This window comes from Salvia miltiorrhiza, chromosome 8 (assembly GCF_028751815.1).
Source record: "Salvia miltiorrhiza cultivar Shanhuang (shh) chromosome 8, IMPLAD_Smil_shh, whole genome shotgun sequence".
Classification (NCBI taxonomy): domain Eukaryota; kingdom Viridiplantae; phylum Streptophyta; class Magnoliopsida; order Lamiales; family Lamiaceae; genus Salvia; species Salvia miltiorrhiza.
The window spans coordinates 14,709,432-14,778,242 of record NC_080394.1 but is presented as its reverse complement, the minus strand read 5'-3'; the positions used below and the strand labels follow the sequence as shown (position 1 = coordinate 14,778,242).

At 36.3% G+C, this 68,811-nt stretch overlaps 9 protein-coding genes across 10 annotated transcripts; 2 read left to right on the top strand and 7 right to left on the bottom strand.

Moving 5' to 3' along the window:
- Positions 1-5,823: 5,823 nt before the first annotated feature.
- Positions 5,824-7,757, bottom strand: LOC131001300 (probable calcium-binding protein CML22). The gene is made up of 5 exons (XM_057927654.1): positions 7,489-7,757; positions 6,816-7,049; positions 6,529-6,731; positions 6,272-6,446; positions 5,824-6,163 (listed from the first exon to the last, which is right to left on the bottom strand). Exons 1-5 carry the CDS (start codon positions 7,634-7,636, stop codon positions 6,057-6,059), a joined length of 867 nt encoding a protein of 288 aa, XP_057783637.1. The 5' UTR covers positions 7,637-7,757; the 3' UTR covers positions 5,824-6,056.
- A 402-nt stretch (positions 7,758-8,159) lies between these two features.
- Positions 8,160-13,426, top strand: LOC131001299 (uncharacterized). The gene is made up of 14 exons (XM_057927653.1): positions 8,160-8,360; positions 8,442-8,500; positions 8,628-8,739; positions 9,600-9,682; positions 9,930-9,995; positions 10,540-10,640; positions 11,044-11,162; positions 11,336-11,373; positions 11,510-11,598; positions 11,736-11,916; positions 11,999-12,115; positions 12,233-12,277; positions 12,684-12,812; positions 12,986-13,426. Exons 1-14 carry the CDS (start codon positions 8,303-8,305, stop codon positions 13,118-13,120), a joined length of 1,332 nt encoding a protein of 443 aa, XP_057783636.1. The 5' UTR covers positions 8,160-8,302; the 3' UTR covers positions 13,121-13,426.
- A 745-nt stretch (positions 13,427-14,171) lies between these two features.
- LOC130998110 (probable pectinesterase 29) lies at positions 14,172-15,268 on the bottom strand. Its single transcript, XM_057923545.1, has 3 exons — positions 15,132-15,268; positions 14,883-15,042; positions 14,172-14,804 (listed from the first exon to the last, which is right to left on the bottom strand). Exons 1-3 carry the CDS (start codon positions 15,266-15,268, stop codon positions 14,172-14,174), a joined length of 930 nt encoding a protein of 309 aa, XP_057779528.1.
- A 13,404-nt stretch (positions 15,269-28,672) lies between these two features.
- On the bottom strand, positions 28,673-30,489 carry LOC131001298 (probable pectinesterase 55). Of its 2 annotated transcripts, none has more exons than XM_057927652.1 (5): positions 30,048-30,489; positions 29,801-29,960; positions 29,515-29,718; positions 29,223-29,446; positions 28,673-29,130 (listed from the first exon to the last, which is right to left on the bottom strand). In XM_057927652.1, the coding sequence occupies exons 1-5, from the start codon at positions 30,269-30,271 to the stop codon at positions 28,950-28,952; spliced, it is 993 nt and encodes a 330-aa protein (XP_057783635.1). In that variant the 5' UTR covers positions 30,272-30,489; the 3' UTR covers positions 28,673-28,949. The 2 variants fall into 2 exon arrangements, with proteins under 2 accessions (XP_057783635.1, XP_057783634.1); XM_057927651.1 differs by having other exon boundaries at positions 29,205-29,446; positions 30,048-30,486.
- Positions 30,490-33,542: 3,053 nt separating this feature from the next.
- LOC131001297 (60S ribosomal protein L13a-4) lies at positions 33,543-35,900 on the bottom strand. Its single transcript, XM_057927649.1, has 4 exons — positions 35,381-35,900; positions 34,422-34,538; positions 34,227-34,314; positions 33,543-33,869 (listed from the first exon to the last, which is right to left on the bottom strand). Exons 1-4 carry the CDS (start codon positions 35,650-35,652, stop codon positions 33,726-33,728), a joined length of 621 nt encoding a protein of 206 aa, XP_057783632.1. The 5' UTR covers positions 35,653-35,900; the 3' UTR covers positions 33,543-33,725.
- Positions 35,901-44,498: 8,598 nt separating this feature from the next.
- LOC131001296 (transcription factor FAMA-like) lies at positions 44,499-46,475 on the bottom strand. Its single transcript, XM_057927648.1, has 3 exons — positions 45,467-46,475; positions 45,050-45,382; positions 44,499-44,971 (listed from the first exon to the last, which is right to left on the bottom strand). Exons 1-3 carry the CDS (start codon positions 45,761-45,763, stop codon positions 44,879-44,881), a joined length of 723 nt encoding a protein of 240 aa, XP_057783631.1. The 5' UTR covers positions 45,764-46,475; the 3' UTR covers positions 44,499-44,878.
- A 156-nt stretch (positions 46,476-46,631) lies between these two features.
- On the bottom strand, positions 46,632-53,872 carry LOC131001295 (26S proteasome non-ATPase regulatory subunit 1 homolog A-like). Its single transcript, XM_057927647.1, has 13 exons — positions 53,455-53,872; positions 52,394-52,457; positions 52,020-52,125; positions 51,734-51,845; positions 51,480-51,648; positions 50,190-50,698; positions 49,941-50,076; positions 49,589-49,837; positions 49,272-49,492; positions 48,921-49,179; positions 48,474-48,706; positions 47,906-48,398; positions 46,632-47,369 (listed from the first exon to the last, which is right to left on the bottom strand). Exons 1-13 carry the CDS (start codon positions 53,604-53,606, stop codon positions 47,043-47,045), a joined length of 3,030 nt encoding a protein of 1,009 aa, XP_057783630.1. The 5' UTR covers positions 53,607-53,872; the 3' UTR covers positions 46,632-47,042.
- Positions 53,873-56,201: 2,329 nt separating this feature from the next.
- LOC131001293 (cytochrome b5-like) lies at positions 56,202-58,309 on the top strand. Its single transcript, XM_057927646.1, has 3 exons — positions 56,202-56,372; positions 57,688-57,754; positions 57,900-58,309. Exons 1-3 carry the CDS (start codon positions 56,286-56,288, stop codon positions 58,148-58,150), a joined length of 405 nt encoding a protein of 134 aa, XP_057783629.1. The 5' UTR covers positions 56,202-56,285; the 3' UTR covers positions 58,151-58,309.
- Positions 58,310-58,384: 75 nt separating this feature from the next.
- On the bottom strand, positions 58,385-63,056 carry LOC131001292 (E3 ubiquitin-protein ligase PRT1). The gene is made up of 8 exons (XM_057927645.1): positions 62,961-63,056; positions 62,788-62,874; positions 62,476-62,504; positions 61,875-62,054; positions 59,770-60,075; positions 59,504-59,692; positions 59,291-59,388; positions 58,385-58,802 (listed from the first exon to the last, which is right to left on the bottom strand). Exons 2-8 carry the CDS (start codon positions 62,862-62,864, stop codon positions 58,551-58,553), a joined length of 1,131 nt encoding a protein of 376 aa, XP_057783628.1. The 5' UTR covers positions 62,865-62,874; positions 62,961-63,056; the 3' UTR covers positions 58,385-58,550.
- Between the last annotated feature and the right edge of the window lie 5,755 nt (positions 63,057-68,811).

Below are 68,811 nucleotides of genomic sequence, written 5' to 3'. Positions count from 1 at the left end.
CTTTATACATTTGGTGAAGTGTTCTCACATTCCCATAAAAAAATATAATTCTCACAATAACCAATGTAATTTTTATGTATTTTAAATTTATTTTATATCTACTGGTAGGATTAGTTTGATTTTTAAAAAATTATGAGTATTCCAAATACATTTCATTACACACACAGGCGCGCACACACCCATGTAATTTTTATGTATTTTAAATTTATTTTATATCTATAATATATCAAATTACTGCATTTTCACGATTTTCATTTTATAAATGCATATTGCGTTTTTTTTTTTTGTAGACAAAATGACATGAAAATAGAAAAAAAAAATGCAATGAATGAAAGAAAATAATAAATTGAAAATAACTATTGACAAATAACAAACAACTTGCATTTTACATTAATAGCTATTTTACAATATTAATGATCATTCTTAAAAGAAATGATTCACTTTCTATTTTTACATAGAATAAATAATTAAGAAAAAAATTAAATTGATTAAAGGTGGTAGGATCTACACTTTTTCAAAGATTAATTTTTATCATTTATGAAACATACCATTTATAGCAGGACAACTCAAAATAAAATACAAACCACATCCATCTAAACAAATAATAAATTAACCTTATAATTTTCATCTACTTATATTAATTTTCAAAATATACAATACACCCCTAAAATAAAATTGATTCTACGGCCCATAAGATGCTTTAGGTGACAGCAAATAAAAAATATTGTTCAATGTCTGTCCACGGTTCACGAGATTCTTTAGGTGATATCAAATAAAAAAATGTAGTTCAATATAAATATGTATAAATTAAAAGTCGAATTTTTCTATTTATAAATACAATGTGGAATACAAAGTTGAAAGACCAAACATCCTTGAAAATAACAATAACAATTAACAAAAAAAGTGAAACAAAAAATAAAACATCGTTGAAGAAAGTGAGTGTCGTGTTTAGGTTGGAGCCTGTCTTGAAATATGAGTGCATTAATGAGTCAACAAAAATAAGAAGATTTGTAGAATACTAGAATTGAAAGTTGCGTTCTGTTACATTTTAAAGATAAAATTTGTTATAATTTTTTTTTTGAAGTTTAGAAATAATAAAAATTAAAAAGGTTATTAAAAATTTACAAACAAATTATAATATGGAGAAAACAATCAAATTAGCTAAATTATTTTTTATTTTAAAACAAAAATTTATAAATAAATTTATTTTATAAAGTATTTAATTATATTTTATCTGAACATATTTAAATATATATCCATGGACGTTAATTATTACATAGCCATCGACCATCGTCACCTCTCCTCGAAATTCGAATATATATATGAAGGGGGCCGGGTTTTATTTTAAATATTTGACGTTCAATTCACAAAGGCACAATAATAATGAGCGATACCATTAGTACTCTTTAAATATGTGTATGTGTGTGTGTGTGTGTGAGTATACACGTCAATTTCAAATAAATGAACATCATTTTACATGATAATAATGTGCTATACCATGGGATTTTGAAGCACATTTGGTGTAAGTTTGCTCCTCGATCGTAAAGCCTCAGCGTTTTGTTGGAATCTTTTTTTGTATAAAATCCTAACTAGGCAAAATCTCTTAAAAAGAGGTGTTCAAGTGGATGATGAAAAATGCCCCTTTTAATTATTTGATTGATTGTAATACTGTTTATCATTTGTTTTTTTCTTGTTTGTTTGCTCATATATAGAATATGGGCTAGTTGTTATAATTGATTTGAGCTCACGTATGTTGGTCATGCCAATCTTAGTTCTCATTATTTTGAGCAATATTTGAGACTATCAAGGAAAAGAAGAACTTTAGAGGTTTGAAAGGCTTTATGAATTTGTGTAGCATGGAATATTTGGATTCACATAAATGAAAAGGTCTTTAAGGCTTTACCAAGCAGCTGTGAGGATTTGATTGAGTTAAATAAAGTGAGGTTTTGGTTCTGGATTTCTAATCTGCTTCCTAGCACTTCTTGTTATAGGTTTGGGGATTGGTATGTAATCTTTGTCTTTGTTTTGATTATTTGGGATAATGTCTTTTGTTTTTTTCCTTAGAACTGTGTATCAGTTTTCGGGTTGCACCCCTCGTGCGTTTTCCTTTTTGAATAAAATTTTACTTATATAAAAAAAAAAGCGTGAATAAGAGAATCTACCCACATTGATAATATGACTTATAAAACTACTCACCCATATAATATGTCTTATAAAACTGTCCAAAGCACAATTGATGTTGATAGGTAGGCATTGATTTTTTCAAAAGTTCTTACACTTTTCTTCCACAAGTACAATTATGTAAGAAAATGTGTAAGATAGGTAGTTAAAAATTGTTCAAAATCTGAGAAAATGGCAATAAATGCTAACTCACGTCACTTTCACGTATCATTATGTACTGTAGGTTTGAAAATTTTAAAAAAATGAGGACATGTTTGTGTGTTATAAAACATTAATACGCAGACAAAAAAATTCATATGTGTGTATATTGTGAACAAAAAAAATTTAGAAGCCAACGGACAAACAAGCCGCCGAGAAACCCTAGCCGGCTGCAGAATCCGCACGTGAAAATGCCGCACGGATTCTGCAGCCGGCTAGGGTTTCTCGGCAGCTTCTGTGTCCGTTGGCTTCTGAATTTTTTTTTGTTCACAATATACATAAATATGAATTTTTTGGCCTATGTATAAATGTTTTATATATAACACACAAACGTGCCCACATTTTTTCAAATGTATGATTTTTATTAGGGTTATAAAGTGACACGACTTTACAATAAATACACATTTTTCAGATTTTGTACATTTTTTAACTAGCTATCTTACACAATTGTATTTGTGTAAGAACTTTTATAAAAAACCATGCAATCCTATCAACATCAATTGTGCTTTGGATAATTTTATAAGACATATTATATGAGTGGATAATTTTGTAAAATATATTATCAATGTGGATAGTTTAAATTATCATCCAAAAAAAATGTGATATACATAATGTGGTTGCTTTGCACATTGCCATGCATGTTATAAATACTATGATAAATAGTTTACGGAGTGATTTATATTGATTAATCAATCAATTTTAATAAATGAACTTCATTTGCACGATCGATTAAACTTAGCACTGCCACATATTCAAATATATCAAACATAAAATTTTGCACAGTTTTTTTTATGAGTGAAATAAAATTGTGATATTAAATGATGACTATTAATTTTATTATATCGATGATTTAGTGTTATTTGCTTAAAATGAGAAATTTAAATTATTTATTTTATAATTTATAAATTTAATTAGTTTTATACAATACTCTTTTATACTCATTAAGTTGAAAATATAGTTATCATACACTATTTTTAATCAAATACTAATATTTAAATTAACATAATTTTTTTATTATCAATTAATTTAACTCATAAATAATGATATTTTCATATTTTTATCCTTCATCCGTCCCTCAACTAACTTCCTATATTTCCTTTTTGGGATGTCCTCAAATAACTTTCTATCCAATTTGGGACATTCCCCACCACTAATAATACTTTATTTATTATTAATTTTCAATCTTTCACTATTCTCAATACTAACTATAAGTGCACCCACAGTGGGGTATTCGATCCCACCTACTCGAGTAAGGTGGAGATTGAGTCCCCCACTGCAGCCGAAGGTGACTCGAGGGAGACCCGATTTTTCGGGTAAGACACGATGGGTGAAATGTACGACGCGTGCACCACACGCTCCAATTGAAAATAATAATAATAATAAAATTCGGATTTTTACAAATAACGACTTTTTGCCGACTTAAAAAAAAAAATTCGGTCATTCGACCGTTGCTTTTTATTTTTCTTTTTTCTTTTTCTCTCTTCTTTCCTTCCTCCTTCTTCCTCAATCACCACAATCATCTTCTTCCATCTTCCTCCTCATTCTCTCTCAAATTCTCTCAACAAAAATGGATCCATACAATCCAAACTATTACGACCCAAATTGAGTTCCCGACCTCTCTGGCGATTATCATCCCGATTTTTTGGGTTTCAACTTGGAGGAGGAACCTCGTCAAAGCGGCGAGGAGGAAGAGGTACCGCCCGCCCACAGTGCGTCGAAGCCCAAGAAAGGAGGGCGGCGGAAGGCGATGGCTCCGATGCCGAAAGAAGGAAGGACCCCCGTCACACCTACACCCCCGAGGAGATGGACCTTATTGTCGAAATTTGGACAGAGGAGACCAACGGCGCCATCTGGGGTGTCGACCAAAAGGGAGAGGCCTACTGGCAACGAATTCTCGACCGAGTGAACCCCCTCATCGGCGCCAACCTCAAACACCGCCAAATAAAGGGACACTTCGCCCGAGTGAGTGCAGATGTGAAGTTATGAGAAAATATCTGGGTGGAGATGTGCGCCAAGTGGCCTTCTGGCCATTCTGACGACATGCTCCAATAGAAGGCCCAAACTATCTTCGCCGCTAGGAGCACTTCCTGCCCTTTCACCTACTGGAATGCATGGAAGATGCTCCGAACCAATCGGAGGTTCAGATCTATGTACCTCGAAGGAGACGTGCATACCTCCAAGAGGACAAAGACGTCGGAGACGGGCGACTTCACCACCTCGGTGTCGGGCGAGGAAATCACGTCTTCCCGGCCGATTGAAAACAAAGCGGCGAATGCGGCAGCGAGGGCGGCTAAAGGGAAGGGGAAGTCGTCGGCATCACAAGCCTCGGAAGCTCCACCCGAAACCAATGAGATGTTTGAGAAGTCCGACAGCAAGATCATCCGAATCATGGAGATGTACGACCACAAGAATGCCCTCAAGAGGGAGATCCATGACGATCGGGTCATGTTCATGAAGACTTCCGACATGACTCCGGAGCAGTTAGAATGGCACAAGCAATGGGTGGCGGAGATCCTAGCTCGGCGAAGGGGCGGTAGAGACTAGATAGGTTTTTTTATGTAATTTTTAATTATGTCTTTAATTTTTTTTAAGTAATTTTAAATTATGTCTTTCGATTTTTTTTAATATAATTTTTAGGTTTTTAAAATTAATGCAATTTATTTTTTAAGAAAATTGTGTTATTTAAAATTGTGCAATTAAATTTAAATGAAAAATATAAAAATCAAAACTAAAAAGATCAAGTAAGCTATCAAGTCATCCCACTGTGACCTCCTTACTCATTGTGGTTCACCCTTCTATCAAGTAAGCTATCTAGTCATCCCCACTGTGGATGCTCTAATACATTTTCACAACTTTTAATACTAATTATAACACTTTTTTCTTCATTATTAATACGTACTTAATAATTTTTTTTTAAAATTCGTATCATCCCTCACTATAAAGTTAATTAGGGGAGGGATTGAGTATAATTTAAAATTGTTAAACATAAATAAATATGTCTTGGCCTGTAGGCGCACTAGTATGATATTAAATGTGAAACCCTCGTGTAACTTGTGCAACATGAATGTGGGTTATTTTCATTTCATACATAAGGTTGCAATACGCACATGACAATTTTGCATGACATTGTTGGGGGCAATGTGTGATATTTACTTGAGAAAAGTACATCCTAACAATAAAAAGGAAGAATAAGAAGAAGAATGATAAAAAGAAAAAAAATGGAAATTGGCCCAACTCATATGGAGCCTATATAAACAAGCCCATGGAAATGTGCAAAACTTGATGAGCATATTGACAATTCAGGCCATAACCTTTCCTTAAAATACAAATATCATCACACACTACCTTTATCATGAATTGAAGTAAAAAAGATGAAAAGAGTGGGAAAATGGTGAAAATACATGTTTTCCATCAAAGAGAAGTGTAAACAGCATGTACAATGTATTGGTGGAGTTCATCACATTTGACGTAATATACGACTCATGAGTTTTACAACAACTGATCCAAAATCAATGAAATGATATAATCAAGGAAGCCTCTTGAGTTGAGTAACATACAGCATACAGATGAGATATTTGTATAAATGAGTTATGTATTGTACAGTTTGAACAAGTTATCAAATATACATGGCTCTAACCTCGATCGCTCGTTTCAGACAGCTCCCCTGCTTCATCTAACTACGCTTCAGGATCTTCATCATCACAATCGATCCCGACCCAACCCATAAAGGAGAAGAGGAATTCCTTGAAGCTAACTTTTCCATTCTTATCCCAGTCCATCTCTTCTGCATAAGTAACAATGCTGCTACTGTTATAACCCAAACACACCTCTTGCTTATGCAACTTGAGGAAACTAAATATTCAAAAAGATAAAGGAGGTTAGGTTACATAACTAAAACGGCTGTGTGTGATGTGTGAGGGCGATTTCTCCTTTGGAGAAGCCTCGTTTAGTGCCTTCACCACATCCTTCTTCTTCAGCTTCCCAACACCGTCTTTATCAAGAAATACAAACACTTCAATTATTGCGTTGAAGGTCGCTTCAATCTGAGGCGAACACATCTTCAATTTCTGCAGCAAGTTCAGATATATCAGTGAGTTAATCATCAGATAACAGAGCCCGTGTAAGCAAACAAGGCATGTATGCTTATACCGTGTTAGGTGCAGCTGGAGCATCCGTGAGAAGATAAATGAGAAATACAAGAACTATAAACTCCTTTAATTGTATCCCTTCCTTTTCATCTATATCACAGTAGCCGACAAGATCACCAATCTCCTCATCACTGATGCTAAACTCATACGCGTGCAAGCATTTCTTGAGCTCTTGATTGTCAATAGTACCGTTGAAATCTTCATCTGTGCCAAGGCAAGAAAAAGACTCATCATCATCATCAAGAAGAAGAGCTAGAAATATGACGTGAATAGGAGTTGAGAACTCACCATACTGCTCAAATATGTCCCTGATCTCTTTCAGCCCCTCCCTGAACTGAGGGAATTTCATGATTATGGTGTCGAATGATTTGAAACTGTGATTCCTCGAAGGGTTCCTCTTGATCTCCATCATTTTCTTCTCAAGCGTCGCGTCTAGCCTCTTATAGTTGTTTGGTAATGTAGAACAGCAAAGTATGTCTTGCAACTTGTCATATAACGACTTAAAGGGCGATTGAGATGCACCTTAAAACATACACACACTCGTGTCAACAACAGCCATCAAAACAAGCTTTCATGTTCGAATTTCTAAATCTATTAGTTAAATTTCCTACTGAATTTTTGGTATAACACTATCTCGAGAAAGCAAAAATGCAATCTTTGCTACATAAACAGTCATTTCTTCACAGATAGACTATGATCAATTTTCAACCAATTCTACATGTGATTAGCAAATGAGTTAAAATGAGAACAACAGACATTAATTATTTGCTAATCTACAAAAATGTACACTTTTTGGCTATTCAAATATTACCATAACCTCACACCGTTCACACAAAAGAATTTCACCAGAAAAAGCACAATATCCTTGCATCATTAATCTTCAAATAACAGATATATCACTCAACTTTGAATATGATGAAAAGATAAAAACCACACTTAAAAAAAATGCAGAGACTTTTACCTTGTCCTTGTGGATATCTCATGGCTTTGAGACCTAAGATCACAGAGAGCAAATGCAGAAGCAGATATTTTATATTTAAGCAGTAAAGAAGGTTAAAGAATGGAATTGGGTAGAAGAAAAGTAAAGTAGAAATGTGGAATTCGTCCATGGAATAATGGTTTTCGAATTAGGATATCTGATATTCTCTTCTTTCCTTTTCCTTTTTTCTTTCTCAAGTGGAAATGTAATCATGGCTTTTACTGAAATCCACTTTGTTTGTCTCAATCTCAAGCACACATGACATGATAACACACATATATTCAAGATTCTGTTTTAACAAAATAGTAAAAAAATAATGATGATATACTATCATTTTTACCCACAAAGGCCCAAAACCATGTCCCATTATTTGGCCTATTTTTGTAAGTAATTATTTTGTATTAACTCATACTCCAATTTTATACTACTATAATTTAATACTTTTAAATAATCGTGTTAAAAAAACAAAAATTAAGTTAAGTAAAACGAACGGAACATATAAATTGTATGTTCAAATTTGCCTACTCAATAGACAATGGGTCAAGAAAGATCAATACTTTGCATAATTCGAGATATTTTTGTTGAGAAATTAATAATTTAAGTACTAAATTATTATTCTTAAATTCATGAAGTCGTGAGCACAACTACAGATAAACCTCAGGAAGTCGCGTTTCTTCAATGGTTTCTCTCTCGACAAAACCCCGCTGAGAGAAACACAGAAAATGAAGTGTAAAGTGTAGACGAACAAGCTAAAACAGGGGATGATAACAAATTAATCGTTGAAAAGAGTGCAGAAATGGCCGCTCGCATTGCCGCCTCCAAACCCCTCTCCTCCTTCCTTTTCTCTTCTAAAGGTCTTCTATGTTGTGTGTGTGTGTGTGGTGCAGGTGCAAATTAATTTTGTGTGATTTCACTCAACGATCTTCCTTTTGCAGTGAACCCATTTTCCCCGGCCTACTTCTCCACAAACTTTGTTGGTGAATCCCCAATTCTTGTAATCTCTCGCTCCGCCTCCTCTTTGTCCGTGGTTCCGTCTATTAAAGAATTGGTTTTGATTGATGTTGCTTTTGGAATTTTAGTCTTTCTCATTTTGTTCAACATTTTTTTAAAAATATTTGAAGGCTAGGGATTTTATTCGTGCGGCTTTGTATGATCCGGAACATGGGTATTTTTCTCAAAGATCGGGCTCAGTTGGAGTGCTTGATCGAAGCATTAAGTTCAATCAGCTCGACGGTTAGCTGACATGTTTGTGGATAATTATTGTTTACTAGATTTGTTTCTTTAAGATAGAGTTCCTGTTATCACTTCTTGCATTTCTTAGTTTAGTGTGTTGCTAAGGAAGGTTATGATTGTATTATGAATTGGTAGAGTGTTTATGATTTTATCTGCCAGCTTAATTTAGCTTTTCTGAAGATGATTTTGTCAAGAATAATTTACTGATGTGAAAAAGGGGTGCATGTTGTTTTCAAAGTAAATGAACATTTAGAAGCTCATGATTACCAAGATTGTCAGCTGAGTGGCTTGATAAACGATTTCCATTTCAGTGCGATGTTAAACAATCTCTTCTGATTTGCTTACAATTCATAAGTACCTTTCAGGGGCGTTTACTTTTTATGATTGAGTATTTTTATCCTCAAGAGTAGGATTTCTCCAATCTCACCCTTTCAATGGGATATGAATCAAGCAAAATTAGTTTAAATAATAGAAATAGTCAAGGGCCTTGGGATATCCCAAAGTTTCAATCCATCTAAGTAAACAAGGGAATTAGCCTTACTATTTTTATCTATAAAGGCTAATCCTCAAAAGTAAATGCCCCCTTTAGGTTATAAGTAGTGTCTATGAATTGAGAAGCATTTAATAAATTCACATGTCGACCTGCTTCCTTCTGGAGCTGAGGGTTGCTACTTAGTAGTCACCTTTCTCTCATAGGCCGGGGAAGTAGAATTCTTCACTATGACATAAATCACATTGTGGGCCTTGGGAACTATTATATGGAGCTTGAAGCATTAGGTCTTACAACTGCTCTTACTTGGATGCTTTAGAGTTGTTATTATGTATGTGCTTTAACTGTTCAAAGTGCAAATTATTTATAGGCCGGAAAGCTTACACGAAGCATGTGAATGCTATCTACAAGCAGAGCGATATATCATGGTTTACTCCAGTGGAGCTTTTTAAGGTAAAGTTGAGAAGCTTGAGATGCAAAAGTATCAAATTATTTCAATTTTCTTGTTTGATAGTGAAGTTGGGTGCTAATGTGAAGAATAACCTATCTGAACAGACTGCATTATTTCTGCCCTTTATACTACATATATATATATACATGCTTAGAGTATAATTTTTGAGAAATAACAATATTGCTTGCTTTCTGCTTTTGTTTCTCATTATTATCATTGTTTGTAATGTTAATATTTATTCTTCTGAAGCCTTGGTATGCCCATGGAATAGCTGAAGCAATTCTGCGGACTACTAATCTCTCTGTTCCACTAAAGGTAAGTGCATCAATTTTCTGTTAGTTAGATGAACATGCGAATATCTTGTAACATTTTTTTACGTTGTTAATAGTCACTCTAGTTCAGATATGAAACTGTCTATATAACTAGACAGTGACAATACAATTAGTACTTTAGCCTTCTGGCCGAATTCCTTTATATAGGTTGTCTTTTGTAGTTAAATAGTGCTCCGTCCGTCCACAAAACATAGTCCTAGAAGGAACGACATGGGTTTTAATAAAAATAGTTGAGTGTATTGTGAGTTGGGAAGGGGTCCCACTAAAAAAGTAGTGTTAATAATGATACTTAATTGTATTGTGAGTGGAGAAAGGGGCCCACCATGTGATAGAAAGTTTTCAAAAATGGAAAGAGACTAATTTTTGTGGACATCCCAAAATGGCAAAATGGGACTATTTTTTGTGGACGGAGAGAGTATGTCAAAGTCATTTAGGCCAATTACCGTACCTTACTGATCATATTTAGTCCATGCCCACCCCCTCTCTCTTCCTCCTTTGAACATATTTCTTTGTTACATTCTTTTCAGATATATGAGATTGGAGGCGGATCAGGAACCTGTGCGAGGGGTGTGATGGATTACATAAAAGTGAATGCTCCTTCAAGAATTTATGATAGTATGCAGTACATGTATGTAATGTCCTGATGCATGCTCTGATTTTACTTTAATGCAAAAACGCTCTTGATATAACATGCTGTTCAGAAGATTCTAGACTTGTCAGTTTTACCGGCGCCGAGGCCATTATGTCCTTGGCATGCTTGACTAATAATTTGCAACAAGGATCCCTATGTTAATACAAATATGTACAATATTTTTAGTAGTCAAGTATCCAGTACCTATACAACTTAGATCTAGCTGGAATACTGATTTGAAGTTTTAACAGTTTTGAAGTTCCAGTGAAATGAGGCATCATAGACGACTTGAGAAACTCTTGACCCACATAGGGGGCATTATAATGGAATTTTATTGTAGGATGTGTACGCTATTGAGATGTTTTTAAAATGATAATTGCAATAATGTAATTTCTTTCAGTTCAGTAGAAATTAGTCCTTCGCTGGCCAAAAAGCAACTTGAAACTGTTGGAGAAGTCAGTAGCCACTCGAAAAAGTTCAGGGTAGAATGTCGAGATGCTGCTGATCCAAGTGGATGGGGTATGAATGCATTATTTATGCAGCCTTCTTCTTAACTAGTGCATATTATTCACTTTTAGTTCCTCATAAGCAATATCCTTCCTTATGCACCTTGTGTTAAGTTGTGGTTTGGACTATGAATTATGAAGAATAGGAAATGAGAACTTAGTCTGAATTTATCTTTATTGTAACAGGTTGTGAGCAACAACCTTGTTGGGTCATAATGTTGGAGGTATGTAACTTCTTATATACATACATAGTATAAATTTGTTACCAAGATCAGGAATTGGCTGGTTAATAACAGGAGTTTGGATATCCTCATAATCTATAATAGTTCTGTCTGTCATTTGTCTAATAATCTTTTTCAGGTGCTTGATAATCTTCCGCACGATCTCATCTATTCTAAGGATCAAGTCTCACCTTGGATGGAAGTTTGGGTTGAAAAGAGACATGACAAGTAAATCTATGATTTACCTTTTACTTGGAATTGTTTGTTCTTTTTTTTTGCTCATTTTGCATATTATACATTTACACCGCATTTTTGTTGAAGCAATTTACTATTTTCTGTTTTGTCTTTCATGTGTTCTTCAATAGGGGAGAACTCTCTGAGTTGTATAAGCCTTTGGAAGATCCACTAATTGAAAGTTGCATGGAGATCCTTGATTTGGCAAAAGATGGTAAAACTCGTGGAAGCAGGATCAGTTCAATGGCTAAAAGTTATTGGGCTAAAGTTTTCCCGAGGCCTCGCAGATGCTGGCTACCAACCGGTTGTTTAGTAAGATCTTTTAAAATTTCCAATTCTTACGATCTTTCTAGATTCATGTATTTATGCAATAATACCACACTGAAATATACAGAAACTCCTACAAGTTCTACATGGTGCTTTACCAAAGATGTCCTTAATCGCATCTGATTTCACTTACCTTCCTGATGTAACAATACCCGGTGAACGTGCCCCTCTCGTTGCCAGCAAGGTACAACACATCTTTAAACTCTTAATCATCAAGCCCATACTTCTCTTCTTATTAGTAATGTTTCATTAAATTCCCATCAATGAATTTCATTTGTGATTCTATCCTAATTGTTTGCAGAAAGATGGCACTAGCTCAGATCATAACAGTTATCTGGATGCCAAGGTTTGTTTTCTTTATTGCTTCTCTCTTTCCTGTCACCTTTATCTGATTTTGGTATATGTATGAAGCTTCTCATCCAACTAGTGTACATTCCTTTTGAAATTGACTTAATACAGAAGCTGATGGAATATGTTCATTAAAAAATAAAATAACAAGATGATGCAAGAGTGTCTATTAAATGTGTCGTTCATCAATAGTTTTCACATATGTCTAACAACTGATTCATACATATGTTATCCTTCCTCAATGACTTACTGTCATTTACCCTTTGACATTGAAGGTTAACATTGATTTCCTATGGTTTGACGATTCTTGAGATGAGTCAAAAGAACTGAAACAGCATACTAATTTGACTGTTTACTAATGCACCTTCTTGACCTAATGCATTCATCAATGTCTTCCTTTGCAGGGCGATGCTGATATATTTTTTCCGACGGACTTTTGCCTGCTGGAAAATATTGATCACTATTGCTCCGGATGGTTGAAGCCAAGTGAAGCTAAACCTTTGAAGAAAGGAAAGAAGAGGCGGACTCTTATGGTAATTTTCTTCTTGCAATCTGAAAATGCTTGTAATTGCTGATTTTTTATGCTGGCTATAATTTTGCGCTGTTAGCCTTCACAACATTTTATGTAAAAAAGAAGCATTTTTGTTGCTGAATACGTCGTACTAACTACTGTCTTCGTCTCCCTGTATTTGCTACTCCGATGTAGCTTGACACGTCATCTTTTATGGAAGAATTCGGCATTCCTTCCAAGACGAGAACCAAAGATGGTTACAATCCGATGCTGGATGATTTCAAGAACACTAAGTTCTACCTGAGCGTTCCAACACATAACACCAAGTAGACTGATGGGATCTGTGAAACGACTTCCATTTGTTTTGATGGAACCACAGGCTTCAACCATTTGGAGAGAACATTTAATTGTTACCATAAATTTACAAGGAAAAAAAGAAAAAAAATCTTGAGCTGAATTCTGGCAAAGTTTTGCAGATCACGAGAGTGGTCTGAACCACGAATTCTTGAAGCATAACTTAGTGCTTGAGCTGCTTTAGATTGATATGAACATTCTTTTTCCACATTCAAAGAGTAATAGGCGGCTGATATATATTGGTACAGATTTTCATGAATGGAAAGAGTTTTTTATTTTTTATTTAACAATGCTAGTTTTTCTGTTCTATTCCGTTATTTGCTTGTTTATGATGATCGTAGGATAGGGGTATCATGCATATAATCATAGAATATGACTGAATATCAACATTAATTTGCTCTAGTGATATGTAAGGATGCTTGACTAATGCAGTTATATATGGAGGGAAATGGGAAGTCAGTAGTATTTTTTTTTTTTCAAAATTTAGTTACGCCGTGAAAATTTAGAAAGTTGAATTATTTCCCTCTCCATTTCATTTCTCAAATAAAATAGGATCAAGGTTCTTATTAGAACGGTATGTCTCAAACACACAACACACAATAAGGAGGTGATAATCAGAAGATTTTAAGATTTTGTCAATATAGACAGCCAAATCATCTTTATTTATATTTTTATATATACTTCCTTCTTGTGAAAAATAAGGGATTTATGGTGGACCATGTGGTGGTAAAGTTGTGAATAAGTTGATAGTGTGCATATATAAAAATAAGGTTACGGTGACGTAGTGTCCAAAAATGAAAATGCACACTTGTGGAATAAGAGAGTATTTAATTATATCTTTCTTTCGTAAAGAAAATAAGTATCAAATTGGAAATAAATAGCTTTAGAATATTAAAATAATTGTACTAATATTATAGTTGGATATTTTTTTTAAAAGAAAGTAGTAGTATTTATTAGATATACATGGACACGTATGGATTTACTTAGTAGTAAGAAGGTGCATGAGAAATGAATGAATGTATGGGGATTAAGCATCGAAAATGCTTAATACTTGATTCATCCAGCTGCCTTCCTCATCAATGAAGGAAACGCTGGCTAAGGTGTTGGCCTCTTTGGCAGTGAGGTTCTTGGCCCACTCTACTCTCTCCCGAATGTTGGCCCCTTGGCCGTGAGAATTATACTCCGACAGCGTGAGCTGCCCCTCGTGCCCGCCGCTGTTCCAAATATACCATCCTTGAGGCACTACCACCTCCGACATCTGCGTCTCGTAGAACACCACTCTCGCGTAGTTTCTCCACGGCCTTCCCAGAAATGCCTGCCCACTTCCAAAAATCTTACATTGCTTGAACACGAAGCCGTTGCTGTCTCCCGGATTCACCCTCCCTTGCGCCGTTATGTAGCCTTTGCTTCCCTTCAGACCCCCTGCAGCTACTGATATGCTGCACCCCTCGTATAGGGATTGAGCAGTACCAAAGATGAAATCTATGGCGCCTTCAATCATGCAGTTTTTGTAGTAATGCCTGCCTTCCACATCCCATAGTGTATCCTGCAATCCGAAGAATCCACATTCGTACAAGGCCGATTTATCGCCTTGAATCCGAGCTGCCACTGCTCTCTCCACCGGATTTCTGTTACCATTAGGGGGAGAGTTGTACGAGTTCTGCATATATATATATATATTCAGATACAAATTAATATAGTGGTTAAGTAGCATGCATGCACTCATTCATGATCTTACCACGAATTTGATGCCCCTCGCGATTGTGTGATGAGCTTGAGAATCGAAAGTCGGGCTCGTGTCAATGGAGCCATGATCATTCCACTCTATCACTGTGTTTGTCATTCCTGCTCCTTTAAGGTAGATGTACGGCTTGTCCGAAGGTATTTTAACCTTTTCCCTGCAATTAATCAAAGAGATATGTATATATATATGTGTATGCCAAAAGTGGAACTAAAATGAAGATTATAGTTTCACTTTCATCTTCACCTATACACGCCTCTTCCGATGTTTATTTGAATCCATATCTTGTTGTTTGAAGGCACGGAGTTAATGGCTGCCTGGATGCTTCTGAAACCGCCTCTCCCCAACGGATCAACGGAGATCGTCTTAGACACTAGTTGCATTTTTTGTTCGATGGATGAAGTTGCTGATAATAGAGCAGCAAATGTGCACATCATATAAGATAACATTTTCATTTTAATTACTTCGATGAATCTTAGCTAGCTTAGCTATAGGGTGAGTATTGGTGCCTCTTTGCTGGAATGATCAATGTGAATTTATAGTGATACACTTATTGGGATGGAAATGGCAAGTCAGATAGCAGTGGATCAATTTTCTGATTTTATCAATCTTGTTTTATTACAAGGGTTTAAAATGTGATATATTAATATTTCCTTTCCGTTTTCATTTTTTGAGGCGTAATTGTTTCATGGCTTTGGCTACAATTTATGTATAGCAGTAATTCAGTTGACACTCAAATAGGGAAGTTATACGATTAAATTAATAAGTGAATTAATGTTTGATCAATTTATGCCACAATTCATTTTCATTTGCTTTTAATATCTTCTTCAATGTTTGCTAATTAAAAGGCTTAATTTGATGAGTTGAACCTTAAGCAGAAGATCTGGGCCACATTGCCATACTGTAGTATTCACTATATTTATTATACACAGAAGATACAATATGTGTTAATTTGCACGTGTTATAAATATATAATTCTACAAAATAGCAAGAAAATTAAATATCTGAAATACTGTTCTGTACACGTAGTATTAATTTGATATGCATAAATCACATTAATTAGATTATAAATTTGTTTAACTTATGGATCGAAGATGTATAACTGTTCGTGATATTAGAAACTAGGCCAATTACTCATATTGAGACATTTTTTTGGACCTCTGAATATATAATTCAACCATTCAAAGTTTGAGCAAATATAGTCGTGCTATTTTTGTACCGTTGGATTCACAAAAGGGATTTCGAACCTAAAACACATCTTGAATTTAAACTCATGGTCTTGTGCTTCTTCAAAAAAACTAATTGTGCTTGAATTGTATTTGGATGTATCATATTGTATCAAATATATGACTCAACTCCGTCTCATATTTTGTGTTATGCACGAATTACGATATATTTTATTATTTTTAAATTATATAAAATATCAAAATATCATTATTTGTGAATTAGATTAATTAGTAAGAAAAAATAATTTATACTAATTTAAATATTAATATTTGATTTAAAATAATTTATAATAATAATATTATCAACTTAATAAGTATAATATTTGGTCAAGTAATTATTGTCGTAAGAAAAAGTAACAATTGATATAAAGAAATACTTCATCCGTCCATAAGGGAGTATCACATATGGGATGACACAAATTTTAAGAAAATATTGGTAGATAATGTGTTGAGTGGAAATGAGTGGTGGTAGTTAAATTGATTGTGAAGTTATGTAGAAATAAGTGATTATGGTTAAAAAGATAAAGTAGAGTCATGTCCCGAAATGGAAGTGATACTTTCTTATGGGACGGACTAAAATGAAAAATGTGATACTTTATTATGGGATAGAGAGAGTATAATGTTTCAAAATTATTATTTCTTTTTACGATAATTGTTATTTTTACTCACGAGAACTTGTATTTTGAGTTATTTGGTCAAGTAACTATTGTCGTAAGGAACGGTAACCATTGATATAAATAAATGTAATGTTTAAAAAAAAGAAAAATAAATGAAAAAATAAAAAGAAAAAAAATATTAAAACGAAAAAATAGAAAAAATAAATAAATAAAGAACACACAGAAAAAGTAACCATTGATATGAAGAAATGTAATGTTTCATAAAAAACAGAAATAAATGAAAAAATAGAAATAAATAAATAAATACTCCCTCCGTCCCGTGAAGTTTGAGCATTATTCCCTTTAGAGTTGTCCCGCAAAACTTGAGCACTTTTCTTATATGGCAAAAGTTTTTACCTTCATTCACATTTTCATTTTTTCACCAACCACACTTAACACACACAAAAATTAACTCTTTAAAACTCGTGCCGAAAAGAAATTGCTCAAGATTCACGGGATGGAATGAGTATATAAAAGTAAAAGAAAAATTGAAAAAGAATAAAGAAAAAGTAAAAAAAAAAGTAACTATTAATATGAAGAAAGTTAATGTTTTATAAAAAAACATAAATAAATGGAAAATAGAAAGAAAAAGAGATAGAAAAAAAAATTGAAAAGAAAAATAAAGAAAACTCATTTTGTGGGTTTTAAATCCATATGTGAATGATACTTAACCATTGCAGCACAATCTTCCTTTTGTATTTATTTAGAAAAATAATTGTTATATATTTTTCAAGACCCGCTCTTATAGCGCACTGAATTCTTTCCCACGTCCAACCCGCCTCGATCCGCGCCCAGCTAGCCCGCTACGACCCGTCTTTTTCATACACTTGGTCTCAAAGGACATCAGCCCATTTTGACAAAAATTTGGGTGAGACGGGTCGGAGTTCACATACTAGATAATTTAAAGTATTTATTGTTGTGATAAAAAGTAGTAAGTAATCAACATGAAGAAAGGTTATGTTTGTCAAACGTTACTTTTTTTTTTCACGACAATTGTTATTTTTACTCACGAGAACTTATATTTTTAGTTTATTTGTCAAGTAATTATTGTCTCAATAAAAAGTAGCCATTAATATGAAAAAAGTAATATTTTTATAGGGTTAATAGTGTTTTATGTCCCGAACTTTCAGCATTTTCCACAAAATGTCTCGAACTTTCATTTTCTCCTAAAAAACCCTGAACTTTCAGTTTTTTCCATAAAATGTCCCATTATACAAAATTCGATGACAAAAAGATGAATTATCTAGTCGAAAAAAATATTTTGGGGACCACCATTATTGGAAAATCATATTGGGAACCACCATTGTTGGAAAATGCTGAATGGTGGAGTTTTTTTATCATCTTTCCGTCATCGACTTTTGTATAGCGGGATATTTTATGAAAAAATTGAAAGTCAGGATTTTTTAGGAGAAAATAAAAATTCGGGACATTTTTGTAGAAAACGCTGAAAGTTCGGGACATAAAACACTATTAACCCTATTTTTATATTACATTTTTCAATACACATATGCAACACTCTTTGGCTGCGGTCACGACTTCGCCAAAGCTATCCTCGCGTCCTGCACTCCGCCCTCGCGCCATGCACTCCGTCACTGCGCCTTGGACCGACGGGTACGATTTCGCCAAAGCCGCCCTTTCACCCTACTCGCGTTGTCAGGCGCGACCAATCATTCTTATGGTGAGAATCAATCTTATTCATAAGACTAGTTTTACGTGAGACCAACTCATCAATGTTATTTTATTTGATAAAGTAAAAGATATAATTTTTTTATATTTATAATACTTAAATTTTTAATTAGCAATTTGGTTTATTTGATTCTATATTTATAGTAAATCTCATTGAAATAATACTCAAATAAATTAATAAACTTTATAAACTAATAAATTTCTTTGGTCTCGACTTAGGTCAGTTGAAAAAATCATTAATTTTAATAAATAATAATTTTTTTTAAAGAATCCCTTTATAAATATATATAGGTTTGTTAATATTATAAATTAATACTCTCTTCGTCTACGAAAGAACTTCCTATATTTCATTTTTGGGACATCCACAAAAAAAATTTCTACCTATTTTTGAACTATACCCCACCACTTATAATTACTTACTTTTCACTTTTTCACAACTCTCAATATTAATTACAACATATTTTCGCCATTCCCAATACACTCAACAATTTTTTCTCCACTCTCAATACACTCAACAACATTTTTCTTAAAATTCGTGCCACTCTCTCCTAGGAAGTTCTTTCATGGACGGAGGGAGTAATTGCTAAAATATACTCACTCCGTTTTTTATTAAGTGTCCTATTTTACTATTTTCCTTGTTTCTTAATAAGTGTCCCATTTCAAATTTGAGAGTGTAATTATGACATTCTTCATATTTTATCCTTATGTAATACTTGTATGAATATAATAATTAGTTGTGCATATGCATTTATTATGATAATTACTAAGGTTACAAATGTAAATATCTTATTTTATTGGTATGTGTATTTTGACGGTTGTGGACACTTAATAAAAAACGGAGGGAGTAACAATTATGAATATTATGGTAACTTGTTAAAATATGAACCTATTGTTGAATCATCTTTAGCTTGATTATCATTTGTGATCTCCAGTAATATCAACCACAATGAATTGATAAATATATATATATATATATATATATATATATATATATATATATATATGGGTTAATGGTTGAAAATACCCTTTTTCATAGATAAAACCTAAAATGTACCCACCTATTTTAAAACATACAAAATGTACCCATTTATGACAATTTTGCCCTTTAGCTATTTCCACCCTTTGTTTTGCTATGTCCAAGATATCTCTTTACTTCATTATATGCATTAAAATTGGGCTTGAATGGTATATCGGCTGGAAACTTTCCTCGTGCCCGATAGATTACCTGGTAATCTGGGTCTGGACTGTGAGACAACGCCACGTACTATCAAGCAAAAACAGTTAAAAAAGATCCTTGTTCAAAATGGTATCAGAGCGGGTTTTTATAGAGAAATTATATTATTTTTAATTTATTTTATAATTAACCTATGTGGGAGGAGACTCCACTGAAAAATATGGATCCGGACGAGTGTCCGAGATGTGTACCATACAGGAATTCTCTCCAACATGTGGAGAGTGAAATTACCCGTCTACTTGACGGACTCAACTGGAACAATCGAGCCCTCGTTACCAACTTACGACGAGGAGAAGATGTCGAGATTATTCGTGATATCATCACGAGTATTCAATACTACCATGAGAACCTCATGGGACTCGCCGCGACCAGAACGGCGATTGAACGAACCAGAGACGAGGCCCATCAGTCGCACGATTGATGGAACCAAAAAACAAGGCAGGAGTAACTTATCCAAGTTACCACAAGATCGAGCCAGACTCTTCCGAAAATGTCAACCTGCGGGAGATTCAAAAGACGGTGGAGTATTACGGCAACAAGCTGTATGAGCTACCGATGGAGATGAGGAAAATATCACTCAAACAAGAGGAAATACTAACCCTCTTGCGTGATATCCAGAAAAGAGTGGAGGACATCGAACGGCGAAAACCATGTTCCGGAAAAATACGAAAAAAATGGTCCAAAGACCCGACGTATCCATTACCACTCGATGCAGCACCCAAGAAGCTGTCCGAATGGTGCCAAAAGGCGGCGGACCAGAGGAATCTCAAGAGATTGAGGAAACTCAATAAGAGATCTCCATTATTGATGTGCGACAACATTGATCTTCCCACAGAGATTGGTGCTGAGTTGCTGTATCAAAAGAGGAGCCGAAAGAAGCAGAGGTACCAACCCTATGAAAGAAAGTCCAGAAGCAGTTCTTGGAAGCCAAGAACTATGTGGACCAGACAGAAGGCGCGCTCCTACAAATCAGGCCAGCGGAGCGGACCATCAAGAAACCGATTCTCAAAACAAAAGAGAATCCCGGCAAGGAAAACTTTCAGGCATACTCAAGCCAAAACAAATGAAAGTTTCAAAGATTGCAACCGCTGGACCTGCGGTGCAAAGGGGCATATTTCAACCAATTGCCCAGACAACGAGAAAAGGAATATAAGAAGATTCGAATCCACACCGGATATCGAAGATGCTATTTATCACCAGGAATTGATACCCGTATATCAGTTCGAAGATATATCCTCTGATGAGAGTATATATGAGCAAGAAGAAGTCTTTAGTTCTGAAGATTCGGAGATGACCGATGGATCAACCGGAGACGAGTCAGACTAAAGAAGAACACGAGGTCTACCACAGCCAGAAAGAGGATCAGAATGGATTCACTAGCCATTTTCTGATTCCCCAGGAAGAAGTGGTGAAGAAGCTCGTAAAGAAACTCAAGAAGGAAACCGAGGAGGTACAAACATACCAAGGGTTTTCTAGTGGAAGAATGAATCAAGTTTTCCAAAGTTTGATTCCATTCAAAAGGAGGCATCATGTCTATTTCGGTGTTACCAACCGAGAAATGGCGCTTCCAATCGAAATTACAAGCAATCAGGTGGAAATCCAACTCGTTCCAGCTGAAGACATCCGACGAGATCTTCAAAAAATGAAGCCAGAAGTCGCAAGTACGATGAAATGGATTCATATTGGAGCTATCCAGTTGGTAATCAAATCTGCCCTCTCACCCGGGACAGATCAACCGATTGATGTTGCACTCTGCGATAAGAGGATTAGAGATGCTAAAGAATCAGTTCTTGGAGCTTTTTCAGGCAATCTCTATGCCAAAAAGATTATTACCGAGATGTATCCACAGATCGCTTATAATCTACAGGATTCATCCTTCAGCCGAGCCCTGACCCTCTATCAGGACTACAAAAAGAAGGAGCTTATGACGGGAGGAAATAGGCCATACTCGCTGACTTATCAAGTCTCGTATGCCTTATCAAATTCTCATCACACAGAATTATTTCTGGGAAAAGAATTTATTGAAATTCCAGAAATATTCAAGGAAGTTGCCAAGGCAGTCAATCCAAACCGAGTGGAGATTCCTCAGATTAGGGAAATCGACATCGATATTGGAGACAAGCAGGTGCTTAGCCATACCCAGAGTCTCAGACTGGGAGAACCGAGGCTATCATTCCAAGGAAATAGGCTAACTTCAGGGCCTATAACAAGAAGTTTCTCTCATTCGTATGAGAGAAGAGCGATCCAGGAAAAACCAGTTCCGGACATGAGAATCAAGCTCAAATGTCCCGAAGGATGGAGACAAATCTCCACAAGATTTGATACAACAAACAAGGAGAACAAGTTTCCTTGTAGTTCGTTGTATTATTTGGCAAATCCAGGAGACAACCGATACATCGGAACTCTGGAGGTTGGAGGCTTTGAAATCCAGGCCGAAGGCCAAGCCGGACAAGAAGCGGACGTCCTAATCTTAGGACGAGATTTCCTCGACAAATATAAACCATGGTCATGGAAATCAGGAAGAATGGAGATCACGATTGGACGCCAAAGAGTGATGATCCAATGACCAGTCCATTCTCGATATACATCTCTGTAGGGATGTTATACGAGAAATACAAAGCAGAATATTTTGCTGCTTATGTGGATTCAGGAGCAGGAATCTGTACAGCGAAACGAGGAGTCTTTCCAGCTGAAGTTGAAGAAGAACTACCTCGAATTGCAGGAAGGGATTTCTCCAAAAAGATTTTACTTCTATCAAAAGGAGTAAAACAAACGGAAATACTGATCGGCGGAGCAGGACAGACACCTTGGTACAAGGTCAAAACTCCACCAATCTATTTCCATGATATCGGAGCAGATATATTATTCGGAAATAATTTTCTGCAAAGCTTCAAGCGGTATATACAAGACAATGAAGCCAGGAGGCTAGTGTTCACAACCAATTGTGATCACAAGATCATTGTGCAGAGGCTCAATGGAGCTTTTCATCGATCGATGCCAATCAAATTCCGCAGCAAGCGTGGTGATGATGGCAGACTCCGGAGACCCCAGATGAAGGATCAAAGGAGATTCGGAGAAGTTTTGCTCAAATGCAGAACTGAGGGATTCCCAAATCTCTCCGAGGAAGAAACTCAAATCCTCAAAGTATCCCTGATATCACACAAAGATATCAAGGAAGAAGAACAGGTGTCAATTGCCGACATCAAAAGGAGAATCCAGAAGTGTTACCACGAGGATCCTTTGGCATGGTGGGACAAGAACCAGCTCAGAGCAACCTTAAAAGTTAAAACCGGAAAGGAGCATGAGTTCGTAAGGTTCAGACCTATCCTGATGAACCCTCGAGATCAACAGGATATGATGAGTATAATCAAGGAACACCTTGATTTAAAACTAATCGAAGAAGGAAGATCACCTTACAGTAGTCCTGGATTTCTGGTGAGAAATCATGGGGAGATCAAAAGAGGAAAGCCAAGATTAGTCATTAATTATAAAGGGATTAATGACATTCTTGAGTTTGATGGATACTTCATCCCAAGTAGAGAACACCTCATCAACTGCATCAGAAGTGCAAGGGTATTCTCAAAGTTCGATTGCAAATCAGGGTTTTACCAGATTCGCATGGAAGAAGGGAGTAAGAAGTTCACGGCCTTCTCAACTCCACAAGGACATTATGTCTGGAATGTCATGCCAATGGGGTTAGCCAACGCGCCTCAGATATTCCAAAGGAAGATGGATAATCTCTTCAAAGATTATTCTTCGTTTATGTTTGTTTATATTGATGACATTCTTATTGCATCAAAGAACATTCATGAACATGTCAGGCATCTGGAGATCTTTGCAGATGTTTGTCAACAAGAAGGACTAGTGCTGTCTGAAAAGAAGGCAGTCATAGCCACCCAGAAGATGGAGTTTCTGGGGATTGAGATCGATGAAACCGGGATAATTCTACAAGATCATATTGTGGAAAAAGTCCAGGGATTTCCGCTCTCAAGGAGAAGAAGCAGCTCCAAAGTTTTCTCGGGGTTGTCAATTTTGCAGGGATGTTTATCAAAAACCTTGCAGAACACAGAAAGGTCTTCAGTCCACTACTGAAGAAAGATGTTCCATTCATATGGAAGGAGGAACATCGAGAGGGTATGAAGAAGTTGAAAGAGATTTGCAAAAATCTCCCGAAACTTTCAATACCACAAGACGAGGATAACTTGGTCCTCTATACCGATGCGAGTGATTTCTGGTGGGCAGCTGTGCTTACAAAGATCACCCCTTATGGAGAAGAACCTTGCAGATACTGTAGCGGTCTGTTCTCCGACAACGAAGCTGTGCGATGGCACATCAACGAGAAGGAATTTTTTGCAGTGCGAAAGGCGTTTAAAAAATGGCCGCTTTTCTTACTTGCTAAAAAATTCGTTTTGAAAGTAGATAACACTAACGTTAAAGCTTTCTTAACAAAAAAGATTGAATCTAAACCTGAAAAGGCTAGATTGATTAGGTGGCAAGCAGAATGCCAATATTATGATTATGATATTGTCATTTTGAAATCTGATCAGAATGTTCTTGCAGATTTCCTTACAAGGGATGGAGCTCCCTGAAGTGGAGGCCATCGAGGCAATACAGGGGCAGCTCTTTGAAAGTCTAGAGCTGCTACAACAAGAATGGCAAAAGTGTGTCCTACACACTAAACAAGCGGGAAAGATACAAGCGGCTGATGAAGCCCAAGTATCCAACCAAATCGATGTTTGCTTCATGAAGATGTTCAATCTTCAGGAAGTACTCAACAAGCCGCTCTTGCGCGTTATTCGGGATAACCGGATTAAAGCAATGCTTTTCGTACAGGGCGGATTACCTGTAGCAGGGGATTCAAGTACCCCTAGCACAAGTCCTGAGGCAACGGTTTCGCAGCCGGACCCTCGAGGAAAAGATGTTGTTAAGGGGTTACACCCTGAAGCAACATGTCAACCCTCCACCTCTGGGGTAAAAGAGGAAGAGATCAATCTTAGGCCCAAGACAGGCCAAGTTAAGATTGATACTGACTTTATTGAAATTTCTCCTTCTTGGCAGATGTATCAAGACAGGTGGGAGAAACTTCTCACAAGAAAGGGCATTAATCCGGGAAATTGCCGGGTTGATGTTGCCGGAAAATATCCAAGGGTTTGGACGACTCCAGGAGCCAATCCAAACGATGTCAAGGAATGGTATGAATTTGGGGCTTTGGCTTCAGTTTATACCACCGCTCCAGCCTTCACCGAGATCAAGGGTCTACCCAAATGGATCCAGAAAACGGTGTTTGACACATGGGAGAACAACGAGTCCCTCAAAAGGGGAGATGTTCTGGAATTATACTGTTTTAGTGCAGCACCAGAGCCAGTTGGAAAAGGAATCCGTGAAGCTTTCCACTTCATCAAGCTTCGGAGACCTGATACGGGAGCCCTTAACCGGATCAAAGTTCCCGACTTCCAGGCCGCAATCGTCTCAACATTCACGGAGGATCAAATCTCCACTAGACGAGCATGGGGTCTATGGGTCTGTCTCACAGAGATGGACAAAATGAAGTCCAGATTCAAGTTCTACCAAAGCTCGGATCTGGGAACGTTCCTAGTTAATACCATGACAGGAACAACAACTCCTTTTGCCGAACAATCCTTCGAGAAGAAACGGCAAATGTTGTGGGAGAACAAGATTGCGGGGAGCCAGGAGACTCGTCGCAAGTTTTGCAATATGGCTCATCTGGGCCATTGGATCGAGAAAGTCTGCGATCAATGTTCATCGCAGAAGGAGACGGAATTCGGCAAAGGATTCTTTCCAAAGCCGGACAAAAGGAGGTTCCGGTCTGATGAACATGATAAGCATCAGACTCCGAAGGGAAGGACACCTCGGGCACCAAAAAAGTAAGGTGGCCGACAAAGCTAAGTGAATCATGTGATTCATAGCAAGGATCGCACCCACAAAAGAAACGACAAAAGTGGGTGGAATGACAGGAGAACCATTCACCAAACGCTCCAAGACAAACGTGAGTGGAAGGAAAAGTAGCCGGCCCCTACAAGCATTATCACAAAGCGATAAAGCAAGGGTCCAGCACCATGTGATGACACTAACTAATGTCGGCAATTATGGCCGACAAGAGAAGGTGGTTGTCAATTTCAAGCAAGATGGCCACGAAGAAAGAATCCGAGGCCAACAACCGAGTAATAATAGAGGGACTCAGACCTCTATATAAACCCAAGCTCTGGAGAGAAGAAGGGAGGAGAAAATTCACACCCATTTCACACAACACAAATTCTCTCTCTAGAAAATTTATCTTTGTATTTTTTTTAAATTCTGTTTTCAAAGTTTTTCATTTTTAGTTTAGTTTCCTTTTTATTTTATGTACACAAGTATTAGCTACTATGAGTAGCTAAACAAGTTAGTCTCCTCCCTTGGGGAGTATTTTATGAAATAAATTAATTATTATATAATTCCTCTATAAACGCTTAGTTTTTGTCCAACTATTCCGGTTGAGTAAGAATATTTTCTTTATTTTTCCAACAAAGTATTAAGTCGACACTTAGTGAAGGAGAAGGGTTGCAACCATCTCTTGCGAGTGTGTGGTTGGTGCGTGCCAGGTGGGCAGACGAGCCGTAAAACGCAACAAGACCAACTCCTGAAGAAGACCAGTCGACAAAGGTATAATGTTGGTTTCATTTAAGAATTATTTTGAAGTGTTACGGAAGCATGTTGGGCCTGTTTACTGTTTAAAACATAAATGATTATAATGAATTATAGAGAATCAATTGTTCAAAGGTCAAAGTGTATATTGCTCGACGCACTCGACGTGCTCGTTTGTTTGCTGGCGAGCAATGTACCAGAATGTGCATAGGGGCATTATTGTCTTGAATGGGCAGATTTTATATGTTTGGAAAAAGGTGGGTACATTTTTGTTTTCGTCTTTGAAAAGGGGTACTTTCCATTTTGCCTCTATATATATATATATAGGAAGAGGTTCTAATAAAAACCTCTGTTAAAATGAGAACTAGGAACCTAATCTTGACCTTTTAAATATTAGATCTAATGATTAGGATTTAGTCAACAAAAGAAACTGTGCATCTATTATATTTTACTGTGCACTTAAAAAATATGTAATTTATGCAATTGAAACCAACAATGCAAAATACTCAAGCAAATCGAAATTGTGCATCTATGCAATTGAAACTGTGCATTTATGCAATCGAAATTGTGCATCTGTAGTTTAATCTCAGCCCTCTATTTTATTTAAATCAATGGCTTTAAATTGGTTTCTAGTTTTCATCTTAAGAGGGGTTTTTATATTAGCCCTACCCTATATATATATATAGGGGGCCGCTCCAATGAGACCCCCTTAATTTTAATGAGATGTAGGGCACAATCTGGGGCGTTTATTTTATCAATCCTATGGCTGAGATTGTATCTGGAGGGTGATTTTTTTTCCCAGGGTTCGAATCCTGGAGGGAGCAGAATATTTTAAATTTTGTTATTCATCAGTATATACTGCATTGTTCATCAGTATATACGGCCATGTTCATCAGTATATATGTCTTATTCATTACGAATTTTTTAAATTTTATTTTTCATCAGTATATACATCTTGTTCATTAGATATGCGTTTTGTTCATTAGTATTATATGTCTTATTCATTGTATTCATGTTACACGAAAAATAGGGGGTCTCACTGGAGCGCGCCCCTATATAGGGGAGGGCTAGAATAAAAACACTCTTAAGTGTATAAAATATAAATGATTTTCAGCCCTTAGATCATCAAGATCTACGGTTGATTCGTAACCCTTTTGGATGAATTCGTGGTCCTGGGTTCGAATCCCAAAGGTAGCAAAATTTTATTTTTCACAATTCGTAACCATGTTGGATGAATTCGTAACCCTGTTGGATAATTCGTACATTAAAAAATATTTATATTTATATTTTAAGAAGTGTTTTTACTGTAGCTCTCCCCTATATATATAGGGTGCGGTTATAGTGAGAACCACAATTATCGTGAGAACATAAGAACCAATAAAATTATTGCATCTGCTATACAAATTAATGCATCCGCTATTAAATTTAATGCATCCGAAAAAAATACTCCCTTCAGGATTCGAACCCAGCACCTGCATCCATCCACCAAGATGATGCATCCACCGTAGATCTTGATGATCGAATGGCTTAAAATGGTTCTCCGTTCTTATTTTATTAGTGGTTCTTAATTGAACCTCTCCCTATATATATATATATATGTGTGTGTGTGTGTGTGTGTGTATGTGTGTGCTATGTGTGTGCGCGCGTGCGTGTGTGTATTTATTTAATTTAAATATTATCTTTCATTTGTTTTTACACATTATAATTTGATTTAAAGTTATAATTTCTGAAATTCAGAAAACACTCTATAAAATAAAAATTATTAACTTATCGATAAATTAATATTTCTAAATTATTAAAATCTTTAGATCCAAAAGTTTTTATTTATCTATTTAAGTATTAGAGTATATGATATTTTTCTATTTTAGGATTCTAAAAAAAGTTCCAAATATATATAAAATATATTTTAGAAAAGGTAATGTAATTAATTAATATATTTTTATAGTAGTTTAATATCTAATGAATTAATATATTCTTCTAAATATATACTAATATATAATTTATACAATTACCCTTAAAATTAAATATGTAATAGAAATATAATTGGCAATCTATATTTTGTGTTCAATACACTTTATATTAGTATAGATTTCTTTATATGCTAAAGATTAGGTTACAAGTCCATTTTAAAATCAGCTTTACGAACCATAAAATTATGATAAATTTGTTGTAAAAAGTGATGAATTAAGAAAATTAAAAGATTAGCTCCTATAAAATTAGAAAGCTACAAGAATTCAACTCATATACAACAAAATATAGACAACATATATGCTTGGAAAACTTAAAATCTTTTGAGTAAAATAGCAAGCAAACATTAAAATTTAATTTGACTCTGCACATTGCCAAAATATGGACTTTCTCCCCGGTTTGTTCACTTACCAACTATGTGTTGTGTGTGCTTTGGGGTAGATTGTCAAAGCTGCCATGATTATATTTCCACATGAGAAATGGAATGAGAAGGGAAAGAAGCAACTTCAACACTCTCTAAACCTGAGATGTAATACCAAATTCAGAAATTTATTCATTGTTATTTGACTTGTCTCCAAACAACTCAATGAAAATATATTCACACTTATATCTCATAAAAGCTAGATTAATTAGTACTTGTGGTATTTCCATTTTAAGTTGAAGGAGCGAAAACGTTGAAAGGCAGGTTCCTGAGCCAGCCTTGATTATCAATGAAAGAAATGCTGGTGAAGTGCCTCAACTCTGCGTCGCTCAGCTTATTCGCCCACTTGACTCTCCTCGAAGTGTTGGAGCCTCTACCACGACACTTGTGCTCCGCAAATCTCAACTGCTTCCTGCAGAATCAATATTTATTAGCTACGATTAATGATGCATGCATGTTTTTGTAGCTAGTAGTAGTAGTCGTTACTCGCGGCCGACGCTGTACCAAGCGTTCCAGCCTTGTGGGACAACGACGTCGGACATGGAGGTGTTGTAGAACAAGACTGTCGCATAATCTCTCCATGCTCTCCCCAAATAGGCCTTCCCCTTCCCAACTATCTCGCAATCTTTGAACACGAATCCGTTCGTCTCTCTTGCTTTTGATCTTCCCTGTGCTGTTATGTACCCAGCCACTTTGTGCACATTTGCAACTACTGAGATGCTACATTTCTGTATGCTTCAACCAAATGTAATTAAGGATATGTATAAATATTTGATAATTCAAACTAGCTAGGTACCTCGTAGAGGGATTGGCCTGCACCAAAGATGAAATCCACTGATCCTTGGATGGTGCACTCTTTGAAGTAATGCCTGCCTTGGGCGTCCCACAACGTGTCTTGTAGGCCGTAGAATCCGCACCTGTGGAAGGCCGATTTGTCGCCTTGTATCTTGGCTGCAACTGCTGGCCTCATCGGATTGTGAGTTGCGTTGTTGTAAGAGTTCTGGTTTTCAGACATCAACAAACGTTAACTATATAGTAGTATGTAACATGTGTGTATGATTTTAGTGTTGGATTCTTCTTACAACAAATGATATGCCTTGTGCTATTGTGTTGTCAGCATCAGAGGAGAAGGTGGCACCAGTTGCAATGGAATCATGGCCATCCCAGCTTATGTATGTGTTTCTCTTTCCTTCTCCTTTCAGGAAGATGAATGGCTTGTAATAAGGAATGCTAACTTGTTCCCTTCAAGAATTTTGTAAACAAAAAATAAAATGAAAAATTGGATGGGAAAAGGAATACATCTATGTTACAGATGTTGATTTTCTTCACCTGTATACGCCCTTTTTTATGCGTATGCAAGTCCATCGTTGGTTGTGAGAAGGGACGGCGTCTATGGCATCTTGGATCGTCGTGAAGTGGCCCTTACCGGAAGGATCAACGTCGAACGTGTGATGGATTTTAGACCTCCTATGGTTTGGTGCAGCATTGGTGGATGAGAATGGTGATGAGAGAGCAAGAAGTGTGTAGACAAACAATTGAGGGAGAAATGGCATTTTTTTAGTGTATGATTAGTGCAATGAGAGCGTAAAGATTTTTGGAGAGTTTTAGTATAGGAAAATGCAATGAGTGAGAACTAATTCTAATTTGCTGAAAATATGCAGACTGAATCATGAGATGGTTTTTTTGTAAGAAAAGAAACTAGAAAAAATCTGTCTTGAAATGATGCACAGAAACTTCTTATAATGACTGAAAACTGTCTATGGCACACTCTCTTCTCTTGTGTTATGATTCACACACACACACACATATGTGTGTGTGTGTATACGTACACTCAAAGAGGTTGTGAGGGAAATATGTGAATTGAAATACTGATTTCAGAAATGAGGCTGCTGGTTTAATGAATCTGTTTTGCTATTGATAGATAGTCATACACATATAAATCGTTCTTGAAATTTTTCTTTCTATTGCTATCGCTCACATATGGAATTTCAAGAAAATATAGATAATTATATTAAAATTTATCTTGCTTTCTCCTGGTCTCCAATATAATTTTAGGGGGTAAGTTATTAAACCTTTCATTATCCCCTAACTTTATTCCAAAATTGATCTCAAGCGTTTAGTTTATGTGATTGTAGCCTGAGACAATAGATTATAGAGGTATATTTGAAGAAAGGGTTAATTGCATCAAAATACCCGACCTTATTCCAAAATTTGGTTTTTTGACAATCTTTTTAATTGTTGCAAAAATTTCAACAAGCTTTCAATTTGTTGCAATATCCGTTCGAAGTAATTTTTCGGCCAAATTAAATCTGAGTTGGCAGCCGGAATGCCAACGTGGCATCAGAAATGCCAAATCACACCCACCCTTCCTCACCCACGTCACCCTATCTCTCTCTTCCCCCTGCGCAGACCCCTCCCCCTCCTCCACCCCGGCGTCGCCGCGTCTTCTCCAACCGGCGAACCCTCCCCCTCCTCCACCGCCGCTTCCTCCAGCCGGCGAACAGGCGAGAGAGATCTCGAGAAGGGCATCAAAGCAGAGCACTTATGGCCGTCTCCGTCACCGCGTGCGTCGGCGTTGGTGGTGCCAAACTCCAACAAAGACGGGGAGAGGGGAAAGGGGGTGGGGAAAGAGAGAGAATGACGTGGGAGGGGAAGCGGCGACGCCGCCCTCAACAAATCCTCGCTAATCCTCTCTCTCTCTTCGAACAGAACCGCACACAAACACCCACATCTAGGGATGTCAATGCAGCCCGAAACCCGTGGGCCGACCCGAATAACCCGACAAAATTAGAGGGTTAGGGTTGAAAAATCACAACCCGAAAAAACCACCAGCCCGATTAACCCGCACCCGACTAACCCGGAATCCGATAGGGCTAGCCCGAAAACCCGATGGGCTGGCCCGGTGGGCTGACGGAATTGTGACTGATGCATCCAGTTTCAACTTCTGTTATGTTTAGATCTATGGTATTTGCTTAAATATATATATGTGGCCTCATTAAAAAAAGTGAAATTAATTAGTTAGAATATATGTGTGTGTGTGTGTGTGTGCAATCTCATTAAAAAAAGTGGAATTAATTACGAATTTTTTTGTAGAAACTGATTATTAGTATCTCATTAGTTAGAAATTAATTATTTGTATCTCATTTTAAAGTGATACCAATTTTTTTTTTCTGTCAATGAGACGTGCATGGCAAATCCACTAATTATTCAGTAATAATCCAGATTGATTCTAGTGCATTGATACATGTTAAATTTTACTATCTCATTTTAATATAATTTTGTTTATGTAATCTTGAATATCTTATATTTTGGCATTTCATGCTTTGCTATATAATTTATATCTTTAATATCTATGTATATTTTATAGATTATACATTAGATCATTATGAACAATAAAATACAAATGATAATTTTATTTTTACGCCTTTAACCTGATTAGCCCGATGGGCTAGCCCGAAACCCGAAAGTTTAGGGTTAGGGTTGAAGATTTACAACCCGAAAAAATCTCCAACCCGATTAGCCCGCACCCGACTAACCCGAAACCCGATAGGGCTAGCCCGAAAACCCGATGGGCTGGCCCGATTGACATCCCTACCCACATCTCATCTCTCCACTCCCCTCCGTCCTTGCCTGGGTAGCAGCGGCACCACTGCCGCCAAGCTCAGCCTCCCTCATCCTTTCGACTCTCTCTCTCTATCATCAGCCGTCGCCGCTCGTATTTCAAGCGGCGGCGCCGCCCTCTGCAAATCCTAGGTTCCAAAATTTAACCTCCTTATGGCTGGGGATATGGGGAGGGGACTCCACGCGGTTGTGACAGCGGATCTGGGCGGATCTTTCAACCACCGTCGAGCCCATCGCTTTCAACCGTGGGTTTTCACCCGGTGCCTGAAAATCGGCCGCCTGAGAGAGAGGGTGAGAGCCGAGGGGGAAGGGGGATGGGGAAGAGAGAGAGAGGGTGACGTGGGTGGGAGTCAAACTCCAGTCTTTAATTTCCTTGAATCGGAACTCGTATGAAATAAATTTAAGAGTTTTCACCACTTAAAATAGCGAAAATACATGTCAATACATAAACTTTTTTCTTTCTTTTATTCTGTACATAATTTCTAATTTTTTTTAATGTAAAATCATCAATTTTTTATTTTTTAAATTTTTTCATAATTTTAAATTTATAAATAAATAAATTTTGCTCATTCATTCATTTTACACATTGCGTTTGAATTTTTTATCGATGAATTTAGTCATAATTTCAATTAAAAGGAAAAAAAATCAAAAAATCGAATTTCATTCTAAGTCGTTTGAATTTTTTATCGATGAATTTAGTCATAATTTCATTTATTTAAAAGGAAACAAATTCAAAAAATCGAATTTCATTCTAAGTCGTCGCAATGATGGAAGAACGGTTGGCACATGCACAACTTGTCAACCACCACATAAGCCTCAAGTCAAATTCAATTTAGCTAATTTCATAAGCCTCAAATTCAATTTAGCTAAAAAAACTTAGAAGTCATGTAGAAAATTAAAGATGGAGCAAAGTTCATGCATTTTTACCCTTAAAATATGACCAATTTAAAAAAAAAATGAAAAGTTGAATATTGATTTACTATGTATTCAAAATTTCAAAGTGAAATAAAAATGAAAATTATCTCATTACATTAAGCTTTTGTATGTTTTTTTGAGGTAACAGATTCTCACACAAAATCCGAACGAAAACACGCCTAGCCAAATAATAGCCTCATACTTTTATAATAAACAAACACCCAGAAACCAGAAGCCAGCAAAATGATGAAATCTCAAATCATCAGTTGGAAAATCAAAAACAAATAATTGACAACATTGGAAAGTCTATTAAAACTTTCAAAATTTGAGAATATGGCATCCGTTTTCAACAACCATGGTATGTTTGAGAACAGAAAAATAACAACCAAAAGTGATTTAAAACTTAACGAAATCTAACTCACAGACATGTCTCCAACAAAGTTAACACTCAATAGCTATCTATGACAATATTTAGTACTTGATGGGAGCAATGACGTCGAGCTGTGAGCCGAGCTTCTCCATAGCAACCTTCTCTGCCTTGGCTCTCAGTTTGTTCAATTGCTTCTTCCTTTCATAAGTTGCCTGAGCTCTGTCCTTCCTCTTCTTCTCAAGCTCCTAAAACAAACAAAAACAACATAGTTATTATTCCATTCACACAATCAGACTACGCGCTCGCTCAGCACACACTCAATTAGAATCCAGTAATCAAGTTCATGGAAGTTGATTGGGGATTGGATGAACAAAAGTCTGAATCATTAAGTAATAGAAGACAGCCTTGCACGCGTGGGAGAAGAAAGAAAATACAAACTAGACAGAAGACGATGGTTGATTTCAGAAAACCTCGGATAAGAGTAAATGAAGGGGAAAAAGTAGTGGACAAGCAATGCTAAGTCAGAACTCCAAGTTGGATATAATAACATAAGCAAAATACAAAAATGAGGACATTAAAGAAAAGTTGGACTTTGAACTTACCCTGATAGTATCATAGTGGTTCCACCCAACTTCTGATGAGAGTCTACCCAACAAACAATATTTGTGGCCAGCTTGAAGCCTCAAAACCCTAAACGAAAGAAAAAAAACAAGTTGAAATATTAGTTAGGGAAATGAATTGAATGATAAATTGATTGCATAACAATTAGAAAAATGAAATATCCATGCCGTACTCACTTGAGTGCATCGGGAATAACCATTCTCTTGATTTTGTCATAGGGAGGTGGGACACCCTCGTAAACTTTCAAGCGTGCAAGGGCAGCTTCTCCTCTCTTAGTCTTGTGGGGAATCATCCTGCACATATAAGTCGCAAACAACAAAAGAAAACTGATTATTCAAAGCACAGAAATCAGGAAACAGGCAACACAGTTATCCCACATTGCTACACCTTCCAATTTTTTCAGAGGAAGTATTTTTCAATAAAACAAATCAATGTTTACGAGGACAGTTATCAGCACATAATCAAATCCACTAGAGCAAGTATAACAATACAGTACTTGAATGAGAATACAACCACAACCCAAGCAGATTTGCTAATCATAAATATGTACAGTACATCAAGAAAATTTTATGATATGCTCCGGTAGGGAATCAGGCACAAGAAACAAAGAGCCACAATGATCTCATACATACAACAGCTAATGTTACGGTGTAGAATAAGCTCTATGACTAATATTACAAGAAGAAACGAAAGACAAACCCAAGAAATCCAAGAACCATATAAATTGTTCCCAGATACACTACTCCACCACAATCCCAGTAGAAAATAAAAATAAATACAACAGGTAGAGAACAGAGTGAGTGACGGGCCGGGTAAACAAGTATTCCCATTCTATAATAATTTACCAAAAAATATCTAATAAAAGCATCTATCTTTTAATCAACAACAGACCAGAAAGCAAAGATCCTAACTTTTCAAGCATACATAGAAGGGGGAAGTCGCAACCATCCACATTTATTGAATATACATTAGGGATGAACAAGGAAATCATTAAATCGGCTCAACTACGTCAGGAAACAAAACACCAAACTTTCAGATCATGAGCTACATAATACAAATGAAATTATCTCCCATCAAAACACAGAAAAAGGAGATGATATGCAGAGAAAAATAAAAAGAAGGAAAGAAAGTATACCCACGGATGGTTCTCCAGAGAATCTTAGAAGGGGCGCGGAAATGAATGGGTCCGTGGGAGGGCTTAGTGTTCATCCGCTTGCGGAGGAATCTCAAGTACTTCATCTTCTGGCGAACAAGGCCGCCGGAGAGGCAGATTTCCTCGCATCTGACGACCACCACTTTCTGGCCGTTCAACAACTCCTTGGCGAGAATGGACGCCAACCGCCCCAGCATGTGGTTCCTAGCATCCACCACCACTCTCTTCGCGCAGATACCCGAACCTGACACCATCTCTACTATCTTTCACTTCTCTCTCTCTCTCTCCTCAGAGGCGGAAGGATTATAAGGGTGGTGCAGTGGTAGTGAAAGCAAAGTAGGGTTTTTCTAGGGTTGGGTTCTTAAAATGTAATTGGGTTCCATACAAGGATTCTCAGCCTTCCTTTCCATCTGGGCCAAAGCCCATTCTAGTTTTCTCTTATTTACTCTTTTTTCTTTTTCTTTTTGAATATCTAATTTACTTTCTTTCTTTTTTTTCAAAATGACTAGTGTTCCATTTCAATTTCCATCTCTCAACATAATTTGGTACTTAAAACAAAATACTGAATAATCTGAAATTCCAATTTTTCAATTTGGTACTTGCTTAACAAAATACTGAATAATCTGAAATTCCAATTTTTCAGGCTGCCTAGTCTCCGAATTTCAAGTTGTATATTTTGAATCTTTACTAATCTATGGAAAATTGGGCTTGACCCTACTATATATGACTGGGATTTTCGGATTTGAAGTGCACTGATCATGTTATAAGTGTTACAACGAGCATTAGACATACAACACATGATCATGGATTAATATTTTATACTCTCTTCTTCGTCCATAATTTTTTTTCTCCCTAATTTTGCTTTTTGAGATGTTTATAAAAAAATTCCTACTTATTTTTAGATTATACCTCACCCATTAATTAAAACAATACAATAATAATTACAATATATTTTAACAATATTTTATCTACTCATGTCATTCTCTTTTAAAAAGTTCATTCATAGACAGAGGAAGTATATAAAAGATATATGTTACACGTAAATAGTACTCCCTGCGTCTCCTTAATAATGTGACTAATGTCCTACTACTTGTGGCACAGAGATCAAGAATAGCGTAATTAGTGTATAAAGTGAATTAATACTTCCCTCCCTAGTCTCCCTAATCCCTAAACTCCCACCCCCTCTTTTCTCGCATAACACGCAAACTTATATCGCCTCCGTCGCTGCCTCTTGCTCCAGCGAAGCGCGCTGCTGCTAGCCACCCTCATCTTCCTCGGCTCTCTATTCTCTCGCTCAACCATTTCCCAAAACCTCCAAATTTCATAAACCCCTAGGTTCTTTCCTCTATTATAGCGACGTCAGCTGCCATAGTCATTGTCGTTGGTCGGCGATGAAAGTAATAGCAGTAGCACCGCCACCATCTTCTTCATCGTTGTTGTTTGTTGAATGTGCGTATCTTATGTATGAATACAATGTGGGTATTTATAGGAAAAGAATGATACATGTGGATAAATCAATCTTCTTAACGCGTATCGAAGGTAATTTCATATTTTGATGGGGACATCATTTATTTGATACTGTAGCAATTATTGCTCTTTCCGTTGAAAACAATCGAGGACAATTGTGTACTTCTATTTTACACATGGAGTGGTCCCAAAATTTAATTATAGGATACTTACATAATGTTTTCTATAACTTGAGTAATACCGAGTCATGTCCTTTATATTTGAGTTGGGAGAAGGTCTCTCCTGTTGTAGGAATAGAACACAGCCCATTTATTTAATTAACTTTGGACCTTTATTGTGGCCCAATGTAGAGCTTATTTGTGCCCTTGACCATTTCTTTTGTGGTTAGTAACAGAACACACGATTTATGGGAGTGGGGTGGGAGTTGCCTCTTCATCTTGAATTCCCTCATCTCCAAATAAAAGGGGAGTGCAGCGACTCCATTAAAGAGGAGGGAACGGCTGCTATTTCTCCTCTCCACACAAGCAACAATTTTTCCTTTACCTTTCACAACTCACATACTTCTTCTTCTCTTCTTGAACTACAAAGCGTCTCCACTCCGTCTTCTACGAGTGCACGTAATTGACGGATTGTTGTGTTAACCTTGGGAAGCGTTCGGCAACGAGACTTGACACCAAAGGGTCTGCCGAGATTGCTTTTAAGGCAGCGGTGCGCCGCGGCACAGTTTCGATTCTTGTTTCTCTTCTTCTACTCTGTTTTGCAGGTTCGGGACTTTTGTCGAGCAGGTGGCGTGCGCAGAGAATTCTGCGTGATTCTTTTATAGCAGCCAAGGTGTGGCTGTTCCAACAATTTAAAAGCAATCTAATGGCCTTGTCAAGTCGTGCTCTGCCCGATTTGTCGAAGTTGGAACCTTTGAACGGATCAAACTACAAGAGATGGTCTCAGAAACTTCTAATCTTCTTCGAGCAACTCGAAGTTGACTACGTGCTGTTCGAGGAAGCCCCTGCTGCTCCTCCATCTGTCACCACGATTTTCGTCGCCGTTGGCGGTACAGCCGATCCCCCGCCTCCTCCACCCGATGACAACGGTCTGGCCAAATACCAAAAAGACAACAAAATTGTTCGTGGTCACATTCTAAACCACATGACGAATAGCCTCTTCGATCTTTTCGTCAATCGTCGTTCGGCAAAGGAAATATGGGAGGCTCTGGAAAAGAAATATGGTGGTGATGACGCTGGACTAAAGAAGTACGTTGTCGGAAAATGGCTAGAGTTTCAGATGGTGGACAACAAACCCATCATGGAGCAGCTGCACGAATACGAGAACCTGACCGCTGCTGTGCTCAACGAAGGAATGAAGTTGTGTGAAATCTTTCAGGCTAATGTGCTCATCGAGAAGTTCCCTCCATCCTGGTCTGAATACCGGAACATGTTGAAGCACAAGAAGAGGGACCTGTCACTTGAAGAGCTCATCAGCCACATGCGGACCGAAGAGGCTAATCGCCTCAAAGATAAGCCATCGAACTTTGTCAATTTTTCGAAGGCTAATCTTGTTGAATCTGATGCTGCAGGAACAGGAAAATCGCATGCTAGTAAGAAGACAAAGTCCGATGGAAAGAAGCCAACATTCAAAACAGACAAGAAAATCACAAAGACGAAGGTGACATGCTACACTTGTGGAGCCCCTGGTCACAAGTCTTATCAATGTTCTCAAAGGAACCAGCAGGGTCCCCAACAACAACCATTTCGGCCTGCACCAAAGCCTACTAATCAAGCGAACTTGGCTGAAACCGATGACATCATTGCAGCTGTGGTGGAAGCTAATCTGGCCGAGAACAAGAAGGATTGGGTGCTAGACACTGGAGCATCGAGACACTTCTGCAGCAACAAGAGCTTGTTCCATGAGTTCGAGGATGCAGCTGAGGGAGAATGTGTCTACATGGGGAACTCTAGTGTTGCCGGCGTGCTCGGTAAAGGAAAAGTTTTGCTTAAACTCACGTCTGGAAAAACTTTAAGTCTTTCTAATGTGATGTATGTTCTGAGCATGCGTAGGAACTTAGTCTCTGGTGCTCAGTTGAGCAAAGCTGGTCTGAAAATTGTCTTTGAGTCTGATAAAGTCGTGTTGACTAAAAGTGGCAACTTTGTGGGGAAGGGTTATCTTTGTGATGGTCTGTTTGTTTTGAATGTTGATTCTGAAATCGTGAATGAAAATGCTTGTTCTTCTGCTTACTTGATTGAGTCTTTAGATGTTTGGCATGCAAGACTTGGACATGTTAATTATGCTTCTATTAAGAAACTTCGAAATATGGCATTAATTTCTGCTTCAAACCAAAAGGACGTTGTTAAATGTGAAATATGTGTTGAAGCGAAATTTGCTAAAAAATCATTTAAGTATGTGGAACATAGATCCTCTGAGCTTCTTGATTTGATTCACACGGACTTAGCTGAATTTAGAAGCACAATTAGTAAAGGAGGAAAAATGTACTATATTTCATTCGTGGATGACTTTTCCCGTTATACTCGTTTGTACCTCTTAAGAACCAAAGATGAAGCTACTGATGCGTTTCTTAAATTTAAGGCAGAAGTAGAGAATCAATTGAACAAGAAGATTAAGAGGTTAAGATCAGACAGAGGAGGTGAATTTAGTACTCTTTTCTTGAAAAATTTCTGTGAACAACATGGGATTATACATGAATTTACTGCTCCTTATTCTCCTGAACAAAATGGCATTGCTGAAAGGAAAAATAGAACTCTTAAGAACATGATTAATGCTATGTTGCTTAGCTCTGGTTTGCCTAACAGTATGTGGGGGGAAGCTGCTTTATCTGCATGTTATATTCTTAACCGTGTGCCTCATAAGAAAATTGAAAAAAACCCCTTATGAAATGTGGAAAGGCTTTCAGCCTAACTTAAAATATTTGAGAGTGTGGGGGTGCCTTGCTAAAGTGAGATTGAATGATCCAAAACAAGTGAATGTAGGATCAAAGACCTTTGATTGTGTGTTCATTGGTTATGCTCTTAACTCTGCTGCATGTAGATTTATGTCTTTAAGTGATCATTCTATCTATGAATCTCGTGATGCTGAGTTCTTTGAGCATATATTTCCTATGAAGACTAACACTACTGTTGAGAATGTTTCTAGTACTTCACAGGAAAATCAAGCTGAGACTTCTCATCGTTCAGCCCAGGAAACTGAGAAAACGTCGGAACCGAGAAGAAGTAAGAGGAGACGAACAGAGACATCATTTGGTAACGATTTCATTACTTCATTTGTTGCTGAATATTCTGAGAAAATTGATGAATCTGTTGTGTATGCCTTTTTGCTTGAGGAGGATCCTCTTACTTATCAAGCTGCCATGACTAGTATAGATGCTCCTCTTTGGAAAGAAGCTGTACAAAGTGAACTTGATTCCATTAATGATAATCATACTTGGGAACTTGTTGATGTGCCTGCTAGTTGCAAACCTATTAGAACTAAATGGATTTTTAGGAAGAAACTAAAGCCCGATGGTACAGTTGATAGGTATAAGGCAAGATTAGTTGTGGTTGGATATTCTCAGAAAAAGGATGTTGATTTCTTTGACACTTACTCTCCTGTTGCTCGAATCTCTACTATCAGATCACTAGTTGCTTTAGCTGCTATTCATAACTTGATAGTGCATCAAATGGATGTGAAAACAGCTTTTTTAAATGGTGATTTGAATGAAGAAATTTATATTGAACAACCTGAGGGTTGTGTCATACCTGGGAAAGAACATAAAGTATGCAAACTGGAAAAATCATTGTATGGTCTTAAACAAGCCCCTATTCAGTGGTATGAAAAGTTTCATAATACTATACTTTCTAACGGTTTTTCTGTCAATTGCTCTGAATCATGCTTATATTCTAAAACCCGTGGATCAGACTGCGTGTTAATATGCCTATATGTGGACGATATGTTGATTTTTGGTACGAGTTTAGACTTTGTGTTGGAGACAAAAGCTTATTTATCTTCTGTCTTTGATATGAAAGATATGGGTGAAGCTGATGTTATCCTCGGGATAAAATTGATTAAATCTGAGCATGGTTATGCATTGAGTCAGTCTCATTATGTGGAACAAGTCCTCAAACGCTTTGATTGCAATGATTTAGTTCCTGTGAAAACTCCTTATGATTCTAGTTTACAATTGAAAAAGAATCTTGGTGAATCTGTTTCTCAAGAACGTTATGCTAGAATTTTAGGAAGTGTGATGTACTTGATGAATTGCACTAGGCCTGATATTGCATATGCTGTGAGCCGTTTGAGTCGATATACACATAATCCTAGTAATGATCATTGGTTTGCACTTTATCGATTGTTGAGATATCTTAAGGGAACTGCTGACTACTGTTTACATTACTCTAAATTTCCTAATGTGTTAGAAGGCTATTGTGATGCAAACTGGGTATCAGACAGTGATGAGGTAAGCTCCACGAGTGGATATGTATTCACTCTTGGAGGTGGTGCAATTTCTTGGAAATCTGGAAAACAAACTTGTATTGCAGGTTCTACGATGGAATCTGAATTCATAGCATTGGAGCTAGCGAGTCATGAGGCGAAATGGTTGCGAGAACTGTTGGCAGATGTGCCGTTGGGTAAGAGGTCTCAGGCACCTATTTCTCTTCATTGTGACTCACAAGCTGCTATCTCTATTGCTAAAAACAGTGTCTACAATGGAAAGAGGAGACACATTCGGCTAAGACATGCAGTGGTGAGAGAAATGCTTGGTGATGGAGTCATTTCTTTAGACTTTGTAAGGTCTGAGAAAAACTTGGCTGACCCGTTCACTAAAGCACTCATCAAGAGGCAAGTGCAAGAGCTATCAACCGGAATTGGGATGAAGTCATTGAATGGAGGAAGCTAACCTGGTGGATACCTAAAGGTCAAACGAAACCATGTGAGCTTATTTCATTTATATGGCATTTTATGTAATAAACTCTGTTGTTCTACTGCGGAGAACATTGGCCATAGATGAATCATCACCTGTTGAAGGTTATTCCACCGCGGTGGATTTTTGATTGTACTATGATTATGAGGTTGAGCATTTGGCTCTTAATGATTCTTGCATTTGTGTTTTGCGAAACACTTCTGATATATTATATGCGTATAATGTATTTAGTGCTGTGGCGATTGCACTATCATAGAATCACCTAAGTGTGTGTGAAGAGGTGGCTTTCTACTATGGAATTATTTCCTAGAGCATACACGAGATCCAAGGTGTTGTTATAGCCAAATTTGTTTTATCGCGGAGACGTAACCTTTAGGGATGATGTGTGTTGTGGGGGGCAACATGAGATTTTTATAAAGTTCAAGTAGAAATACACTTTATGAGATTCACATGTTTTCTCACGACACTAATATACAAATTCTAATCGCAAGATTATTTGTATGTATGCATCAATGTTCCTTCTTTCTGCTGTGTTCCATTTGTGGGGGATTGTTGTAGGAATAGAACACAGCCCATTTATTTAATTAACTTTGGACCTTTATTGTGGCCCAATGTAGAGCTTATTTGTGCCCTTGACCATTTCTTTTGTGGTTAGTAACAGAACACACGATTTATGGGAGTGGGGTGGGAGTTGCCTCTTCATCTTGAATTCCCTCATCTCCAAATAAAAGGGGAGTGCAACGACTCCATTAAAGAGGAGGGAACGGCTGCTATTTCTCCTCTCCACACAAGCAACAATTTTTCCTTTACCTTTCACAACTCACATACTTCTTCTTCTCTTCTTGAACTACAAAGCGTCTCCACTCCGTCTTCTACGAGTGCACGTAATTGACGGATTGCTGTGTTAACCTTGGGAAGCGTTCGGCAACGAGACTTGACACCAAAGGGTCTGCCGAGATTGCTTTTAAGGCAGCGGTGCGCCGCGGCACAGTTTCGATTCTTGTTTCTCTTCTTCTACTCTGTTTTGCAGGTTCGGGACTTTTGTCGAGCAGGTGGCGTGCGCAGAGAATTCTGCGTGATTCTTTTATAGCAGCCAAGGTGTGGTTGTTCCAACATCTCCAACTCAAAGTAAACTCTCATGTTAGATCTTGAATGTGGCTTCTAGCTCATAGGAGGTTCTGAGGATACGAGGGCTTCGAGTCACGTCGAAGAAATCGCTTTTGGTAATTTCCCATGTCTTATAGGGGATATGGGAGAGATTGCTTATGGTATTTTCACAGGTCTTCGAGGGACCTGTGTTTTTAAGTACTTAGTCATTTTTTCTACTAACAGAAAGAACGTACGTTGTATGTCTAATTAATGTTATTTTATTTGATAATTTATTATTTAAAAAAATCTATTAACTCATTACTTTTATTAGATAATTTATTGAATGGATATATTTATTTATAAGCCTTATCAATAGCTAGCTATAGAAATATATCACATAAATTTAGTGTTATATCTAATGAATTAATATATTCTTATAAATATATAATATGTAAAATAATTTTAAAATAAAATATATAATAGGGGTGAAATAGGCGATTCACAGATTGTGCCTTAAGATGCTTTAGATTCTTTTTCTATTAGTATAGATCTTTACTTGTATTGGAGGAATAATAAATTTGGTTCACTATTTAGAAGTTTGTATAGTTCCCCATCAACTTTTTTTCTTATTTTTATTTCAAAAAAAAAAAAACTCTTTCTCCTATTTTAAGAAGCACTTGCACAAAGTGGATCTACTTAGGGCGTGTTTGATATTGGCTAATACACTGTATTAGCTAATTTAGTACATATCAGTCTAGTGTTTGGTATTATTTAGTAATAATGCGGATGACCCGGTTTAATCCCACGACCCAGTATTATTAATCCAGATTTCTTAGGATTAATAATACCACCTCCCCCTTAGGATTAACTTCAACCAGGATATTCTGTATTTAGCCATGATAGCAAACACCAACTTAGTATTAATAATCTGTCATTATCCACGCTAAATATCCTGGTTACAAATTATCATACATAATCCTTTACTGAAAATTTTCGGATATAATCCCAAACGTGTCAATTGAGAATCTTGATGTTATAATTATTACTATGAAAAAATAAGAATAGACAATTGTGATCATGCTTTGTAGGATCCACAATTAAGAAGAGAGCTTCAATCATTAATAGTGTTATTAAATATTTTTTTAATATATTAATAGGAAATAACAATGACATCATTAATAATAATTAGCTTGTCAGACAACATTAGAGAGAAAGGAGATGATTACTCATGCTTGCCCTAAAATTTGGGTCAAACTGCAATGGGGACATTTATTCTGAATGATTGATAAGACATATGATTCAATATTTTTATAGATTCCCATCTTTTTAATGAAACATGAATAAAACGAACTTTGATCAAATAATAGAAATTATTAAGGGTCTTGAGATGTTCCATAATTACAATTTATTTAAGTAAATAAGAAATTGATCTTACTAATTTTTATCTATCAAAATTAATCCTAAAAAATAGAGATAACTTGAGCATATTATAAATGTGAGAAATTAATAACGTGGAGCTTCAAATTTTACCATGCATGTAAAACTAAATCCCCAAAACCATGTGCTATTCTTGAATCATGGTACCAAGTACTAACACTATATGACATGACCATGAGAAGGTACAACCATTGATCCCAACAAACATTTTTTACTCACTCCTCATGCAATACTCATTTTGTGAAAGTCAGAAACCTCTGTACAACTACATACTTCTCTCATATCTCTCTCTCTCTCTTCTTTTCTTTTTTTCTAATTTCTGACAAGTCAACTCACCTATGTGGCATCAGACCATATATTGGATGCTTTGACTTTGTCAATTTCTGTTGAAATTGACACTACTTCTTCATACTTTGTCTCCTCATATACCTCTCCTTTTCAGCTTGCTGATTCAACTCTCAGTCACACACACTCATGATTTAGTCATCATAGCAATACCAATAATGATAAATCTTGAAGAAAATGAAAATGAAGCAAGATTTAGAAGAAATTATAAGCCAGCAAATGGTTGAAGAATTGTTTCATGACATGCTGCTGCTGGCATGAAGAGAATTCAATATCTGCTGAATTGAGTTTGCCATATCTTCAGCTGTGAGCATTGCTTCTCTACTCATCTACAAACACAAAATAAACAATGCCATGAATCACTCAAAATAAAAACAAAAATTGAAGTCCATTTTGTGAGGCCGTACCTTGACAGTGAAAGAGCAGACAACATCTTGTTGAATGGTAGTAATATCAGTTTGCAGAATATGAAGGTGCAGATGCTCAACTGCAGCAATATACTTGATGAGCTGGCCGCGCCGCCTTCTCGAGAGAATCTTGATCAAGCCTAACAACCCTGAGAGCTTCACTTCAACATCTGCCAAGTAAGACTTGCTCTCTGCCGTCTGATCAAGTGTTGGAGGCAAGATCATCTGAGGTTGATGATGTTGATGCCTCTTCACTGATTCAAGGCATTGGAGAAGTTGCTGCAGCTCTCTCACAAACTCGATTGCTGCACCAACTATGGAAGCCTGATCTCCCTATAACAAGTTTTCAACACCATGTTTTTATACTTCATCTCAATTCTCAATAGCTTGTATGAAAATAGGAAAGATTTTTAGTACCCTGTGGACATAGTAGGTCGGCATGAGAGAGCGTAGGATTTGAAGATGCTCGTTCATCTGTTTCCTCCGGTTCCTCTCCACTGCGATATGAGTCATTCTCTGCTTCTCGACTTCTTCAATAGACTTGTTAGTTTTGTCCCTCTTCCTCTTGTTCTTGCCCTTGGCTTCCACCGAGGTTTTCGCCTCATCAATTGCAAGCTGCATTGTGTCTGCTAATGAACTCGAAGGCTGAGGTGGTGATGGTGGATTATTCAGCATGCAGTCCACCATTTTGTAGCTGTGTTCAATGTGAAACATGGCCAAGAAAAGATATGTCGATGGTTTTACATACACATTCAAGTGTAAGTGTGTGTGTGCGCATGTGTATATAGTGAGTTGTGTGTTAATGAAGAATACCAACTGCTCCTACTCCAAAGAGGCTCATATAGCTGAATTCATGTGAAGAGAAGTTTGACAGAGACTTTACTGCAAGGGGCCACAGCCACTCTCTTGTGAAATTCAAACATGAGATTATTATGTAATAGTTTCAAGAAAAAAATTAAAACTCAGAAATTCTACTGAAATGATTGGTGTTGGCACATGATGTAGTGACAAAAATTAATTAATTTGGGCGTGCTATTTATGGAAGTGGATCGTGGACATGTATGAGCACTGCGTATAACCACCAACCTTTGCAGAGAAAAAAGAGTGAAAAATTTATATCTATATTTTTCATTTATAGTTGCCTTGCCGCCACTATTTGGAATCACTCATCTGTTCATTTCATTCCACCACCTGATCTGACGCAGTAAAAACGTGGGATATATATTAAGTTGAAGAAAAGGGATCCAGGGTCTTAAACAGAACATGTCACACAATACATATACAAGAATGGGATCTAACACACCTAGCTATACCTATATTTATTCACATGCACATGCATGATACATATAAAAATCAAGATATTGAGTGAACCTTATTTAAAAATTGAATTTTGAAAAAATGGAGTGTCTTTGGCGCGCAAACCTACTAATCTTGATATCACATCTATCTACTAAACAAAGCTTTTTCTCTAAATGCAATATTCAACAAACAATTGCATGAGCTTCATTTAATTGATAGCATCAGTCTAACAAGCAAAGTTGAAACCATGTCTGATGTCTCAATATAATGGAAAGGGCAAATATGAGAAAACAGCTGGAGATAAAATAGCTCGATCGATGAAAGAAATTCTAAGTTCCAGTTCATGTAAAGTAAAAAAGTGAAGATAAAATTACAGCAAAGTTAACCAAATGCGCAAATTAAACTGCCCGAGTCTTGCTGCGACCCATACATCTAGAGAGGAATTATGAGTTCGACTTCGCCCCCTCCTCATGGAGAGTTCCTGCAATGCAGTTTTCTACCCGCGTTCATATATAACAGAGCTGAAAAACATAATCGAGAGTGAGTGCGGGTTGGAAGGAAGAGCAGAACCGCACCAGCTCAAATCGACATTGGATACAACTCCAAACATTCGATTAACTGACTTTCAGGCCACCGTGAAATCTGTTGGGATTTCTCTGCAGAATCTTGGAGAAAAGAAATGGAGCATTTCACACTATGATGTATATTCAAACGCTTGTGGGGGTGCAGGCTCGTCATCCACTGCCATTGACGTGGCGGAGCCCTGCTGTCCGGTGGCTGATGCAGTAGTAGCATTTGGTGCTGTGGATGAGAGTGAATCGGTCAAAGCTAATGCCTCGGGTTCACTTGGACGAAGGTCTTTTAGCAGAACAAAGCCTGAGGGTGCTGACTTCACTGGCACATATCTACTGTCTTCAAGAAATTTGATGAATTTTTCTTGGGCGGGAATCACTCTAGCCGGGTTGGTCAAGATTTCGAATGATGGCTCAGGTTCAGCCTTCTTTTCTGTGGCGCTATCAATCTGGCAACATTGGACACAGAAAAGCTCAAAATCAGCAAACATCACATGTTCCCGCTTACAAGCAGTTGAGCGAGACTATTGCTTCCATAAGGAGAAAAAAAATTCTGGTTCATAAAAGTTAATTAAGGGTAAGTTACACCACCCGCCCCCAAGGCTATATCTAATCTGTTCCAATGTCGCAAAAATGTGGCCACACCATGGAATATGGAGTTTATTAAACTCGGTTCTTTAGGGCTTGAATTTAGACATTACAGTACGTATATTCTGGATCTGTAACATAAAATGTTCAAGAAATTTTATCCAAGACATCCTGTTTTTAAGGGTGCGTCATTTTACATTTTGATAGGTTAAATCTGCAATATATACAAGATCTCTTTCCGAACACTGGTTTGTGATTTTCCGAACTGGAGAAGTAGATCTAATCTTAAGAGAGGCAGTGTGATAAGTGCACATGATACTACATGCAGCATCCGTATTCTGAAGAAAAGGTACTAGGTTTGCAATCACTTTACTATCATATAGAAATAGCAGCATACCTGCATGGAGTCACCATCTTTGTCACTTGCTTTTCCCTTACCAGAACTTGGTTCGGCCTTTTCAGCATTTGCTTTCTCCGCATCTTTCTTACTGGCCCTGGCCTTGGCTCTAGCCGATGTTGATAAAACTGCTGTGGGTAGCTTAGCAGCCGAAGTAGTGGTAGGTACAGTCGTAGGCTTCGGGTATTCAAACAATGATGGCTTTGCGTGTGATAGGAACTCAAACTTCGGCACTTTCAGGTCGTTGTTCAAACCAATTAACGCAGTTGGCGAAAACGCCAGACTAATGAAATATATAAGAGGGTACCAGTACCAAAACTGACTGAATACAACCAGACCAACAACTGCTGTGATTTTATCATGCTTCGTCTTTGAAAGCAACTTGATGGTCACATTCCTTCCACCAGCATCAAGAATTCCAGATGCTAAAATTGCACCCATCTTGCTCATTGTGTCTTCATGTTTATCAAGGATTATTTTCTCCAATTGTCGCCTAGGAATAAAAGACAACGTAAGCTGAAAGAATACTAATGGATAATATATATGTTAAATATAGTCAGAGCAATACCTGAATTGACCAACACGGGAATCACTGGCTTCACTTGTTTGTACCATCACCATCGCCATTGCAATTAGAGCACCTTGGCGGACAAAGTCAACGACATCTGATGTCAAAGGCTCAAGCAATGATATGGCCTCGCTAAGGCCAGTACCTGCGCAAGAAATTCCAACTGCTAGTGCAGCACCATAACGAACATGTGGGTTGTAGGATTCTGATAGAAGCGAAACAATTCGAGGAGTCTGCATTTTGAGGAAGCACATAGTCAATAATTAGTCGTGATAGGAAAGAACCCTTGCCTAACACTTAGATCTAAGATGAAACAAGATAGATAAGTTCAGCATCTGACAAACAAAATTTTCTTCCTTCTTTCACGAGCAAAAATTAATAGACATTATAAGCATAGATGTCTAAACCACAGATTGGCAGAAGGAACACCACAAAGAAGGTACCAACCTGTTCGGGATCAGAATATAAAACAAATCCCAGGGCAAGTACAGCAGTCCTTCTGACATCGTCACTCACATCTGATACGGCAAAGTGCAGCAGTTGACGTATGGCCTTATTGTTTGCTGTTCCCCTGTATGCTAATGCCAGAGCATACATTCCACCATACCGCAAGATAGGGTCTTGATCTCTAGTCATTTGCTCAATTAGAGTATCTGCCTCTTCCTCTCTCCCGTAGACAGTAAGTGCTATACCCAATGCCAAACCCCTGCCGACAAGTCCAATCAAAATAACACTGAGGAACGAAACATGACATGCAATACTATACTTCCCAGCCTTGAATGGAAATTCAATAATTACCTTATAATCTTCTCATGCTGCGTCTCATGCGCATAAGCAAGCATTTCTCCAGCTTTCTCGCTAGCAGTTCCAACCATCAATAGTCCCATACTTATACCAGCAGCCTCACCAGCAACAGCACTGTCCGTGTATAGAACATTTTTTATCTCATCAAAGATATCATCATCAGCAGTGCCTAAAGCTGCCAAACCAAGACCTAGGCAGGCACCATGCTGAATAACCTGCACCATTTGTCACATTCCATCATTTAGCTACTGCTGCTTAATTGAATCACATAAAAACCATAGAATAATATCACTTGAAATCAAAGTACAGACCTCAACGTTAGTACTACGCAAACTCTCTCTGAGAAATTGTTTAATGCCCTCCCCGTGATTTGCATGGATTAAACCAAGAGCATATAAAGCTCCACCTTCAGAATAAGGACTACCGCCACTACCAGCCCCGCCCTGCGGCAAGTAAGGTGCCATTAGCGATCTTCCTTGCTGCAGATGACCTCTGTGGATAACCCCAAGTCCTGCAGTAGCACTAAACTTGGCCCAATTTGTCGCCCTACTCAACCAGTCCTGACATACAATTAATATGAAGTATTAGAAGAATATAGAGTACATAGAAATAATATATGCTTATGAAGGAAATTGTTATTTAACCCAGTCAACGGGTAGATACCAGATTCTCACGAAGAAACGTGTCCACAGTAGTTCCAGCATGCATAATAGCATTGGCATATATAGTTGCACTATGGCAAACACTATTTCTCATTTCAACAGATTGCTTTATTGTCTTAAGAATGAGAAGATCGGATCTGAAAGGAGATAAGGAATCCAATGTTCATTAGACCACTTAAGTTTCAGCATGTGAGGTGAATCTGGATATAGAAAATTCCAATACTAAGAGCAAATTAAAGAAATGCCTCACTTGTTATGACTATATAAAAACTGCAGTGTCAACTGTATACAAGTCTCTCCAGACAAAATTCCCCTCATTTTCGTTAATCTCTCGTCATATACAGCTTCACGTGGATCAGAACATGTCGCACTATCATCTGCTTGAGTCCTCTCTGTCATCTGAACCTCCTCCGATACAACAGCATTACCGGCTGTCACAGCATCAGCACCAGGCACAGCATCTGGCTGCGGAACATCTGGCTGCGCAGACTCGGACTGCTTTGGCTCCGAAGGCTGCGACTTCTTGGCACTGGGGAGCTGATCTCTTACCTTCAAAAGGAAGGCTTGGTGTTCATTCTCCACCAGATCAAATGCTATTTGATATGCCAACAGTGCATCATCTGCATTTTCGGATTGAAGGAGTTTCTCCAATATGCTTGCTACACTTTCGGGCTCATCCAAAAACATTAGGCGCTGGCACATGCTCAAGTAATCAGGAGAGGGCAATTGTTGATATACCTTGACAAGAAGTCGGAGCACCTGTTTAAGATTGGAGAACTAGAATGTCATTTTTGTTATCTTTTCATGAGAAAGAGCAGATACCAACCAGGAATTTTGGATTTTTTCTTATCGGTGAAGTGGGCCAAGAAAACTTTAAAAGAAACAGGAAACTATTAAAGGCCACAAAGTATATTGGAAACGAATGCCCCATGGTATCTTATCAATATGGGTTAATAACTAAACAAGGCGCCAAAAATCATTATGCAAAACTAAGTATGCATTACCAAATTCAACTAATGTCTAGCTAAAGTTTTGGTTTCATGACATACTTCATAACTGTAAAACATCTAAAAGATAACTTTTCTTTTTATATATTTCTCACAGGCATATATTGGTCAACCCTTCAGCCAACATCACCAAAGAATATCCTAGAAAGTCTAATCACACAATTCCAAATGATATATTCCCTACGTCCCCAAAACGTTTGTGCCAATTTCCTTTTTGAGGTGTCCCCAAAAAGTTTGCCCCAATCTCCGTACTTTCTACTTTTGTGCATGACCCCACCATCACCTTTATAATTACAACCCTTTAAACACTATTTTTGTACATGACCCACCTTCAAATAACTTTTTACGAGCTTTTATTAAGGCCCGTGCCATTTCCCTTGGGGCAAACTTTTAAGGGGCAGAGGGAGTATCTATTATACAAATAGCTTTCTATACGTTTTTCTCATAACAAAAATGCTAAAGAGTTCAACCATTAACATATAACAAGAGTTTGGCAGCAAACATAACTACAAAATGGGCTTAAAAGAATTCACCTCAAGACGATATTCTCTTCTGTATACAAAGTTATGAGAGACATCAATGCAATAATTAATAGTAGCATGAACATTATCACTCCGTATAACTGCTTCCTCAAGCTTATCCAATCGTCTGCATTCAATAGCCACTCCTATAGCTTGTTGGTATTTTCCATCTGCAATACATCTGTAAAGAAGGGTAAGAAAAGGCAATACAAAGTTATGAAACCACATAACTATTCTTAGTAACATGAAGATGTAACTTTACATACTTGTCAAGCATTCTCTCAACAATTGCCTCCAGTCTAGGGTCAATTACAGCTAATTCATAATTTGCCTCAGCTGCTTTAGTCTTCAGACTAGCATACTCATCAATTGCTTTAGCTGAGGGACACAAATAGATAATAAAAAGTATTACAATGGCACCTAAAATCTCCACATTATAATTTCACCATGAGTTACATATCAAGCAACACACTCTCATTTTGATAAAAACAGCATGAGTTTGAGTGAATGTCACATAATATCAAAGGGAAACATTGAAAATTAACTTCTTACCAAGAAGAGTATGAACATAGTCAGAATCCTCTGACACATCAAACTGATGATCAGCTCCCAGAGCATATGATAGTGAGTCATTAAGTTCACCCAGATAATAAAAAACCTGGTGAGAGAAACATATGTACTATGTGAAAGGAGGCGAAAGAAATTAAAAGACGGAACAATTTATTGTGTGTCGAACAAATCTTCACTTAATATGGAGAGTGGAGACAATTTAGATAAAAGAATGCTAAATTGCAAAGAAATACTATATGGGCGCCTGGGCGGTACAGAACAGAAGTATTGTAACTTCTAAAACCAAACAATTAGAGGAAAGGGCTACAAGCCTACAAGAGCAACCGTATTAGAACCAAAAAATGAAAATATTATACCTTGGAAACGAGCAAGGCCGCTAGATGCCTCTGTTCAAATTCTTCATCTTCATATAAACTTTCTCTGCAGTCATATTAGAGAATGTCATTATCTTACTTATTACAAGTTAATCATACACATAAACAGACTTGATCAAATTTGAAAATCTGAAGTTCCAAGACAACCTAAAAGCCAACAAATTGTGCTTAAATATCAGGTACAATCGTTTAACAACATATGGAATTCAATAGGAAAGTGAAGATCCCAAAATGGTAGACAATCAACAATAAATATAAAAGTGATTGATACATATCAGCAGAAACTCAAGTTAGCTGCATGAAACTAAACAGGGAACTACATCTCCACAACAACTAGTCACAAACCAGTAAGTTGCAGCCAAGAAAAATGGATTACAACCTCATTCTGCTTCATTTTCTCACCCAAGGCACATATATGAAGTGTACTGATAGCCAAATGACGTTAAAATGAGGATCTCGAGTTTCCATACACTTCCGCCTTAGTAACTTCTTTCTTTTTCCTCCCAACCCCGTCGAAAAGTGAATGTTTCACTTCACTAACAACCTAGAAATTACGTTTAATAACAGTATTCCTCAACACTGTATACGTCTAAATGCTCTGTATTATCATTCCTTTTAAAAAAATGAACTTTCCAGTAAATCCCACCAGAACTAATGTCCAATACTGAACCAATCAAAAGCTGAATTATAGCTCACTGAATTCCTACTAGTTGATGTTATTTCTAGAAGCCCAGCCACCAAACTTCTAGGATTATAATACCTCACAATTTCAAAGAGATTCCATTTTATGGGTGGGGGGGACGGAGCAGCAGGCAAAATCAAGCACATCGGTCACCGGCATAAACTGCCAAAAAGAACAGAAAATAACTAAAAAAAGCCACTCAAACGTCCCAATTTTCAACCAAACCCCTGAGCTCCTCCATAAAAAAGAATCCTAAATCCTCGCTAGAAAACTCGCCAATGAAAAACAACAAGAAAAAAATCAAGATAGAGAAGGCCCAGTGGATGTAATCAGATGAGAACATGAAGAAACGAGAGAATACATGATTGGGACAGAGGTGGAGATCTCCGGCCAGAAGTAGTTGACGAAGGCATTGAGATTGGACAGCGCGTGTATCTTAAGAGCGGGGTGGCTCTCGTTCAGCATCGCCAGTAGCCCACCGGCGGAGCTCACCGTCGTCGCCGCAGCAGCCATTGTACAAAATTAGGGCTTCGATCTAATAGGATTTGGGGATAAAGGGTTTCCCTTGAGATGCAATGGAATCGAAGGCGACAAACAAAGCTAAAAAGAAACTAACCCAAATAATAAAAGGGGAAATTAATCAAAGTGTAATTCTTTGTTGGAATTATTTTGAGCTTGTTTGGTCCATTTTACTTTCTTTTTCTACTAGCGTTTCTTGTGTGAGGGACAAAGTTAAAAACACCGTTTGGAGCAGCCTAGGCCCGTCATCTGCTCTGGCTGGACCATTCAATTAGAACGCTTCCAATTGGGGCTTATTCTACTTCATCCCACTTATTTTGATAATAAAATAAAGTGTTGATAATAAAATTAATTGCCCCTAAATACACAAAGTTTTTTCAAATTTTTAAATTGCACACCATCTTTAAAATGTGCTTCATAATATATCATATTTTCTTACTTTCTGATTTTTCTCAAGACAACTAATTTTCTCAATCGCGAAATTGACGTGGCCATCGGAATAGCTATGTGGACACGCCCGACAACGAGAAAAAACGAGGCTGCCCTTACTTAATGGAAACGACACCGCTTTTTTTTTATTACCTTAATTTTAGTGTTTTTTTTTTCCCAAATGTCTTGAATCCATAATTTCTTCAATTCTTCTTTCCTAACTCATCTCTCGCGTCTTGTCTAGTCTTTTCTGGTTCAACTCTTCTTCCCCAAATTGCAGCAGCATTTCAACACCATTCGAGGGCGCCATGGGAGACATGTATGCACCCAATCTTTAGTGTTTATGGTTAGCAATGCCATGCTCACACAATTTTTCAAACCCAATTATATTTCTTGAGCTTGACAAGTTCGACATTATTCAAGAATTTGAGCCTTCGAAAAATCGATTCCCGTCAGCCTCACGAACCCCTATAAATGGTCAGCTCCCTTCGAAACACCACACCCTTCGCACACCAGCTCCCTGTTGAAGAAGAAGAAGAAGAATTAGGGCTTAGGTTTGTACTGTTCAAAGAAGAGGGAAATTTTGATGAAGATGAGCGAAAATCAAAATTAAGGTCAGATTTTTTTAAAAAACGGCGTCGTTTCCATTAAGTAAAGACAACGCCATTTTTTCTCGTTGTTCGGCAAGTCCACATGGCTATTCCAGTGGCCACGTCAATTTCGTGATTGGAGAAATTAGTTATCGTTGGAAAAATCAGAAAGTAAGGAAATGTAATGTATTATGAACCAGATTTTAAAGGTGGTATGCAATTCTAGAATTTGAGAAAATTTTGTGTATTTAAGGGCAATTAACTCTTAATAGTATAAAGTGGGTAATAATTAGTTATTTAATGACTAATGTGTGTAAATAATGTATGGACTATATACTATTTTAAAATATACCATTATAAATAGAAAAACTAAATAAAAATGTGTCAAAATAAATGGAACGGAGAGAATATAATCCACGTTCAGTCGGTCCCAAGCATGTTAAAAGCTAGTATAATCTGCAGACATCCTATGTCCAACTTGGAATGAGTCCAAAATCGTCGAATTTTGTGTTTGTGTATCTCCTATTTTGATCGCCTTTATTTTAATTTAGGTTTATGCATCTTCTATTTTGACTGTCTTTGTAAATAATATGTATTGCGTTTGTTAGGTTAAAATAAGAGATGTTTGTTAGGTTATAAAATACAAGGTGGAATCATGTGCTAAAAAATAATGTAATATACTCTTTATGAATGATAAATAAGATTATTGTTATATAATAGGTAGGGCTGTAATTGAGCCGAGTCGAGTCGAATAGTGTCTTGTTCAAGTTTGGCTCGTTTAGCTAATCGAGTTGTTTGCTTAATTATCGATCGAGCTTTAATCGAGTCGAATACAATGCCGAGCCTAATCGAACTTTTTAAATTTATTTTTTTATTTAAAATTTTAGTTATTTTCCTAATACATAAGTTGATTTTCAAATATATAAGTTGTTTTATTCACAAAAATATAATATATTTACTATTTTCTTGTAATTAAATGGTGTTAATTAGATACTTAATCCAAATATTACTAATTATAGTATAAAATATAGTAAGATATTTAATGAATAATCTTATATTTTTAAGATAAATCACTTAACGAGCTTGTTCACAAGCTAACGAGCCGAGTAGCGTCATGCTCAAGCTTGGCTTGTTTAGCTAAACGAGTTGTTCATTAAGTTACCAATCGAACTTTTATTGAGTCGAACGTCGAATAGCTCACGAGTAGCTTGGCTCGTTTAAAGCCCTAATAATAGGAATTATACATGCCATACAAACGACATAGTTTCAAACTATGACTCTCCTTTTATAAAATTTAATTAGTGAAACAAAAACAAGAATTTGATATGTATATATGTCAATCCGAAACTTGAAATGACTTAGTTTCAAACTATGACTCTCCTTTTATAAAATCAAATTAATGAAACAAAAACAAGAATTTGATATGTATATATGTCAATCCCAAACTTGAACACTCCACCAAGGATTATGATAAAATATGGTATTAAAGCTGTCAATGACCTAAGTTATTAAAATATTCCTAAATTTGTAGCATTTAGAAGATTCGTATCACTACACCTATATATAGAGACATAAATGTCACAATTAACAATCGAGAATTGATTAAAGTTGAAAACACTCTCTCTCTCTCTCTGCGCTTTAAAGTTTCAGAAAAATGGGGGCAGAAAGCAAAGTATTCACCTATTCAGATGTTTCTGCTCACAAAACTTCTGATGATTGTTGGGTCATAATCAATGGAAAGGTAATTATGCGATATAAAAATATCTGCTTTAGTTATGTACTTTTCTTTATGAAATGATTTGTTTAGTGCATGTTTGGTCGATCTTATAAGACTTGATAGCTAAATAATTTGAGTTATCTGTGTATTCGGTATCCTAAATTATTAATCAAGAGTTTCGAAAAAAATTATTACTTTTTTTTATTTCACTATCTCTCTTCAAAAAACAACTTCAAACATGGATACCTTGTAACAAAGCTTATTTTGGTTTATTGATCAAAAAGAATTTGTTTCAGACAAAAAATGATTTTGAATATTTGCTTTTTCTTATGAGAAAATAAATATTTATTTATAATCCAAATCATGGACCAGCGGAAGACCCCATATTTCAAAACATAATGCAACAAACTGATCCAAAACATTAAAATATTTACCACATATCAAGGTTAAGCTACAGAAAATAAGATTTCGGTGTGCACTAGTTGGAGTAAAGCCTTGTAATTTGGTTTGGTCTTTGTTTAAGTGGTAATTAGAGCTCAGTCCTATATTTTAATATATTATTATATCATTTTAAAGTTTTCTTGTTTGGTCGGCCTCTTAAAAAAAAAAAGTTTTCTAGTTTGGTCCTATCAAAGTGATTACTAATATTTTAATCTACAAGAATCGAAACGGACAAATTATAGCTCATCTCGTCCCCAAAATTATTTTCAATAATGTAAATTTGAGTCTGGTCAAATATCAATTCAGGCTGGCCTCAGCCGCTTGAATTGAGATCATGAAAATTATACTCCCTCCGTCCGCCAAAAGTATTCCACTTTGGCCGGGCACGGAGTTTAATAAAATGTGTGATGATGTTGATGTAGTGGAGAAAGGGTCCCACCACTTTATGAGATGTGTGGTTGAGATTGAATTTGGGGTGGGTTTTTTGTAAATAAAGAGTGTTTGTAAGGATAAAATATAAAGGTGGATGGTGGGACCATGGCTTAAAAAGGAAAGTGGAATACTTTTTGCGGACGCCAAATATAGTAATTGTGGAATACTTTTGGCGGACGGAGGGAGTATTGTTTTTGTGAAATTATTACACTAAACATAGTTTATCATGAAATTAACTGCATTTATTTTCGCTCCTCGAATTCACATACACAATAAATCTTAACAATCAAAGAGTTTAAAATTATTTTAGTTGAGAATTCTTGAGAATTTAAGGATTTAAAATTATTTTAACATTCTCAATTTAAACGAAGTTATCATTTGAACCTCCTCTACATGATATATACATACAAATTGCACTTTATATATTTGGTTATCTATTTTACCATATCATGAAAAGTAAATACAGGTGTATAATGTTACAAGCTACTTAGACGAGCATCCCGGCGGTGACGAGGTCATCTTGGGACAAGCAGGTACAGCAATATATAAATGAACTCTCGATACCTATATTGTGCTACAAAACATAAATTATAAACATCTCAAATAAGCTAAACCTATGTCTTCTCATAATAGAAGCCAATTAAAATTTAAAAATTTAAAAAATGTGTTATCTTGTAGGCAATGACGCAAGTCAAGAATTCGAAGACGTAGGTCACGGCAGCGCGGCTAGATTGATGTTGGATGAATTCTACGTCGGCGAGGTGGACCCCACCACAAAAGTCGACGCCGTGGATTTGCCGCCGACAAAGGTTCAAGATTCCGACGACAAGGAAAAATCGAAGGAGTCGACTAAGTTTCTTCACTTTCTACTATCACTTGGAATCGTGGGATTGGCTTTAGCGTTTCTATTGTTCAACTTCTCTAGATAAAATGTAGAAACAAATTGTTCAAGAAATTGGTTGGTGATCTTGACAAACACATGCTCTTCTTGGATGGATGTATCATTATCTCACCTTCATTTGTATCATCTCATTCGTGTAAATTTTCGCATTTTAATTTGAATAAATTTTTTGTTACTTCTAATCAAATTTATAGCGTCTGCTCACAATCAAACCGAATAGAACAGAAAAAAAAAAAATTAAACTTAAACAAATCACACACACTGGTACAATATAAGGGGCTTGTATATAGGATTAAATGAAATAGGAGTAATATATTGGGAATCTGGAATCTCTAATTTCTCATGAGAGTCGCCATCTTAACCTTTCTGTGTCATTTTATATGAAGTAGGAATGACAGATTGGCTTAAGAAAAGATCATCCTAGTACACTAAGCAATACCATCGTTCTCCGAGTCAAAACCAGTTTCGTCATCCTCGGGAGACAGTTCGGCCCCAAGGCTCGACAGCACCATTCGTAAATGATTAGGTTGTATGACTTCAAACTTGTGTTCCATCGTATGCTGCTGGTTAAATCTACCAGGAAGCTTGGAGGATATTTTGAAACAATTCTCACATAGGTCGAAGCCAATCGTCTCCACGCAGTCTTTGCATTTGTATCTTACTCCGATAATAGGACACATCTGTGCACAGAATCATGGACGTATTTTCACAAGCAAGAAGAAAATATATAGAAAAGTAGATGCAATAAGCCTCCGATATCTGGACTCTGCGCAAGAAAAATCCATGCTTTAAAGGTAAAAAAGCATGAGACCATGGAGCTCAATCCAGTTTCTAAGCATCTTTACCTTTTTCACCATAAATATACTTTGAAGAAATCTATATTTCTACTACAGAATGCAGATCTCTTTGTTCACTTAATGAAGTGATGACTGATGAGCATAGGTATGGTATAGGAAGAATGTCCAGATGTAACCAAAAAGTTCCAAACTATAAATTCTACAACTTTTGTAACAAGATTTATTTATTTTTCTTTCTCATACATATTTCACAAAATTCTAAACATCCTGCAAAGCACCTCCAATTTACAAGAAATCTGAAAAGAGATATGAAATGAAATCCTAAAATGCCACGTCATGTATAGAAGCAACGAGCAGTAAAAGGATATTACCCCACAGAAATCACAACCGACCCCAGGATGAAAGTTGGCCCTGCGGCCGGAGGGCCCAAATGAAGCTTTGCCAGTTTGCTCCTGTTTTTCTGCTGAGCCTAATGACAATAATGTAATAGAATGAAGTGACAACCAATATAGAATGAAGTGACAACCAATAAACTTGAATTATCAAAACACAAAGATATAAATAATATAAACATGGAAACATACTTCCAGATGGACTATGCCTATGGCAATGGGCTAAATATTCTTTCCTTGCTGAATATTCTTTAGGAAAATATTCTTCCAGGAAGTGATGTAGAAATAAGCACACGCTCGGGATCCCTCTTGGATGTGCACTTTGGCACACTGGACATGTATAGATACTATCGTCTGGTTGAATACAGGACTCGCAATAAACTGCAACACAAAAGACACCGAAAAATAAAAAAATACTCTTCGTGCCATGGATGTAGAAAATATTCAAAATGACTTACCATGACCACAGTTAAGAACAACAGGGCGATACAATAGTTGTTTGCAAACAGCACATTGTACGTCTGTCACAAGGACCTTTTTAGTACTTAATGCCACAGAGTTGGCATCATCGGTGGTAGTTTGTGAGCTTGATGTTGGTTGGATACTTGTATTATCTTCATGCAAAGTTCTTTGTGAAGAATCTTGAATGGATGGATGATCTCCTTCACTTGTGGCATCTCGGAAGCCATCCACTTCACTAAATTGAGATTCAATTATGTTGTCCTCAAATTGTGGTGATGCATATCCATACCCCTTTTCTTCTTCTGCAAAGATCATCCCCCCCAAAAAAAAACATTTAGCTACTCCACTCATATTCAAGATAGAGTTTATTGAAAATGCACGAATTGGCATCAAACAAGAACATATAAAAGTTAAGGAAGAGACAAATCTTCATCCTAGAATCACCCCAAAGCTCATCCAATATACTTATATATTTATTGCTGTGCTAGAATATAGGTGAACATATGATGATAAGGACATTTGCATAAGTAAACACAGGATTTGATAAATATTTTGGTATGCATTACATGACAAATAAATTACATCAATACTGGGCCCTCAAAATCTATGGCTATGGTTTTGCATATTCATGAGGTAAACATATTAGCTACATGAATTTTCAATTACAATTACGTAAAGTTGCACATCTCAATAGCTCAAAATATCAGTTGATATGCATAAATCAAGCAAATCTTTGCCCTTTACAGATCCAACACCGTAATCATAGTTATTAATAGCGCTGGTAGCGCGCGCGATCGCGCGTCGCGGTGCGTTGCGCACCTCCATCGCGCTGCACCGCTATAACATGGCTGCTTCATGATAGCGCGCGCCATTCGCGCATCGCACCGGTAGCGCGCGCGATTGAACTGATGCCGTGAAATCTCTCAATTGCATGCATGGGCTTGACTAATATTGCATGGGCTTTTCTTAATTAGGCTTAATTAGGGTTATTACTTACTAGGGTGCTGAATTTTGATCGTCAAAGAGGCATGAAGAGACTATACTAACGCCTCCAACACTCGAACTTCATGATGAGACTCTCCAATTAGGCAATAAGTAATATTTAATTAGGGTTTTAAGTTTTATTTTATATACTTAATTACTTAGAGTCTTTAGAATTTCCAATGCAGAAGATTTCTTTTATTTCTCTCACGGCAGTCTGCCTCTCTCTCTCACGGCAGTCTTTGTCTCTCTCTCTCACGATTCATCAACCTTCTTCCTCTCATAGTTCTTCCTCTCCTCTTGTCTCCTCTTATGACTTTATTTTTTATTAACTAGACATATTATGCATGGTTTTACTATGATTATGATATATATTATGTTTTTATCTATTTCTGCGCGATATATTCAAATAGCGCGCGATTCGCGATGCACGATCACCCTAGGACAGGTTTGCGCGATCGTGCGCGATTAATAACTATGACCGTAATAGCATTGTCCTTAATGCATGAGACATGATATATTTTCCAGTCAATACTGTACAAAGTAATTTTGCTGCATCGAAACTGGGTTAAGAATGCTATGCAGATAAAAATGGAAATGTACTTCTGCCTAAGAAAATGGTGATTGACATAGGCCAGGGAAAGTAGACCGAAACACACAAAGGCTCAGTTTTGCAACTGGTTAACAGGCAAGAAAATCAGAGAAGATGCTTTATGCTTAGGATCAGGAAGAAAAATAATTGGGTACTTCGAAGAATGAAGGCATATAAGATACCATGTCAGTCATAACAGTTTCCAATGGTCCTACTCTCTTGATCTCTCTTTTCCCCTCTCTATCATAACCCTTGCATTTTCCAGAATTAGTCAACTCTCATCTTCGCTCTAGGGTGCTTGTGAATTTTAAAGCATGTATGAAACATCTCAGCTCTCTATACTAGACAGCATATCTCATGAAGTGACTCAAAGGAGAGGCAGTCAAATTTACGAAATGAACAATAACTTCTCACAAGATTAGAACATAAGACACTGCTGTGCCCCCTTCGGGGCAAACCTGGATATGGCCATACCAGCGAAGTTACCAAGAATTATAATTCATATAACAAATTAAAACAAGAGTGCACCTGAAACTTGTTCTGCCCTTCTTCTATAGGGCAATGGATATAACTTCAGAAGTAAAAGATGCAATAATTCACAGCTTCTAGGAAAATGATTATATGGGTTGCGACACACGGGACAATGAGACTCTATGTAAGTGTCCATGGCCTTGAATGTACACCAAAAGCAAGAAATGTGACCGCAAGCTGAAAAAATGTTAAGAAAACAATAATAATATATGCAAACAAAGGAATTTAAAGGGGAAAAAAAGGGTTAATGGCTTGTAAAACCACGAACTTTGGGCATATTCTGACTTTAACCTCTAAGAAAAGATTATGCATATACATATTTGAACTTAAAAGGTGTGGCATATCTCTAGTAAACATAATATTTTTCACCTTTTCTTATCCATCATTTTCCAATGAAAATTTTACAACCAACTTAAATGCACCCTTAGAGGTTAAAACTAGATAATGCCCAAAGATTGTGGTTTTACAGGTAGAATCTTTTGTTAGATATTAAAACCAAAATATGCCCAGAGTTTGTGGTTTTACAGGCCATTAACCCAAAAAAAAAAAATGTAAGTTTGTACTACAGAATAGCAGCTTTCAACTACAATAGCCACACCTAATACCACAGGCTTGTACATGATATCCCTGCAAAAGAAAAAGAGAATAGATTTCGACAACACCCTTAATCACTGCGAATAAAAAATATAGAATCAAATCACTAAATAAGAATCGCTATGCAGTATATTATATATAGATTTCTCTCTTTATTTTTCTGGAGTTCCAGTTACTCTTAAACGAAATATTGCTATAAATCCCCAATCGCACCTTTCAATTAATTTAATAACCCGACTTCTGAGAAAGACTAATTTACCACAAACATGAACCGTTTCGTTCAGGAATTAAATTTATAGTGATCGGAAATACTAACAGGCAGACGCAACACTGGAATTCGTCTGGAAATTCTTCCTCCTCCGTATCAGCACGATCTGGAATATTCTGTTCCATTTGAAAAACCCTGAAACCAACAAAACGAAGATTTACAAAATTCCTATTTTACATAAAATTTCTCTGATTTGAGAAGAATAATTTGAGTTATTATACCTGAGAATGACGGGGAGAATCAGCTCCAGCTCTAGCACTCTCTGTGTTTAGGTTGATAAGGCTGGCGGTTTGTTCTGTCGGTTAAATGTCATAGTAGTGGCGATGGGCCGGCCCAACCTACCCGAATTTAGAGTTAGTTGGGCTTCACAAAATAGATTCAAAAAATCGAACATAAAAGAGACCATTCAAATGGACGTTGAACCGATTGGAATTCGAGGCTAAAATATTCGAAGTTTTTGTGCTTTTTGGCCCGTTTGATTTTTTAAATTATTAATATTTATTCATATAATTATATATTTTAAAATTTAAAATTAACAAAAAAAAAATGATTCATGTTTTGGATTTTACTCTTATGCTAACTCATTAATTGAGAAATTTTAAATTTTGAATTAAATATAAAAAAATATTATAACATGAATTGAATACGATGTAATTTAATTAAATATAAATATTCATATTGCATACATTTAAATTATTTATTTTTATGAACTCATTCATGATATAATTACTCTTTAACTTTGCCGAGAACGTGAGTTTGCTTCTTTTTAGAATAGACTTTAATTAGTGATGTATAAAATGTGAACGTTTGTTTTGCTAATTTTGTAGTTCAAAATGAGTGCTTTCTTGATTTGAATACAATTATATTAATATTGAGTTTGCTTAATATATTTACAATTAGAACTTTAAATTTGTTTAAATACTTTGAAATATTATTTAGTAAACTATCTATTATGAAATTTTCATTTAAATTTTGTGCATTTTGATTTACAATGGTATGATTTAAAAAAGTTATTTTATTATTAATTACATTTGTGAACTAATAATTTGATTTGATGTTAGTCGATCTAAATTATTTTATAGCAAAAAAAAAAAGATTTAAGAAAAATAATTAGTGGACGGATTTGGCCCACACTCGATGGACCGAGAGGAACTGGGTTTGGCATTGCAGCTTGTTAAATTTTTATTTGGACTTAATAAATTTGATTATGACTAGTTTAATAACTAATTACTATTTTTTTTTTTGAAGAACAGAGAGATTTTATTAATCACACAAGTTATGGTCAATACGAAATTAGTATTTTTTTCCCCCCCATCCTCAAATAATTCTTTAGGATGAAAGGACACAAAAGTTGTGAAAATGTGTTGTAATTAGTATTGAGAGTAATACAAAGATGAAAAATAAAGGTAAATGAGGAATTAATTGTGGTGGGATAGTGTTCGAAAATGAAAAGTGGAGCTTTTGGGGAAAATGACCGAAAAGGAAATGAAGTTATTTAGGGGACGAATGGGGTATTACCTAGTTGAGTTTATTTTGCATTATTAAGTATTTTTATTTTTAAAAGTGAGATTTCTTTAATTCCACTATTTCAATAAGATATGAATCAAGCAAAATCGATTTAAATTATATAAATAATCAAGGAATTCGAAATATCCCAAATTTTAATTTATCTAAGTAAATGGAATAAGAGGTTTGCCTTACTATTTTTCTGTATCAAAATTAATTTTTAAAAGTAAATTCCCCCACAGTGTACTCAACTGAAAATCATCATTTAATAATATTAGTAAAATTAGCATAAATATATTAATAAATTATTCATGATTATTTAATAATATTAGTAAATTATTAAACCCACGTTAATAAATTGTTCGCTAATAATCACACTTTTCTCAATATAAAAATAATACATCTAATTTTGGATTAATCATATTTTCCATCCCCAACTTTTAATATTTTTCAAAAAAAAATATCCACAATTTTCATTTTCTATTAAGAAACTCTCAATTTTAAGCAATTTACATGTCTCATTATATAAAATTCGGCGATGAATGATGAAATGTCTTGTCATTCTTAGGTATATTTTTTTTCCGTCTCACCTAATAAAACAAAGTAGTTATGCCTAAGAATCTGTCTAGGTGACTCGTCTTTCGGTCGCCAGATTTTGAATATATCAAGTCATTTTTAAAAAATGCTATAAATTAGAGACATAAAATATAATTAACATTTTACTTTTTGATTTAGTTTTTCACTATTTATATGATAGCCCGACTTATCTAGGGTTCGGACACGTAACCACTGGGTTCTTCACTATATTAATTAATAGAGATAATAGGGTCAAATGGCCATATTCAACATACAACATCAAATTTTGTCCACCATTTGAAAAAACATAAATTTTGGCCATTTTTTATATGTCATGACTATTCTACCCTTCTCTCTCTCTCCTCTCTCTTTCTCATCTCGGCTGTCGCTCTCTCCTCTCTCTTTCTCATCTCCCTCTCTCTCTCTCCAGCGGCGCCGAGCTTGAAGAATTCGTCGGAGCTCTCGCGGCTTGGGCAGACTTCGTCGGAGTAGAGGATGAGGCGGCGGCGGTGGAGGAGATCCGGTCCTCTGAAATCGGCGGCGTGGAGGAGGTCGGTCAGGTGGCGGAGGATGAGGCGGCGGCGAAGGCAGATCTGAACTGATAAGGCGGCGGTGGATCTGATCTGATGAGGCGGCGACGGTGGATCTGATCTGATCGTTGCGCCGCCTCCTCCATCGGCAGATCTGATCTTCGCCTCCTTCGATTTCAGCCATCGACAGATCTGATCTGATCTGATCTGTGCTGCATGTATGACACTTATGGCACTATTAGTGCCATAAGTGCACACTTCCCCCTAGGGTTTAGATATTCTATTTAGGGTTTAGATTATCCATTTGGGGTTTAGATGTTTCATTTGGGGTTTACATTATCCATTTAGGGTTTAGATGTTCCATTTAGGGTCTAAATGATGTTGTTTCTGTATTTGTGCTGCACGTATGGCACTTATGGCACTATTAGTACCATAAGTGCCCAAATGATCATTTTACTTGGTTTTATTTTGAATTTCCGTTGGCACTTATGGCACTAATAGTGCCATAAGTGCCTAACCCGACCCGGCACGCGACCCGCGTGCCTGATCCTACCCGGTCCGCCTCATTAAGAGTAAAAACGTCCAAATCAATAAAAATGGCCAAATTTTGTGTTTTTTTCAATGTGTGGCCATAAATTGTGTTTTATGCTTCATTTTGACTACTTCAAAATTTTACTCTTAATTAATATATAATGAAAATACCATTGAATGATTGAAATAGATTGATCAAATAAAAATTCTTAATTACATTTTACTTGGGATAAAGCCAAAGCCAAAATGGATTAAGGATATTGGACAAAATCGAACTGAACAAAACTAACAATTCAAAAATATTTTTATCAAGTGGCACAAAAAGAGCATTGCAATATAGATCCCCTAGAAGGCTAGTACATAACTGCATGTGACCGTCCCCTAAATAATGGAACCCTTTCGAAAATTGCAATTAATATTCATGAATGCCAACCACCAAACAATTCGATAAAGTCCACAAAAATCCAAAGGTAAGTAATTATATATGAAGTTATTAAAGTCTACTGTGACAAATACTACCACACAGCAGTACAAAATTAAAGACTAACTTTATTCTTACTCAGACAGTGCAACATGCATGCACGTACCTACATGTCTTCTATTGGGACATTATTTTTTAAGGTAATATATAATGGTTAGTGGAAACTAGTTCAAAATTCAAACTTAGACTGAGGATAACTAAAATAAATGAAGTATATTAAGCCATAGCTATATAACTACATACTTCCTCCCAGGGGCGGATCCAGGATTTGAGGTTAGGGGGGGCTGAATATATTGATCTGCGACGTGTGTAGACATTTACACGGGGGTTCGGGGGCGGGAGCCCCCGAAGCAAATTTTTTGAACATTCCGTACACTTAATTTTCATGCATTTTTTTAACAATCACTTAATATAATAGATAATTGTTTGCAATTTAATTAATTCAACGTCAAGTAGACTGAAGTATACAAAACAATACTTTTATGCATTCTTTTAAAAAAATATATTTCATTTTCTAAACAAATAAACTAACTTTCATTGTTAATAATTAGTAATTTTACTTTTAACTTTAGAATGGACTCAAATTCAACATTAAAAATTAAATAAGAAAAAAAAATAGGATAAAAATAACATAAATGTAACAAATCAATGTACAATTTCAAAGAATTAATATGGATAGTTGGATATACTATAAATAATGTATTATATTTTTTCTTCTATTTCTTATTTATATACACATATATACATATATATAGATATACAAAGTAAAATAAATTTCTATATTAAAAAAAAAAAAAAAACCTCAAAAAATGGGAGGGGGCTTCAGCCCCCCCTAGCCCCCCCCCCCTGAATCCGCCACTGCTTCCTCCGTCCACCCATTCGTGTCTTAAGAAAAAAGAGGGCACAAATTTTAAAACATATATATATTATTTATTTATTGAGTAGAAAACAAAACCCACAATTAATAAAGGTCAATACATTAATCAATAAATTATGACACGAATTGATGGACGGATGGAGTAGAAAAATACTCTCATCGCCCATAAAATATTCGCCACATTGTAAACGATGTGATTTTTAATAAAATATTAGTAGAGTTATTAGTGAACTAAGAGTCGCACTTTAAATACGAGTGGAGTTGTGTGAATCTTACTGTAGGCAATTAAATTTATAGCCTATTAAATCACGCCATGTGAAAATTATAAATTAAATATAAAATTATATATTTTATTTCATATTTTAAAATTAAATTAAATATAATTCTAAGATTAAATAAATATATGATTAATATTTGATTATGTGGATTTATTGACCAATCAGAAATTGATATGTGACAAATCTACGTAAAATATTAAATATTTTATGTAGAAAAATACAAATTTTGAGGAGCCAATCAAATCGCGCCATCTCAACCCTAAAAGTCCAATATGAGGGCCCAAAACCCACATGCCCACTGCATTCTGCACCTATAAATAGAGGTCATTTGTGAAGTCAAAGGGACGAAAAATCATTTGAGAGCTCAAGCATTGAAGGAGTAATTTACTACAACGAAGTTATCTCCAACAATCAAAGCATTCTACAAGGAAGATCATCGCGTTCTTCGTCAAAATCATCCAAATCAATGTTTGATTCAGAAATAAGGTGGAAGCCCTCTGGATTGACGTCATCAAATCAAATTCAAGTTCAAGAGATCAAGAAATTATATTCCCCTCCAAGGATTTAAAGAAATTCGAAGAGATGAATCAGATGACTAAAGTAGAGAATCACAACCCGCAACAAATTCATTTCAATCCATATATTTTGGATTTGTACACATTTTTGTATTTCATTTATTGAATACAACAAAATTTGTGTTTACACCTACTATAATAAATAAAATTGATAAATTTTTCGTAAACGGACCAAAAAAAAAATTGTAGCAAAATATTTTTGTAAACGAATAGAATAGTTATCCAGAAAGAAAGAAAAAAATAATAACTCCATAATCATGAAATTAGGAATTAATGTTGTGGTGAAAACCATTTAAATTAGTGACAAACTCATGAGTTGACCAAAATAGGCCTATATTAGGGCTAAAAAAATTCAACTTGATAAAATTCTAGCCTGAATAGCCCGACAATTCAATAGGATTGGCCCGAATATAGCCCAAATCCTATAGAGTTGACCCAAAAATAATGTGTTTGTTTGGCTACATGAAAATATTATTGTTATTTAATTTTTCAACTTCATTATTTAGCTTCTGAAAGTTAATATAATAAGATATTTTTCTCCAAAGGTTTGTAATACATATTTTGATATAATATTCAATAATCATTTTTATTTTTATATTATGATAAGCAATATCTATTATTAAAATTACTCTATTCAATTAATTAATAATGACTCATTTTATCTGGTCACATAAATTAAAAGGAAGTATTTTAGAGTGTTAAAGTAAATAGGAATTAC

What these genes read in the sequence shown, in the direction of transcription:
- LOC131001296 (XM_057927648.1), bottom strand. Translation starts at nt 45,763, where the DNA reads ATGTTTCACATTGAACACAGCTACAAAATGGTGGACTGCATGCTGAAT. An exon ending in CGACCTACTATGTCCACAGG is followed by an intron (nt 45,383 to 45,466) that starts GTACTAAAAATC and finishes AACTTGTTATAG; the next exon opens with GGAGATCAGGCTTCCATAGT. An exon ending in TCTGCTCTTTCACTGTCAAG is followed by an intron (nt 44,972 to 45,049) that starts GTACGGCCTCAC and finishes TTGTGTTTGTAG; the next exon opens with ATGAGTAGAGAAGCAATGCT.
- LOC131001297 (XM_057927649.1), bottom strand. Translation starts at nt 35,652, where the DNA reads ATGGTGTCAGGTTCGGGTATCTGCGCGAAGAGAGTGGTGGTGGATGCT. An exon ending in CTCTGGAGAACCATCCGTGG is followed by an intron (nt 34,539 to 35,380) that starts GTATACTTTCTT and finishes TTATATGTGCAG; the next exon opens with GATGATTCCCCACAAGACTA. An exon ending in GTTATTCCCGATGCACTCAA is followed by an intron (nt 34,315 to 34,421) that starts GTGAGTACGGCA and finishes TCTTTCGTTTAG; the next exon opens with GGTTTTGAGGCTTCAAGCTG.
- LOC131001299 (XM_057927653.1), top strand. Translation starts at nt 8,303, where the DNA reads ATGGCCGCTCGCATTGCCGCCTCCAAACCCCTCTCCTCCTTCCTTTTC. An exon ending in TAAGTTCAATCAGCTCGACG is followed by an intron (nt 8,740 to 9,599) that starts GTTAGCTGACAT and finishes AATTATTTATAG; the next exon opens with GCCGGAAAGCTTACACGAAG. An exon ending in GTTGAAAAGAGACATGACAA is followed by an intron (nt 11,599 to 11,735) that starts GTAAATCTATGA and finishes GTTCTTCAATAG; the next exon opens with GGGAGAACTCTCTGAGTTGT.
- LOC130998110 (XM_057923545.1), bottom strand. Translation starts at nt 15,268, where the DNA reads ATGCAACTAGTGTCTAAGACGATCTCCGTTGATCCGTTGGGGAGAGGC. An exon ending in ATCGGAAGAGGCGTGTATAG is followed by an intron (nt 15,043 to 15,131) that starts GTGAAGATGAAA and finishes GATTAATTGCAG; the next exon opens with GGAAAAGGTTAAAATACCTT. An exon ending in CGAGGGGCATCAAATTCGTG is followed by an intron (nt 14,805 to 14,882) that starts GTAAGATCATGA and finishes ATATATATGCAG; the next exon opens with AACTCGTACAACTCTCCCCC.
- LOC131001300 (XM_057927654.1), bottom strand. Translation starts at nt 7,636, where the DNA reads ATGGACGAATTCCACATTTCTACTTTACTTTTCTTCTACCCAATTCCA. An exon ending in GGACATATTTGAGCAGTATG is followed by an intron (nt 6,732 to 6,815) that starts GTGAGTTCTCAA and finishes GCCTTGGCACAG; the next exon opens with ATGAAGATTTCAACGGTACT. An exon ending in CATCACACACAGCCGTTTTA is followed by an intron (nt 6,164 to 6,271) that starts GTTATGTAACCT and finishes TTACTTATGCAG; the next exon opens with AAGAGATGGACTGGGATAAG.
- LOC131001295 (XM_057927647.1), bottom strand. Translation starts at nt 53,606, where the DNA reads ATGGCTGCTGCGGCGACGACGGTGAGCTCCGCCGGTGGGCTACTGGCG. An exon ending in TCCACCTCTGTCCCAATCAT is followed by an intron (nt 52,458 to 53,454) that starts GTATTCTCTCGT and finishes ATATGACTGCAG; the next exon opens with AGAAAGTTTATATGAAGATG. An exon ending in CAGCATGAGAAGATTATAAG is followed by an intron (nt 49,180 to 49,271) that starts GTAATTATTGAA and finishes ACTTGTCGGCAG; the next exon opens with GGGTTTGGCATTGGGTATAG.
- LOC131001292 (XM_057927645.1), bottom strand. Translation starts at nt 62,864, where the DNA reads ATGGAACAGAATATTCCAGATCGTGCTGATACGGAGGAGGAAGAATTT. An exon ending in GTACAAGCCTGTGGTATTAG is followed by an intron (nt 62,055 to 62,475) that starts GTGTGGCTATTG and finishes ACATTTTTTCAG; the next exon opens with CTTGCGGTCACATTTCTTGC. An exon ending in TGTTCTTAACTGTGGTCATG is followed by an intron (nt 59,693 to 59,769) that starts GTAAGTCATTTT and finishes TTTGTGTTGCAG; the next exon opens with TTTATTGCGAGTCCTGTATT.
- LOC131001298 (XM_057927651.1), bottom strand. Translation starts at nt 30,271, where the DNA reads ATGCCATTTCTCCCTCAATTGTTTGTCTACACACTTCTTGCTCTCTCA. An exon ending in ATAAAAAAGGGCGTATACAG is followed by an intron (nt 29,961 to 30,047) that starts GTGAAGAAAATC and finishes AAATTCTTGAAG; the next exon opens with GGAACAAGTTAGCATTCCTT. An exon ending in CACAAGGCATATCATTTGTT is followed by an intron (nt 29,719 to 29,800) that starts GTAAGAAGAATC and finishes TCTGAAAACCAG; the next exon opens with AACTCTTACAACAACGCAAC.
- LOC131001293 (XM_057927646.1), top strand. Translation starts at nt 56,286, where the DNA reads ATGGGGGCAGAAAGCAAAGTATTCACCTATTCAGATGTTTCTGCTCAC. An exon ending in GGGTCATAATCAATGGAAAG is followed by an intron (nt 56,373 to 57,687) that starts GTAATTATGCGA and finishes AAGTAAATACAG; the next exon opens with GTGTATAATGTTACAAGCTA. An exon ending in GGTCATCTTGGGACAAGCAG is followed by an intron (nt 57,755 to 57,899) that starts GTACAGCAATAT and finishes GTTATCTTGTAG; the next exon opens with GCAATGACGCAAGTCAAGAA.